This window comes from Hyalella azteca, unplaced genomic scaffold, assembly GCF_000764305.2.
Source record: "Hyalella azteca isolate HAZT.00-mixed unplaced genomic scaffold, Hazt_2.0.2 contig6305, whole genome shotgun sequence".
In the NCBI taxonomy this organism is placed as follows: Eukaryota; Metazoa; Arthropoda; class Malacostraca; order Amphipoda; family Hyalellidae; genus Hyalella; species Hyalella azteca.
This window is the reverse complement of record NW_025936468.1, coordinates 69,076-139,691: the sequence shown is the minus strand read 5'-3', so window position 1 is coordinate 139,691 and position 70,616 is coordinate 69,076. Positions and strand designations below refer to the sequence as shown.

General features: G+C 37.4%; 7 protein-coding genes across 7 annotated transcripts; 5 read left to right on the top strand and 2 right to left on the bottom strand.

Moving 5' to 3' along the window:
- Positions 1-1,064: 1,064 nt before the first annotated feature.
- LOC108672495 (cubilin-like) lies at positions 1,065-2,905 on the top strand (the record flags this gene model as incomplete). Its single annotated transcript, XM_018160166.2, has 4 exons — positions 1,065-1,163; positions 1,821-1,977; positions 2,249-2,398; positions 2,795-2,905. Coding segments are annotated over 4 exons (410 nt in total), but the record flags the coding sequence as incomplete, so codon positions are not given.
- A 3,358-nt stretch (positions 2,906-6,263) lies between these two features.
- On the top strand, positions 6,264-7,743 carry LOC108672483. The gene is made up of 2 exons (XM_018160154.1): positions 6,264-6,293; positions 7,384-7,743. The coding sequence occupies exons 1-2, from the start codon at positions 6,264-6,266 to the stop codon at positions 7,741-7,743; spliced, it is 390 nt and encodes a 129-aa protein (XP_018015643.1).
- Positions 7,744-14,176: 6,433 nt separating this feature from the next.
- LOC108672532 (myosin-2 essential light chain) lies at positions 14,177-18,078 on the top strand. The gene is made up of 5 exons (XM_018160223.2): positions 14,177-14,288; positions 14,383-14,410; positions 15,964-16,104; positions 16,374-16,538; positions 17,357-18,078. Exons 1-5 carry the CDS (start codon positions 14,286-14,288, stop codon positions 17,461-17,463), a joined length of 444 nt encoding a protein of 147 aa, XP_018015712.1. The 5' UTR covers positions 14,177-14,285; the 3' UTR covers positions 17,464-18,078.
- A 5,956-nt stretch (positions 18,079-24,034) lies between these two features.
- LOC108672499 (protein KRTCAP2 homolog) lies at positions 24,035-28,903 on the top strand. Its single transcript, XM_018160187.2, has 4 exons — positions 24,035-25,014; positions 27,548-27,702; positions 27,996-28,123; positions 28,455-28,903. The coding sequence occupies exons 1-4, from the start codon at positions 25,011-25,013 to the stop codon at positions 28,555-28,557; spliced, it is 390 nt and encodes a 129-aa protein (XP_018015676.1). The 5' UTR covers positions 24,035-25,010; the 3' UTR covers positions 28,558-28,903.
- LOC108672475 (GPI transamidase component PIG-S) lies at positions 28,866-35,455 on the bottom strand. Its single transcript, XM_047880798.1, has 9 exons — positions 34,922-35,455; positions 34,560-34,781; positions 33,802-33,920; positions 32,998-33,094; positions 32,298-32,480; positions 31,576-31,687; positions 30,605-30,764; positions 30,199-30,321; positions 28,866-29,897 (listed from the first exon to the last, which is right to left on the bottom strand). Exons 1-9 carry the CDS (start codon positions 35,298-35,300, stop codon positions 29,697-29,699), a joined length of 1,596 nt encoding a protein of 531 aa, XP_047736754.1. The 5' UTR covers positions 35,301-35,455; the 3' UTR covers positions 28,866-29,696.
- A 505-nt stretch (positions 35,456-35,960) lies between these two features.
- LOC108672525 (signal recognition particle subunit SRP68-like) lies at positions 35,961-42,006 on the bottom strand. The gene is made up of 12 exons (XM_018160210.2): positions 41,881-42,006; positions 41,358-41,535; positions 40,781-40,937; positions 40,536-40,672; positions 40,087-40,264; positions 39,700-39,789; positions 39,236-39,373; positions 38,857-39,009; positions 37,880-38,040; positions 37,480-37,594; positions 36,934-37,065; positions 35,961-36,680 (listed from the first exon to the last, which is right to left on the bottom strand). The coding sequence occupies exons 1-12, from the start codon at positions 41,921-41,923 to the stop codon at positions 36,408-36,410; spliced, it is 1,755 nt and encodes a 584-aa protein (XP_018015699.1). The 5' UTR covers positions 41,924-42,006; the 3' UTR covers positions 35,961-36,407.
- An 8,277-nt stretch (positions 42,007-50,283) lies between these two features.
- On the top strand, positions 50,284-55,800 carry LOC108672514 (adipocyte plasma membrane-associated protein-like). Its single transcript, XM_018160199.2, has 8 exons — positions 50,284-50,409; positions 51,073-51,293; positions 51,546-51,662; positions 51,813-51,981; positions 52,370-52,504; positions 52,874-52,965; positions 53,493-53,674; positions 54,755-55,800. Exons 1-8 carry the CDS (start codon positions 50,297-50,299, stop codon positions 55,313-55,315), a joined length of 1,590 nt encoding a protein of 529 aa, XP_018015688.1. The 5' UTR covers positions 50,284-50,296; the 3' UTR covers positions 55,316-55,800.
- Positions 55,801-70,616: the final 14,816 nt, after the last annotated feature.

Sequence of the window (70,616 nt, the reverse complement as noted above, 5' to 3'; positions counted from 1 at the left end):
CAGTAAGACACCGCGAGCCAGCGGTGGGGCGCTCAGGAACAATCACCCTATAGGAGCGCGAAATCCCATAGGATTTCTGACGAGTATAGACAATGGTAGCATAAGTGTAGCACTTCTGTCCCCAAAATTATTGTGATCGAATATTATTCAGAGGTCCTGATCAGGCGCCCCTACGACCAATGCTACATATTGGCTCGTAATATTTCGTGTTAGTTTCAATTTATTCAAGTTGACGGGCAAATATCTAGCCCTAAAGAAAACGCTCACAGCACATTTAGCTCTCATTTTAAGTTAACACTGAAAGCATATTTTAATGTGGCGCATGTTAAATGTTTGCAACCGTTGCCAACTTGCCAGATAATATTGTATTACATTATGAGCCTTTTAGAGGCTTTAAATAAAAATTACTAACTATAAATATTTGATGAAACTACAAGTAGTTGCGTACCACTTAATTGAAAGGCCCTCGTGCACCACCAGGGTGCGCGTACCACTGTTTGGGTGGTTACAGGTATACTTTTTAAACTGTTTTATCTGTGAAATAATTTCATTAAGTATATTTTGCATGATCGTCATTCTGGTCAACAGCGGTGAATATATTATGCACACAAAAAATAAAATAATAAAAGTATGTTAAAAAAATTAGTGACTATTAGATGTGATCACTTTCTTTCCCTCGATTTGCTGGTTGTTCTCTTTACCTTTCTTGAGCTGGGAAATTATGTTTACGATTCGGTAAAATTAATCATCAGGATATCCGTTATTTCTATCACAGTGACACTCACATTTTCCAGTTTCAAATTATTATTCTTTTCTGTGGCTCGAGGCCATATACTGTATGTGCCTGCTGGCTCCCATACCTTGACAGGCAATTGCTGGGATATCTTTAACTCCCTTCATATGTTTGGATCTTACATAATATAGATGATAAAGAGACCATGAAAATAAATTCTTGACTTTCAATAAACTTTGATCTAATACAGACATGATACACGCTTTACCTTGCTAACAATTTTGATCTATCGTTTACATTATCGTCGCTAAACACTCACATTTCATCACAGATGCTCTGATAAAGCAGCTCTCTCCGTACACTTCCGTCATCTCAAACTCTGGTGCAGAGGTCGTCTCTCCTGGCTACCCCGACAAGGCGCCAGCGAACGGTATGTAATTCTTAGCAATTGTTTTGATTGGAAAAGTTTAATTGACAATTTTTCATGGTGCTTCAACTTAATGAGTAGTGAGTATCATGGCAATATAAGTAAAATGAGTGACGGTGCGGCTGCTTTCCTTCTGAATCAGTTTTTAACGTGATTCAAATGTTCTAAATCATGCTAAATGGCGCTTGTTTCAGCGTTGATTCGACTAGAGAATACCTAGTGAGTTGGTGGTATGACTATGAAGATATAATTAATGAGACGTCGTTGCATATTTTCAGCGAGCATTTTGTCAGCAAACTGACAAAAGAACAAGAATGTGTTCGAAAAACAAGAATGTCTGTTTTATCGAGCAGCTGTGTAACCTAAAATTAATTATTTCTATACTGTCTGTGTTCTATCGAGCAACTGTATGCCCAAAAAATTATTATTTCTATACTTTTGTGTTCTATCGAGCAACTGTATGCCCTAAAAATTGATTATTTCTATACTTTCTGTGTTCTATCGAGCAACTGTATGCCCTAAAAATTATTATTTCTATACTGTCTGTGTTCTTTCGAGCAACTGTATGCCCTAAAAATTATCATTTCTATGCTGTCAATGTCCTATATGGTAACTGTATGAACAAAGTATGATAACTCCTACATAATTTAATTTTTCCAGAAACGCAGTACACGCAGGTTGTCCGTGCTGAGAAGTGCCAGCGAGCGGTGCTGACGTTCCAAGACTTCCATATAGAGCCGCGCAGTGCCATCAATAATCGCTGCGCCTTCAGCTACCTCGAGATCCGCTCAGACGTTTCAGTGCCGGAGGGGAAAATGTATGGCTTGTTTTTTCGTGGTTCTTGATTCACGTATGAATGAAGTAAATTCATTCACTCATTCATTTACTTATTGCCTGTTGCGGTGTGATATCAAAATATCTTGTATTTTCATCAATTAATCACGATTAAAGTTTAAAAAATTCCCTGTATTAACTGCTGAAAAAATTCACAAAGTAGTTCAATGTAGAGGATTAGCAATCAAGTGTTTGGTCTGCATTATGGAAGCTTTATTAAAATGCAATAATTTTTTTCGAATATAATTTTTTAGATTTTGCGGTAAAGAAATTGAGAAAGGAACAGCGTTCAAAAGTGACAAGTCAGAGCTCATCCTGCATTACATGAACCATGAATACATTAAGAAAAACGGATACAGAGGCTACAAGGCTACTTTCACCACCGAGAACATACCTGACTGCAGGTAGGAGTTGAAAATAACGGATGTGTTCTTTATGATGTTAATTGAGAGATATGGATTATTCACGAGTTCCAGAGAATTTGTAATCATGTTTGAAAATATAACAGGCAAGAAGTTTTTCTGCGGCATTCGAGCTAAATTAGAAATAAGCAACTTCACTGCGTGGCACTCGTAGAGTAAACTTCTATTTTGCAAGCAATTCTAGCCCAATGAGTTTTCGTGTTGGTTTTCCTTCGTAAACTGGCTTCCTACGCCAGGTATAAGCACATAATTTTCATGTCTACAGACTACAGTTATTTGTGTATTGTCCACATTATACCTGTTTTGTATGCCTGTAGCAAACGTATGTTTCAGTCTGCCGGAATAAATTGACTCAGTTATAATTTCTTGATTTTACAGTTGATTGGGTTTGATCCACCGGCTGGAATGTCATGGGAACTGGAGACCACAAGGAACATTAAGTAAATAGAGTTGTGTTTTTGAAGCGTGTGAAAAATTACTTGCAAGTTCTATTCTTGTTTCATTTTAAAGACCAAACTACAACTAGCGTTACTTGTAATTTCCGTGTACAAGATTATCCCAAGGAAATCTCGTTTGGAAGCAGACCTTTACTTTGCTAGGACGTGATTTTGATCTTTAAGAATTTCTTACTCTCAATTCTTGCTTTCAATATTATGTTATTCAACAATTTTTCCCATCATTGCGAATAACCTGGGAGCGGCTAACGGATGAATTCAGTGCGTGTTGTAGCTCCTTTATAAGAATATCAGCTATTTTTCGTACGCGAATAAATGGACGGAAACATGCATTAGAACGAATGACATAAAAATCGGCGTTAACAACACAAAGGTGTGAGGAGGGAAAGCAGAGAATTAATAACACATATTTATTAATGATATGTCTAGCAGAAAGTTCTCACGTTCGTTATATATCGTTATGTTGCTATTAACAACAAATATTAACAAGCCATGGTTATGATATTTCGTTAAACATAGATTAGTTTTCTTTTATTAAGAATCGAACTTATTTCATTGAATCAAATTTATTTATTGACTCGAAGTTATTGATTATCGCGAATCATTATTAGAAAACGAGAGCTTGTCCCTTGTGACTTGCATCTTGAGTTGGACTCTGAGTCACTTTCTCAGGCTATGCTCAGGCTCTTCATCAGGCTATGCATGGAGCTTAATTACACTTTGATTGAATTTCCTCGACTCTCGCAAGCACGTATGCTATAACATCGATTTTTCATTCAACATTTCGTCAATCGCACATCCATACACGCAATTCTATTTACCATATAATAGTCATATTGTGAATAATCGTCTTATGACATTTCTTAAATAGCATAGTCAATTTTACATTGATCATACATGCCATAGTTTGACTATTTAAGTTATACAACATTTATTTTATACTCTATATATTGTAATATTTGAGCAACGTGAATTTATCACGATGACAATTCATCTCAATAACAGTCTTACTGACCTCTTACTGACAACTCATTTTTGTGCATACGTAATGGCGTGCAGTAGTCAAGTTATTATGTTAATACATCTTGTTATATGCTAAAAGAATTAACATTATACAGTCTTTCATCGTGAAACATCGTTACACTTTATTACATTCAATACTATGATTGAAGACGTGCGATTTTTGGTAACGTAATAGTAATAACGTAACGTTTTCAACGTGGTAACCCCGTTATTAGAGTTTAGAGACTGCATTGCTCAGTTTACCCTCTTTCAAGAAAAATAATCACAGTACGCATTAATATGTTTGTATCAATGGAATTCTTATTTAAGTAATAATTCTTTTACATTAAATACAGTAACGTGAGTACGTTCTCTGAGAACGGTATCATTACCTTCGTGCAATTTAAGCAAATGATAAAAATCGTTCGTCAATGAAAAAGTCGTTCGTCAAGATAACTTGATCTGCGGTCACCGAGTTTCTGTCATCTCAGGCCTGCTGCTAGTGCTGTATCGTAGCATGCTCAGCCACGTGGCCTTCGCCTTTGATCTCTGTGTGAACGTTTTCACTCACATGCGCTTTACGTTCACGCACGTCGTTGCTCAAAGTACCATTGGTACAGCAACAGCATTTGTAGTTTGCTTTGCTCGTTATGTTACCGTTATTCACGTGGAATTTATTAACGTGTTATGATGTTTCACGAGTTAATGCTGAATTAGATGAATTTATTATAGAAAACGGCGTTCGGATGATTTCGTATATACGAAAATAAACATTCGCTTTTAACAAATCAACATTTGAACAGAGCAAATGAACATTTGCAACGTTCATTAAAGCTTCAGTGATTAGTAATGACTAGCATAATTAAATGAACCATAGTTCAGCTGCTACTTCATTTTTAAGTTGCATATACTTTAGGCGATTACGTCACACGATTCAAAGACTTGCCTAGACGTTAATGATATAATCAGCCCGTTGATTCCAACGCTTTTAGCCATGCTAAGTTAAAAAAAACATGCAAACTTCAATGAAGTTTGCATAGGATTATTTATAATCTTTTGTAAGTGCGCCTCATTATTCATTAGCATTAACGGCGTCACTGCCGTATTACTTTTAGACGTCACTTTTAGAATTCGTCAATTCTTTAATCAAGGCTGTAACAGCATGAAGTTCATTAGTGAGAATCGGCTTTATAGTTTGGAAAACTCGTCATGCTAATTTATTAATTTAGCATCTGACTCTAACCTCACAGTATTTATTTACCGACTTAGGAACGATTAGGACTTATTCAAAATTTCCTCTTGATTTGTTAAGAATTTAAGGCCTAGAATTTAAATTTAAATCGAAAAATGCTTAATTTGATGTGGTAATTTGAATACCGGAGTAGTAAATTCATCAATACTGAATGTAAATCGAATAGAATTCTGTTTAGATTTTACGCAAGATTTACTAAATTTGGTTTTAATTGACGTGGTCCATCAAAATAGAGGGTTCAAACAGTGAATGAACACTGAATCGTCACCTTCGATGAAGTTTGTATAGTTTTTTTTCGAAAAATTTATAGATTTACGATAACTAAGTTATTCTAACGTTATTAATGGCTCTAAGCCGGAAATTTTGTCCGATCGCACAGTAACGCTGTTACAGGTATCAAATAACTTACCGGAACCCAATAAAATTACCCCTCCATCACTACTGTTGGAGCCTACAATCTTGTGCACCTTCTAATCTAGGTAGTAGAGTAGTTACTGAAGCGGTTTCGTCAGAAGACGCCACGCCTATAAAGATTAAACGTAATTATAGTATATTAGTATAGCAGTACCGGCGTTGATTAGTTTATTCGACCTGTTGCTATTCTGAACCGCACAGAATACTCACATCTTGTTGAGGTCTCAAAAATGCAGCTAACTGCCCCATATTTGCTGTGCTCAACCGCCCGGCCTCGTTGCCGATTTTGACAAGAACTGTAGCAGGTAGCAGAAACCCCAGCTCGCTGCTCCAATCTTGGTGCTCATAAGTAAACACGGTGCCATTCAGACATCTAAGACGTCCTGCTAATCTCCAACTGGACGAAGAGGTTCAATAATCTAACACTATGTTCACGTCATTGAGCAACAAAGTTCCAATTAGTGATCCAATCTGTACATCGGCAATAGAAAAATAAGCACTTAGGAGGCTATAATAAATATAATGCAGGTCAATATAATACACTTATAGACAAAAATACACAAGCTAGTATTTGATTAACCAAGGGCAGAACAGGTAATTCGACGACTGGACTCCCGACACTTCCGCAGTCGCGCGAATAGCGGCCCGCCATGCAAGAAACTCTCCATTCACAATCTACTATATAGCTGGTGTTGCCATATATTAAGTGAATTATGTAATCAAAATGATAATGAACTACGTCCACAGTTATACGGTGAACTAGCATCTGTAGCCCTAATGTGCATCGTGCTCCATATTTCGATGGCGCAATCCCTTTATGACTGTAATTCATAACCTGTAAATGTTCACAGTTTCCATAAATTGAAGATGCAAAATTAGCTACCATGACATAGTTCAAATACATGAATCTCAGTTTTACACAGTTTGACTTATAGGTTGGTATCAGCGTTCACAGAAATACATAGAGCTAGATCAAGCAAATGTATGACCATAAACCTAATGACTTTGATAGTATTTTCGAACTGTTGCTTTTCCACGAACCTTTTGAGGCAACTTCGTGTGACTACTGCTAGCAGGAAGTGAATTCAACCCCCGTCGTTATGGTTCTTAAAAATAAAATAAAAAAATCAGCGGGCTATTTTTGTGTTTTGGCGGTAACGACGGTTGCCAGCGTAAGACCATTTTCCACTTATCATTAATATTTTCTTGTGTCGTCATTTATTGCTCGAAATGCATTATAATATTATGAAATGATGAACTCATAACCAAAGAAGCCGTCATCAACAGTCAATATCTGGATCTGCAGAGGTTAGACCTCCTGCGTTTTATCCTTTTTCCATTCGAGACGAGACAACAGAATCTGTCCCGGTTAGCAATAGAAGCAGGGACAATTCCCAGTACTCCGTGGGAATTCCGGGACAATACCGAGAAGCGACGTCCCGGTTTAAAAAGAAGTTTTGAACTTTCCCGGAAATTTCATCTTTTATAACAAGACATAGCGAGACACAGCGAGTATTTTAATCCCTAATATGTAATTAGAATAATGAATTAATTAAGACATTACCTGATCAACGTTTTGTCTGTACAATGTTTCAGGCAAATTACTAGGTAAAATGACATCGTTATTGTCCATCTAGCTAATTTGAAGGGCCGAAGTGAAATTGAATACACAACAAATTGTTTGAAATGAGCAGCTGGAGGATTTATGATTTCTAAGTCCTTGCAGCAACGTTAATTTTTGCGTTGCTTCATATTCGATTTAAACTAAAGCAGGTAGGTATTAATCGTCACTAATTTACCGGGCTAGTGACCTAGTGTACTAAGCTAGTGACCTCGCGTACCAGGCTTGTGACCTCGCGTACCAGGCTAGTTACCATGTGTACCAGACTAGTGACCTCGCGTACCAGGCTAGTTACCTCGCGTACCAGGCTAGTGACCTCGCGTACCAGGCTAGTTACCATGTGTACCAGACTAGTGACCTCGCGTACCAGGTTAGTTACCTCGCGTACCAGGCTAGTGACCTCGCGTACCAGGCTAGTTACCATGTGTACCAGACTAGTGACCTCGCGTACCAGGCTAGTGACCTCGCGTACCAGGCTAGTGACCTCGCGCACCAGGCTAGTGACCTCGCGTACCAGGCTAGTGACCTCGCGTACCAGGCTAGTGACCGGTTTCTGGGGTTAATAGCGAGTATCGGCCAGTAGCTGCCCGTTGTGATCCTACTTCCAGCCAGCAAGTTTTTACAAGACAGATGCCATGGAAACTATTACGCGTTTTTTAACAATCTATGATGTAAAATTAAATAGCCGAAAGGTTAAGCGAACAAGTTCAATTAGCATTAGGTGGTCGGCTCTCTACTTGCTTGGGGCTAATTACATAAAAGAAGGTGTCTACGCATGCTCGGTGTGTTGCCATCATTGAACTTGTAAATATCGGCACAAAATTTGCGACGACTACTGGCCTCGACTTTATATCCTGATCATGGGTCTAGCCTGTTCTCTGCTTATCAAAATTTTTCCTGTTACCACTTCTGATTCGTGGCATTTTGCCGGGCCTAAGAGAACCCTTCCACACTCTTTTAAGCGGCTGACTAATCGACACTATGTCAACGACTCGTGATGATATCATTAAGCGTGCTGAACGCGTATGACTCTCGAAAGGTGCAATTAAAGGCTCAGCAACAGCATCATTCGATATATATTCAGTCAAGTACATCGCCAAGTCTACCCAATAAATTAACTTCCCAATTAGTTTGGCAGCCAATGTCGCCGAATCTGCCCATGACCAAGCGTTTGGAATGCTTCGTTTTGTTTTCACATAGTAAAGAACATCTCGTTTTGCCTTGAATATTTAAGACATGTCTCGTTGTGTCACGTCTCGTTTTGTATCTGTCTGTCTCGTATAGTTTCATAATTACCGGAACACAAGTTTTAAAGTCCGGGACGTAAGTCTTGTCCCGGTTCATACGTTTATTCCGGAACAAACCTCTGTCCCGTCATTTTTTCCCGGCAATTTTTCGTCTCGTCACTGTTGTCCCGCGGTTCATTTCGGGAAAATTATACCGAGACGCAAGAGTCTAGCAGAGGTACACCATGATTCAGCGTTATATTAAAATAAACTTTAATAGGAAACTGTATAAGTTTCGTAAAATATGAAACAGAGTCTGATAATGAAATAGAGGGAGAATAATATAATGATGTCGCCTAGAAATAATCTCAACTTGCACAAACGCACGAAAAATTGCCATATATAGTATATTGTAGGAAGAAAGTTAGAGGAAATATAACATCGATGTTGCTAATTTAAACGTGCTAAAATGTAAAGGGAATAATTAAATCCAATTAATGGTCGTCATCTGCTACAGGTTGGATCCCATTGCAAAGACGATCTACATAATCACGATGAATCGCTTTGGAAAAGAACCGTTTCATAAATGATAAGAATAGAACAATGCTATACCAATTAAAATCAGGCACTTAGTTGAGAGCTGGCATATGTCAATGAGTGATGTTTTACTTAAGATTTATATGAATTTCTGGAGAGTTTTCTTTGAAACCAAACCCATCGAACTTTAAGTCTGCCGGTCTTGCAGCAGGTCTTTCGGCTGGCTTCAATGAGCCCAATATCATATCAATTTATAAAACACATTTGGTAACAGATTTCACCAAATTAGGCGGTAATGCGTTGAATCAAATTAATAATTTGATTCAACGCATTACCGTTGAATCAAATTATTAATTTGATTTGAATTGTTAATTTGAATGCGTTGAATCAAATTAACTAGAGCTAGTTTCAGAATTTATTTACAACATGTTTGATCTATATTAATAAATAATAATCAAATTAATATAGATCAAATATGTCGGAAATAAATTCTGAAGCTAGGTCTAGTGCTTTGACTTCCTTGATTCTTTTTAAATTAAGCAAAACTAGCACGATGATAGTTGAGTGCTGATGGTGATTAATTCGCATTTAATGTAATACTTTTATTCATCGATCTTTGGAAAGCTGTTCAAATCTATACAGAATTTATAAACCATTATGATTATGGGCATATATAGAGTATGGATATGTACAATGTACCATATACATTAACATTATATACAATGAGCACGGATATATAGGGATAAATAGAAATTACAATTTAACATATTTCCAATTTTATTGAAGTTATTTTTTAATACTTTATTATATACTTATAATTTTATTATATTTAGTATTTATTCATTTTATTTATTTCTTATTTTCATCGCAATATTTTTTTTATTTATTATCATTTTAATTCATTATTATTTTATTTTATTACTTATTCTATTTTTAATAACTTCTTGTTTTTAACCGACGCGCACGATACAGTACAATCTGTATTCTGTACGAACTTATATGAACATGGATATAGAAATTAGAACATGTAGTATTTCCACTTTCTTGACAATAATTATTGCCAGAATTTACTTATGTATGCTATTATATGCTATTAGGTAGTGCTATTATCTCATTTAATTAATACTAATAGGGTTTAAACTTCAAATGTACTTTGTTCTGTTGGTTTTTACTTTCAGTGCATCATTGTAAAAATTTAGATTTAGATAAGCTTGTAAATTAAAAATATAGAAACCTAGCTGGAAGCAAAAAAGTATAGATCCTGCATTTTAAACCTAGAGCTGGCAGCACTGCATCTAATATGTAAGTGACAGGCATTAAGATCATCAGATTGCTGCAATTTCAAGTAGCTAAAATTATTACTACAAAGAAATATATATATTTTCAAACAACTTTTTGCACTCCTTGATATTATTCGTAAAATTACGTAGGAATGCTTGTGGAGGTAAATATTTTTTGTGTACGTACAAGCATAGGCAATTCAGACAGATTTGACAGCATCGTCAAGCGAGAATTAATGTTAAACTTATTTTTATTGTTTGAATTGAATGAATTATTATTGTTTTATTGAATGGACGGATTTTATTCAAATTTGAAATATAAGTAGATAATATCAGTAATTTGTGGACGGAATTTTTTCATATTTTTACATCAATAACTTTTTACTAATACGGAAAACCTAACTACATTTTCAACTCGACCACCCATAAATCCGTCAATAATGGACGGATTTCATTCAAATTTGAAATATGGGTAGATAATATCAGTAATTTGTGGTCAGAATTATTCCAGATTTTTATATCAATAACTTTTTTCTAATACCACAAAATACTGAAACTTGACCTGACTAGGACCTAACCTGCGAGGTGAACATGAAGTGGGAGCGCTGCCGTAGCCCAAAAATTAGACTCTTAAATCAGCCCAAAAGCCAATGCCAACCCTCTACATGCAATGTAGAGGGTTGTCAGTCTAATACCTATGCAGCTGTTCTTATACTTGCCTCATCTCGCCACACCAGCTTGAAACAAGCAATGCCTCATCCCACAAACTGATACTACAAACGGATTACGCCCAATAGCTCCTACACCAATGATTTAAGCCCATACCATCACTTCTTACCAATGCCGTAAGCCACAGGGTCCGCAGACCGCACCAGACTGCCGTAAATGGGTACGGCCCCGCACCGGACTGTCGCATCACCTTACCCACTTCGCAGGCGTAAGCCCAGCCCTAACGCTCACCAGCATCTCCTTCCTCCACACTTGCCCCATTCTCTCCACCTTTCCGCGATACCGCGAAGGGGTTAGGTTATGTTAGGTTTGGTTAAACTTCTTCCGCAAGCTGGTACCGAAAGGAGGGGGAGCAGGGGGTAAGCGTGGAGGTTTAGCCTCCAGAAGAACGGAGAGGCTGGAGAGGTAGCAGTGTGGCGCAGGGCGTTCTTTATCGAAAGTGGGGAAGGGGCTAGGCTGCATGGAATAGAAATATTTTGGGGTTTAGCGTGTGGGTTACGACCATTGTTTTGGCGGCTTGCAGGTCATTGGCTCGCTGGTTTACATCCGTGAAGGGGTTTAGTCCCTGTGGCTTTCAGCAAGTAATCATGTTGGCTAATTTGCTCTGCAGCATGCTTGCGCACGGGGTAAAGTATGAAAATTATGCTGGTATTGGGCAATGCTGGGTTATTTCAGTCGTCCCAATTAGGTTTTCCGTATTAATAAAAAAGTAATTAATGTAAAAATTTGAAACAATTCAGTTATTAATAAAAAAGTTATTGATATAAAAATCTGAAAAAATTCGATCCACAAATTATTGATATTATCTACTTATATATCAAATTTGAATAAAATCCGTCCATTATTGACAGATTTATGGGTGGTCGAGTTGGAAATTAAGTTAGGTTTTCCGTATTAAGAAAAAAGTTATCGATGTAAAAATTTGAAAAAATTCCGTCCACAAATTACTATTATTATCTACTTACATTTCAAACTTGAATGAAATCCGTTTATTATTGACGGATTTATAGGTGGTCGAGTTGAACGTCAAGTTAGGTTTTCATTCGAGTCCGCAGGCCAGTCCGCAGCCGAGTCCGGTGAAGTGTCGATTCGGTAAGAATCGGCGACAGGCCACATCAGGCCTACTCTTCACTCTTCAGCGCTATATATATTATGATTTATTCGTATCACTTTTCTGCATTGAGTTGCGAATATTAGGCAAATTAATATAGAACATGAGAGCGTTCTTGTTTTGAACAATTCGAAAATTCGAATGGGTAGTGAATGCAATATTTTGCTAATAACCCTGTTTATTATGAAATGTCAACCACTCATATTATACTCCCTCCACAAGACCGATTCGACACTTTTACGAACTCGCCTGCGCACTCGACCGCAAACCTAACTTAGCGCTCAACTCGCCCAGGCATAACTCCTTCAATACTGAACGGGTTTCATTCAAATTTGAAATATAAGTAGGTATTAACAATGCGCTGTGATACGAATTATTACAGATTTTTACATTAATTACTTCTTTATTAATATGGAAAACCTCAATGTTGGGGCTGCCCGCCCTGTCATAATTTTTTTTAATATTGAACAAATTTGCTTGAAATTTGAAACTTGAGTACGGTAGGTATTACCAATGCGCTGCGATTGGAATTATTGCAGATTTTTACTCTGATTTGTTTTAATTAATATGGGAGAACGAAATGTTAGAGCAACTTCCCCCAGTATTGAAAGAATTATGAATGGGTGAATTGCTCCATTTCCGTATTAATCAAAAATGTATTAATGTAAAAATCTGCAATCCCTTCTATCGCAGCGCATTGGTAATACCTACTCAAGTTTCAAATTTCAAGCAAATTTGTTGAATAATTAAAAAATTTATGTCTGTGTGAGCTGCTTAAACATTGCGTTTCCCCGTATTAATCAAAAACAAATCAATGTAAAAATCTGCAATAATTCCTATCGCAGCGCATTGATAATATCCACTCAAGTTTCAAATTTTACGCAAATTTGTTCAATATTAAAAATATTATGACTGAGCGAGCAGTCCCAACAGTGATTTTTTCCATATTAATAGAAAACGAATTTATGTAAAAATATGTAATAATTTCTATCGCAGTGCATTGCTAATACCTTCAGATATTCAAATTTCAATCGGATTCATTTGTTATTAGAAAAACTATGACTGGGCTAATTTTTCAAACATTGGCTTTTTCTGTATTAATAAAAAATTAATTTTTATAAAAATCTGTAAAAATTCGTATCGCAGCGCATTAGTAATACCTACGCCTACTTATATTTCAAATTTGAATGAAACCCGTTCTGTATTGAAGGAGTTATGACTGCGCAGGCGAGTTCGTAAAAGTGTCGTACGATTAACTATCCATTTTCTACATACGTCTTTTTTTAACCCCGTAAGTGCTTAATGATGTGTATTTCATGGGTAACGATGAACTTGGTTTTGAACCTCGAATAAAAACTAGTCAACGTCCGATGACGTTAATTTAAAAACATTAAGCTCGTGTCGTTGTTTGTATGCGCATTCAAATTGCATTAATAAATGATCTAAGTTTTCTTGAAACAGCTAATCGATTGGAATGCAAACTATTGCACATGGTCTAGGTATCATATCGTTTTCTTAACATATGGCAATTACCCAATTGGCAAGCCGATTTCATTTCATTTGAAAACATCTGTCGGAACTTGAGAAGATTATAAAGTTTTTTTAGTTGTTTAATGACTAAAATCGAATTATATAATTTGTCAATGATAACGGAGCAATCAAACATGGGAAAACAAGAAAAGTTCACTTCGCAATAAGCGAAGTTGTGAGATTAATTTGAAAACAAGAGTATGACCTTTGACAGCTGGACCTCATCCCAAAACCTATCCAAAACGAGAGAATGCAGTAAATTCGTGAATTTTAAGTAACTTGGGCATAAATTACGTTAGAAATTGTCGAATAGGCAAAAACTCGGGTAGAACAGTAAATGAGAATAACATATTTTGAATAGATATTTTCATATTGACAAGTTGAAATTTTTGTATTGAATGTTCAGAATAAGTTCTCTTAGATAATAAGTGAGGGTGTTTTGCAACAATTCAATCGAATCACGAAACTGGAAAGTTAAATGCTGAATCAAGCCTATAAATTGTACATGTTGTGTCATTCCATATAATTTTTTAAAATAGCTGCTTCTTGACATTTTTAGGGTATTTTTGGATAAAATTTAAGGGATTTACTTTAGGGAGGTCAATTGTGGAAGAAAGTGAGTGACTGCAGTAGTTATTGCGTGTCAGTCGACTGAGCCAGATAACGATTCAACAGCTGCGAATTTGCCACTCGGGATTAGGTTTTATTCGGCATGGTGAGATGCATTATTTACATTCTGTCTGAATAACATGAATTATGTTCATCATGTTTTCGAAGTATCTTCACTCAAACTTTATTTTCTCTTGCAGGCGGCGTTCACCGAGGATCAAATTCAAGGTGGGTGAAATGGTCGGAAAAATGTTTGATGCAAGTTTTTTGGGCGTGGCCGCAAGGTTGGTGTTGAATTATTTTCGTTGCTGTAGAACAGAAAATTCCTTCGAATGAATACTGTCGACATATATTTTTTCAATGTAGAAATTTAGACTATTTTTTGGATATTGGGACCGTGACTTACAAAGTTATGTGCCTGTTCCTGTAATCCTGTCTGAACTTCATATCGTGCAGCGTAGCCTAATACTAATAGGCCTAACCCTTTAATTTACACTGAGTTTAATTGCTCCTGAAGTCATGTATCATGTCATCTGCCAAATCAGTGGTAAAAATATATTGTATAAGGCAAAACTAAAGTTACATTACTGCATTTTTCTAGCAAGACCAAAAGCATTCCCTAATTGTTACTAATTGGTTTGAAACATTTGTTGTAATTGTACTAATTGTTATTAGAATGGGAAAAAATAACTTGGCCAAATCCTTGTACCTATTTTGGTTTGTTTGAAAATATTGCTGGTAACAACATGTCATTTCACAATTTTTTTAATTCCCGTGCTTCAGTCCCACGCTGTCACACTCCTGCCAATATATCCTGTAAAATGACTGCCTGCCATTTTGGAAAATCAGGCAGAAGCGACCCAAACTGAGACAAAAATGCCTATGTTTGCAGTCAATTTCATTCTTTTTTATGGCCTATTTTTATTTAGTATATAAGAAAATTAGAAAATGTTTTTACCATTAATTTTTTCAAATACACCATTGAGTTATTGTTTCTACTTGTGATTTATGGAAATTATGCCTTATAGTCTAGATTGGGCTGCATGTTGTGATGTTGATTATAGTTGATAATCACATAGTTCCAGTCATGTCACACTTCATTGTATATATATCTGCATTGTTTCTTTGATATACTTTGAAAATACATCACCTGATAAAATGCTTCAAGTGAAGAAAAATATTTTTGTTACTACTTCTAGCAGAGATAAACTAAAAAAAAGCTCTGGCATAATCCATGTGCTTGGCTAGGCAAATGAACTTGCTGCTTAAAAATGGCTTTTCACAGTCTGGAAATAGAATTAATGGCTCCAAAAATCCAGTCATGGCTTGACTGGAGTATAGTATAGTACTACTATAGTACTAGACTACTAGTACTACTATAGTACTATACTATTCTACTGTTTTTATTGACAAGCAGAAAGTTAGGCAATAGTTTATGGTCAATTAATGTATTAAGGTAGGGAGATGTTACATAAAGAATTGGCCATTTATTCTATGTTGAACCAGCTTATTTACTTCTGCAGTTAGGTTCAGTATGAATGGCATACCCATGCTGCAGTCATTGAACTTCTAAGAAGTTATGTTGATTACATCTCCTCAAATTTATTAATGCCTTGCATTTTTGTATTAGGCTTCACATTATTCAATCTTCAATTATTTTTTATGAAACTAATTTCATGGAAAATAATACAAGATTTTTTTTCAACATCTATGCAAGCTGTAGTTATTCCTGTATTTAATTATGTTGCCACTTGAGCAATGTTTTTATTTTCTTGTTGCAGAATTCCAGGAGACCTTCAGCATTTTTGACCAGAAGGGTGATCATAAAATTCAAGTCACTCAGATTGGAGAGGCTTTGAGGGCTCTTGGCCAAAACCCAACTGAGGCTGATGTGAAAAGACTCAGCCAGCAGCACCGGCCTGGTTTGTTAATTTCTCTTGTTATGGCATTTTTGGTAAAGCTGTAGATCTCATAACCATTTTGGCACAAAATCATGTTTCTGATTCTATGATTGGGGTAAAGAATGAAAGAGTTGGCTATATACCTGAGAATTGTTATTTAAGATTTTTAAAGGAAATATCCAATTTAATTCAATCAGTTGCATAGATACAGTTTGCTAAACATTGAAGTGTATGGTGTTATATTAAATTGAATAATTTAATTTGATGACATGAATCTTGTTGAATTTCAGAGGAGCGCATCAGTTTTGAAGTGTTTCTGCCGATCCTGCAGACGATTTCTCGCCAGAGCTCAGGAGACACGGCTGATGACTTCATTGAGGGACTGCGACACTTTGACAAGGATGGCAATGGCTACATCTCATCTGCTGAGCTGCGTCATCTCCTGACCCATCTTGGTAATTAGATAATTTTAGTTATTTTTTTTCGCTGAAAGGTCATTTTAGGTATACTTTAAATTTAAATAATTTCAATAGTGACTCGTAAGTGGTCCATGTTGTGTGTCCAAACAAAAGGTGTAGAATGCCAGTAAACTGCAGTGGCCTGAGCAGAGCCAGGCCAATACTGAACAGCAGAGAAGGGGGGTGTGCAAACAAGGCTTTTCTGAAGGTAGTGGGAGGTGACGGGGCCAATTAGAACCATTTTGATCTCAGTGGGTTAGAATATGCTAGCAGACATCTCTCAGCGGAAAGCAGGAAAGATGCTGGAGGTAACCGAATCTGAACATTAGGTTTGCTTTCAGCTTTCATGGATTTATCTGCGAGAGGATCAGAAACAATGAACTCAAAGGGTGATGTTCAGGAACTGCTCGTGCAAGGTCTATGTAGGTAGACAAGGGAAGACAACGTGTTTTAGAAGTTAGAATAGAATAGAAGTGTCAGCACTGAAGAAATAGGCCAATGGCCTGTTGATGATTCTTATACTTTTTGTGACTTGATTCACAAGGGATCTGGATTTGGAACCCGATCTTTCCATAACTGACGATTGATTGAGATAGCTGCTGGACTGGTGTTGATGACATTTGAAAATTCGATTGACAACGTTTTGAAGCGTCTGATATGCATCCTCTAGGCCAAGTTTTGAACAAGAGCCATTTAAACTTACCAAGTGTACATGGAAGTCCGGGAAACCCTTACTAACTCTTGTTTCTAATTGATATATCGTATAACATTTGTTTTCATTTTATTACCCATTGACGTTGAAATGTTATTTTCAGGTGAGAAGCTGAATGATGAAGAAGTTGAGCAGCTGCTGGTTGGCCAAGAGGACAGCCAAGGCAACGTCAACTACGAGGAATTTGTCCGCAACGTCTTGAGTGGATGAAAGCTTACTCATGATTGTCAAAATACGTCATTCATCTTCCATTGTGCCGAATTACAAATATCAAAATGGAAATTTCTACTTCTTAAGGTTCTTGCTGCTCTATAATTTTTAAATGAGAATTTTATTATCAAACATGAGAGCTATCCGTTTTGGGAGTTGTAAGAAAATATTTGTTGTTTAGATTCGAGAATGTAGACCATTATAGTTTATCAGATTTATAAGAACGCGACAGATTATTATCGTCCGCTGCATGTAGGCCAATCTCTTCTAATTTGAGATAATTCAAGAAGGTGCGAATCTAAATTGGATGTGTGATATATGCCTTGTGATGGCTACTTCTGAGTTTGATATTTATTTTTTTCAGTTCTACGTGATATTTTGCTTTTGTTAACAATTTGAGGGGGTTATTAATTAGCCTATGATGAAATACAATTATTTATTTGGTAGAAAATCCTACATGATTATTCTTATAGTTACTATTAGAAACTTATTGCTGTTGACTAACACGTTTCTTGAGCTTAGCTTAGTTCTCACAGTGCCTTAACCTTACGTAATGCTTTTATATAAACATTCCAGTTTTCTCTACTTCTGATATAAATGAAATTTTACTGGAAATCTTCCTCAATACCCTTACAGACCTCAAGATCCCTCATGTAACACATACCCAGAGTTCCTTTTTGAAACCAATCAGGGCGTCACTAGGTTTTAAAGGAGGGCTAAGCCTTTAGGTTCTTGATACAGATGAGGCTAAGCTTCCTTAGATTTATAAAACTTTATTATGGCCACATTAATCATTATATTGAATTTGTCGGCATTTTTTGTATTTAAAAATTGTTGTAGCAAAGATTTAGTTGAGGCTTGAGGATATTTTGAATAAAATAGAAGTGCGGGCACTGGAGCAATAGGCCCATGGGTTGTTGCCGATTTTTGTACTTTTTGTACGATTTTGTATTCCACAAGGGCTCTGGCCTTTTGAACCCGATCTCTCCATAACTGACGATTATTTGATATAGCTGCTGGACTTCATGCCTGGTCCGTAAGTTGCTAGGCATTTCAAGACTGAACATTGATCCTGCAGTCTGTTCTTTAACACGTTCATATTCGGAGCGTCTTTTCCATAATTGACGATTGATTGAGATAGCTGCTGGACTGGTGTTGATGACATTTGAAAATTCGATTGACAACGTTTTGAAGCGTCTGATATGCATCCTCTAGGCCAAGTTTTGAACAAGAGCCATTTAAACTTACCAAGTGTACATGGAAGTCCGGGAAAAACTTACTAACTCTTGTTTCTAATTGATATACCGTATAACATTTGTGTTAATTTTATTACCCATTGACGTTGAAATGTTATTTTCAGGTGAGAAGCTGAATGATGAAGAAGTTGAGCAGCTGCTGGTTGGCCAAGAGGACAGCCAAGGCAACGTCAACTACGAGGAATTTGTCCGCAACGTCTTGAGTGGATGAAAGCTTACTCATGATTGTCAAAATACGTCATTCATCTTCCATTGTGCCGAATTACAAATATCAAAATGGAAATTTCTACTTCTTAAGGTTCTTGCTGCTCTATAATTTTTAAATGAGAATTTTATTATCAAACATGAGAGCTATCCGTTTTGGGAGTTGTAAGAAAATATTTGTTGTTTAGATTCGAGAATGTAGACCATTATAGTTTATCAGATTTATAAGAACGCGACAGATTATTATCGTCCGCTGCATGTAGGCCAATCTCTTCTAATTTGAGATAATTCAAGAAGGTGCGAATCTAAATTGGATGTGTGATATATGCCTTGTGATGGCTACTTCTGAGTTTGATATTTATTTTTTTTTTTCAGTTCTACGTGATATTTTGCTTTTGTTAACAATTTGAGGGGGTTATTAATTAGCCTATGATGAAATACAATTATTTATTTGGTAGAAAATCCTACATGATTATTCTTATAGTTACTATTACAAACTTATTGCTGTTAACTAACACGTTTCTTGAGCTTAGCTTAGTTCTCACAGTGCCTTAACCTTACGTAATGCTTTTATATAAACATTCCAGTTTTCTCTACTTCTGATATAAATGAAATTTTACTGGAAATCTTCCTCAATACCCTTACAGACCTCAAGATCCCTCATGTAACACATACCCAGAGTTCCTTTTTGAAACCAATCAGGGCGTCACTAGGTTTTAAAGGAGGGCCTAAGCCTTTAGGTTCTTAATACAGATGAGGCTAAGCTTCCTTAGATTTATAAAACTTTATTATGGCCACATTAATCATTATATTGAATTTGTCGGCATTTTTTGTATTTAAAAATTGTTGTAGCAAAGATTTAGTTGAGGCTTGAGGATATTTTGAATAAAATAGAAGTGTGGGCACTGGAGCAATAGGCCCATGGGTTGTTGCCGATTTTTGTACTTTTTGTACGATTTTGTATTCCACAAGGGCTCTGGCCTTTTGAACCCGATCTCTCCATAACTGACGATTATTTGATATAGCTGCTGGACTTCATGCCTGGTCCGTAAGTTGCTAGGCATTTCAAGACTGAACATTGATCCTGCAGTCTGTTCTTTAACACGTTCATATTCGGAGCGTCGCTGATGCCGTCAGGGGGGCTGTCCCACATGTCGGTGACGCGAAGCGAGAAGAAATGTTGTCACTTGGATGTGTTACAACGCATTTTTTTTTAGTTTATAGCCGTGGCCCCTGGTGTTGGTTCTTGTTTCAAATTTCCTCACTTCTGGGACCTTGTATAAACCGTGAGTATACCTGTATACTTTAAAGAGGTCACCACGCAGACGTCGATAACAGAGGCCTGGAAGTTCCATAATCTTCTATCTTTTTTATAAGGCTTGCCTTTTAATCCCTGAATTATCCTTGTTGCGCGTCTTTGAACACTCTCGACTAAATTTTTATCCTTTTCTAGATATGTGACCACACGGCGTTTCTAAATTCTAGGTTTAAGGGGAGGCTAACCTACCACGGGAAAATTCGAGCAGCTATATTAGTTTTACAAAAATTACTTATTGCGATTTTGATTGTAATATTAATTTTACTGAAATGAATAACGCTCAGAGATAAATTTCCCTAAAAAGTATTGCTTGTACTGCAAGCTATCTAATTGGAGCTTACCTGTCAATTACCCCAATTTGTATGCCCTGTAATTTTCAGAATGTGTGTATAAAGAGTAACTGAAATATTGATATTTGTCTAGGTTTTGCTCATGGATTGTTGTCGTTAGTTATACAATGAAAAATTAAACTTATTTCAGAAAGCTGAATTGGTTCAATAAAACTACTGCTTAAAATATCGTGCTTTTTATCGTAGTTTAAAAAAGTTATATTTAATATGCTGATATAGCACGATTTTTATCATTGATTTTAATAAGGCCACGTAGTTCTGAATATAGGCCCAGGCTTGTGGGTGCATATGTCGCGACAAGTAGTTCAACCATGGCCACGAGCTTCAAATCCAACTATAAAAAAAGGCCACGTAACTTACGCTACGCTGTTTGGTAGGTAAGCACGTCGCCCGCTTCAGAAAATTGAACTTTAATTCGGTGTATTGGCTGGTCAACCAACCTAATGCAACGCAGCAACAGCATAGTTTCAATCGAGAGTTCGCAATGATCGGTTATGCAAATACGTAACTACACTGTACCCACTACCCAGAGATAATATCTGCCGGCTTTCAATTGGTGATTTCAAACAGTGTTTGCTTGCTCGATATAATTGATCGAAAACTCTAGTCCGGTCTACCTTGTTAGCATAGCATATATCCCTTTCTGTGTCTGGGCCGAGGTTGTTTGACATCCTACCAAGGGATCTAAGAGAAGGGGAGTTCACTCTGGAAGAGAGAGAGAGACAACTGAGAAGGTTCTGGGCAGAATCCCTACCAAGAGACTGGTCACTATTCCTGATCGACTGCCCCTGCACCTCTACCGATGGCGAGAAGCATGCAACAGCATTGTGCATCAGCTGGCCCAAATGAGGGCAAATGAGTGATGCTGTTGTTGTTTATTGCGTCCATCACGCTTGCTGGGGGGGAGGCTCAGGAGGTGGGCAGGGGGCTGGCACAGGAAGAGGTGGAAGGTGGGCAAAGGCAGGGAGGGTGGCCAGGAAGGCTGCTGCCTCCACGGGGCTTTCCCACAGTGAGGAGATGCTGAGGGGCGTGGGGAAGGTGGGGCAGGCAAAGTGGTGCTGGACCGATTGAAGGGGATCCCTGCACTCCAGGCAGGCAGAGCTAGGGGAGCGTTCGATCCTAGCAGAGTAGGACACCAGGGAGCTGCAGTATCCCAAGCAGAGCTGGGATAGCGCTGAACTGTAGGGGCATGGAAGTGAGGCCTCGACCAATGCAGTTGGCGGTGGAGGAGCAGTGAGGACGGCGTTTATGGCATCAGTTGCTGCAATGCGGTAGGCGATCTCCCTGCAGAGAGCCTGTTTGGCTTCTCTGTATGCACCAGCGGGTAAGATGCCATTTGCCAAGAGTGGTGTGACAAGGTGATAATCAGAGGTGGTGATCCATCATGGCCTGCAACTGCTATGTCCAAAACAAATACTGAGGACACACCCACTTTGCAGGAGCAGACACCTCCCACCAAACCTGGCCAGAAATGGGATCTATCTAACATATCCAAAGCTTTTAACCCTTTTAAGCAAGCCCACCATTCCTCCTACTATCCTCCTTGAACATCCAACACTCAGCTGATGCTTCAAACCACCCAATAACCTCATCACCTGCCTACACCAAGCAAGCTTGGTCTAACCTCTGGCACACCAACAAAATGCACAGCTGTTTTTCTGCAAACACTAACTAAATTACTGTTAGCCATGATATGCCTAAGTTCCACACTACAATTCAGTGAGAAGGTGGAGAACTTTCTTGATATAGACCAAGCCTTATTTGCCGACTCCATTGTTGTAAAGGCACTTGCTCATCTTGACTTCTCCTTGATCTCCAAATAAACTCCAAGAATACCCAATGCATACCAAACAAGCTACTGTATGTTACTTTCTCTCAGCCCTGTACATTACTCTCACTCACACAAAACAGCCCTTATGCCCACTGCCAACCAGACTACCAAAATCCATCAGACTCTCTACGTGTCCAACCTAAACTCCATGCAAACAGAAGAGAGCCAAAAAGAGGTGCAAATACCTTTATTATTGGCACATCTCATCCTAGTCAAGCAAGCAAATTCAGTAAGACTTATGCTTTTGACTCCTGATTTGGTGTTTTCTTCCATTCAAGATGAGACAAGACAACAGGGTTTTTTCTGGCTAGCAATAAAAACTGGGACAAGTTTCTGCACTCAGGTGGAATTCTGGGACAATACCAAAACAAAGACATCCTGGTAGAAATATGAGTTTTCTAATTTCCTGGAATTTTTAATCTTTAAAGCATGAAACAGCAAGACACCGCAAGACACAACAAGACATACTGGTTATTGCCTAATATGTAATTAAAATAGTAAATTGTTTCAGACAAAATCTGATCAACATTTTTTCTGTTCACAACATTTCACATATGTTACTATGTCAATTGACAATGCTATTGCCCATCTTGCTATTGCCCAATTGCTTTTGCATTGCAAGCAATTTTGAAAAGCCAGAATGAAATTAAAAACATAACTTATTGTTAAAAAGTGTGCAGCACAAGGAATTGTTAGATTTCTAAGTCATTTCATTCTCAAGCAGAATGGAAAAAAATTATGCAAATGAACAACTCATGAGTCCCTCAGCTTTGAAGAGATCTGTAGGAAATTTAAAATGTCTCTAATTATTAGCCAGACTCTGTGTTAGGAATTGATGCCAATTTTTGCATTGCTTTTATTTTAGATTTAAACTACAGTCAGTAATAATAATCACTGGTAATATACCAGGCTAGTGGCTTTGTGTACAGGAGTACTGCCTACTCTAGGGGTTAATAGTGAGTAGCGGCCAGTAGCTGCTGTCATGAGCCTACTCGTTTTTAGCCAACACGTTTTTATAAGACATCTGGATGGTAAACAATTATGCTTCTTTTTTAACAATCTATGGTGTAAAATCAAATGACTTGAGTAATCAAACAAGTAAGTTAAAAAAGCATAAGGTTGAACATTCTCCACTTGATTGATACAAATCATTCTCATCTGCTTTAGCCTAGAGGGTGGTAATGGCATGAGACTTTCTTCAACCTTTCCCTGGAGTGTAAACATAAAAACTTACAAGATATTTGTCTGCTATTCGCATGCAAGTCTAAACTTTTAAAATTCAATGAAGCCTCATCTTCATTGCAGATGTTCTCCAGTTATTCTAATGCCACATCAGAATCTGTTTAGGCCAGCATTATATGTATGAATCCAGCCTTTCAGCTAAACAGTGTAGTCATGAAGAAAGTGTCTATGCATGCCCAGTGCATTGATGTCATTGATCTTGTAAATATTGCCACATCGATCTTGTATATAATTGATCTTGTAATATTGGTAAGGTTTGTGACAACTAATGGTCTGGTTAATACATCAGTCATCAAGGGTCTTGCCCATTTTTTTTTTTGCTCCTCAAAATATTTCCTTATCACTTCTGATTCATGGCATCATGCAGGGCTTGAGAAAGCCCATCCACATGAGTGAAGTCCACAGGAGAAAGCCATGAGTAGTCAAACAAAATCTTGTGAGAATGCAGTCTATATCCAAATGCCTGTAACAAGTAGAAAAGACAAAATCCAGCACTACTCATATTTTTCTTGAAAATTTAAGAGCCCAACCCACAACAAGAAAGTAAATATCAAAATTTCCAACCTGAAAAAGATTCCAACTTTGTACAATGCCTACCAGACAGCAAGCCATCTAAAGGGAAGGAAAAAAATATGAGAAAAAAACCCCTTTACTAGAGATAGAAGACTCACAGCTTCAGTGCCTATCAACTTCACTTCCCATGATACAAAAAGGATGGCTGGAGAACTACAAGCAAAGCAAAAATGGAATCAAGCAAAGAACAGCAACCAAGTTGGACAAAACCTCTATTCAAACTGAAGGGACTTTTCTGAATTAAAAGGCCAAAACACCCATGCTCAGATACTAGCCTTCAGCAATGAAAGTCTTTTATCTATCGATTCAAATCCAAATCATCATTGCTCAATGACTGCTGGGAGCAACTAGACCCACCCATGGGCACCCCATCAGCCCTCACAATGCCTCACCACAATCAAAACTGTGAACAACTGTGAATCTTCTACTAAAATGCTCCCTGATAGTCCGAATAAGACAACCCTTGGAGCAGCACTGCAAAGAACTGGGCCAGCCCTGCTGAGAGACAAGTTCCCAGCAAAGAACTGGTGTCATACCAGTTCAAAGCTGGCTCCATTGACAAGATCCAATAAATGATACATGACCCTCTTCTCATTGCAGCACCTATGCCCAAGAAGGCTGGTGCTCAAAAATTAGGAGATGCAATAGCTTTGACAACTTGATATTTGCATTACCGCAGTGTACCTCATAGTCACCTGTAGAGAAAACTTTTTTGATTTTACTTATTCATTTAGGTCTTGGCTGTTACATTGATCCACTTCCATCATATTAAAATGGGTAAGTATAGGTATTGACAACCACAGAGCCTCATTAAATGATAAAATACTATTGGATGCATTTTTACATGTTTAAGTTGAAGAAGAGAACTTCAAAACTGCTGGAGGATAGAGACTTAAGTGTTAATGGAAATTTATAAATACTTGTCAAACTTTGTCGAAATGTATTTTTCAAGGCATAAAAACTTGAACTTGAGTAACATCTTGAGTGAGCAAATTTACTGAATTATGTGGCTTCAATTTCATGGTAATGCAAGCAGATTTTGAACTTTGAAATTAGCATGGCATGAAACATGATCATAACAGTATGAGACTGGAGAAAGCTGCAAAATTATGCATATTTTTCCAATTGATTTCTTTTGGAGTAATATGTTGGTCAATTTTCATGAAACATTCTGTTGTTTGTAATACTTGATGCAGCAATTTATTAAAATATATATTTTTTCAATTAGTACCGGTATATAAAGTATAAGTTTCCAATTTGGAATATCAGGCAAAATTTCCCAAAAATTGTATCATTTGTATCAAATACCATTCTACAAATAATTTCTGAAAAGTGTGAATGTAATTTTTACTATTTTCTATGAAAAAATCAGGCAAGAAGTATGAATGATGAAGATCCATTCTGGAAAATTGGGCAAAAGCCACTTGTGATTTGGGCCATGAATGAGGCAAAATTGCCTTTTACGGTCCTTGTCTAATTCCTTTCATACAAAATACAATAAATGGCATATTTTTGTTAGCCAGTTTTAGAAATTGTTGCAAAACAATATTTTTAAAGAGCAATCTTTATAAATTTTAGACCAATATTTAAGATTGGATAAAAATCCAAACTGGAAAAGTTCTGTAAAATTGACCAGAAGCCACCCATGAATGAACCAAAAATGCCTGTGCTTGCAGTCAAATATACCATTTTTATATCAGTTTCCTTTTTTTATGATGAATAAAAAAGGCTCATTTTTTAAAATTACCTATTAATTCCTTGTTTTTTTCAGCAATTTTTCAAAGTCATGGTACCAAAAATATTTATAGGCAATTTTAGAGAATCATGTGCTAAAATGTGCATTTTTTTGTGAAATAAATAGGCAAGATCCAAAAAAATGTAAAATTGTCTGCAAACCCACTGGCACCATTTGAGCTGCCAGTAGTGCTTGACCAATATTATTGGAACCTCAAGATTCCCACTACCGTAGATGAATTATTTTCTGTCTAATTTCTAATCAAACTGTACAATCTAGCAGGGAGATTTGTAATGGGTAAAAATGTTAAAAAATGTTGTCACTCTGGAGCCACAGAATTTCATTCATAAGTAGGAAAATTCCAATCTAACAAGCACATTTGCTTTTGTCTTATTTGTGGGTGACTTCCATTTGATTTTCCAGAATGGACTAGCTGTTGATCAAGAAATCTCTGCTGTTGTTAGGTATAAAAATATATCCTAATTATTAAGGTAATACCTTGACAGATTCTGCTTAATAATTTTCTTTATTTGCCATTTTTTGGAGGCTTCAAAAGTGAAAATTGTAAGTAGATTATCAATTTCTTCTTGTATCGGAATTGCAATAAACTATATTTATCCAGAGTAATTTATTTAATTAGTTCACTTTGAGTAACTTGATTAACAAATTTTTCTAAGTTTTTATGTTGAGTGTGTACCACGGCATTGAAACCTTTTGACATAATTAAATATGCAAAAAAACTGCCTAAACTTAGATTTAATATTGAAAATTTGACAAAAATACTCTTTTTGATATATTCAATGACTTTCTTCTTTACGTTGATTCTGTAATGCATCTTGAACACATAACATTTGCACCATCTTCCTGGGACCTGAACTGAACCTTTAATCTGCAGTTGACAGATGCACCATTTTGTACTTGCGCAGTATAATCACACTTCCACTTCAGAATACAATCCTATCATTGACCTGTTTACCCAAAATTTTAACATAAAGATGAGATACTACATTAGTATTTACTATTGTTGGATTGCTTCAAATGATTGTTGAACTAGCTACTTGTGTTGCTTAATAATAACTACATAGAGGTTGCCAGTGCAAGTTTACACCACCACTATGCTTTACATTTTATTTCAACTTTCAATTTGTTTCTGCCTGCTTTTTTTGTAAATAAGTGGTTCACTTGTGAAACTATGCTTCAACCTTTAGGCCTTACCAAGGCTGTATTGTTTCACGATTGGAACATTAAAAATAAATTTTAGATTTAATTTTATTGCCACCTGATTATAATGCACAGTTTTTATTCCATTATATTTATATATCACTACTATGAGTGTTCCATGTGTTCCACTCACACCTCTGTGCCTGAATAAATATAAAGCAGTATTGTAAAATTTTAATTCAAATTTTTTGATAGCAAACAGTGTTTCTATATTGACTACAGATGTACCTAATAATTCATTCTTAATCTCCTGCAACATTTGAATGCCCTACATGACAGCAATATGCTAATAAATATTTTAGTAAAAATTATAATTATTCATGGAGTTATTGTGTTGTCTCATTGTTATCTCAGGCCTGGAGGGTCGTAGCAGCAGTGGCCTGGCAGCAGTGTGCTGCACTATGCTTTTTGCTGGTCTTCAGGTGTACAAGACTCAGCTAGGATCTTCAAGGCTGCTCACACTCGTAGCTGGATATGTGTCGTCTTGGATTTTTGTCTTCCTTTTGATTGTATCCTTTATATTGGCATCCATTTTCAACAGTGTTACATCATAAAATATCATCTCAAAATTTTCCACTGACAATGACTAACTCATATGCTTTTACTATAGGTACATAGTTTGATGCTCATTATCCATAAACTGATTGGAACACATTGTAAAACCCATCTAGGAGAGAGAACATCAAGTATGCTTCTGTGCAATTCACAAGGTACAATATTTATTTTTTAACGAATTTATGCATATATGTATGATCAAAGACATTGCATTTTAGTTTAAAATTTCCTTAAAGTATTCTCTCAGAGCATCAACAGCCTGGAGCAAGTGTTGTTTGGTGCTGGGTTCCAGGCTAAGCTGCCAGAAGTTGTGCTGTGCTTCATTATTGCCTGCGGCGCGGCCGCCACAGTGCATCGAGTCTCCGGCACTGTGTGGTGAGATAATTGCTCAATTCACTATCTTAAATATGAAGGTAGATATTTTTTATATAATACCAGTTCTCATGCAAGCTCCTTGCATTAATGACTGATAAGAATCTGTTGGTATCGATTGTAACTATACGTTTTTTTTTCAACTCTGGGTACCTTTGAAAAGAGCCAAATTCCCTTTTAATCTTGCTTTTTGAGTCTAAGCTTCGATATAACTGGTATAGGTATAAACTTAGTCGTGATACCAGTTTTCTACACCATAGATTGAATGTCTTGCCGCGGTGTAATGCATATTGTTAAGTTGGAGTACTGAGTGATTTCAATGTTCATGTTACAGCTTCCTGTGCTCAATTGTGGCGCTGTACTTCATTAATCGCATCAGTGAGGAGTACCAGAGCCAGAACAACCACGCCGGTCTCTATGCCAAGAAGAAGAAGTAAAGCGAGTTTGAGCACACGTACTGGAATGGAATTCAGATATATCTTACTGTGTCTCGTTATGTAGCTTTGACGGTGTGCCGCACTCTTTGCCTTGGCAATTTGGTCATACTTGCATCTTGTCAACAAAATTTGCACTAAAATTCTGGACGGTCGTTGATTTGACATCAATGTTTTTTAGATGAACTGAGATGTTCCTTGGAAAAAATTAAGGTTTTTCTCTCACAGAGAAATGCTGCCACATTGAAATTCGCTTTGAGATATATAATATAAGTCACTTGCTCACATTTGTACGAAAAGAAAAGGTTCACTTGTCATTCCACTTTATTAAAGTTTCATTATAAAAGACTTTTAATGTATGGTACCCAATCAAATGATCTACATAATTACACAACTGACAAACAAGTTTTTCACATTAGATGCTTCACGAGTTGAGCAAGCTCTATTTCTAGTTCAAACGACGAACTTGCAGCTAAGAATAATAATGATTGCGACTTTCACGTGCACATGGTGCTTGTGAAGCTAAATTGAGATCAGTGACAGCACTCAATTGAATATGCTTCTGAAACAGTGGTTTTCAATTTTTGGTGCGCTAGGACATTCTAAATGGTGCGCAAGTCTTTATTTTTTGGCGTTTATTCTCATCTCGAAAAGAAATTGTTTCCAAACAATTGATTTTTTAGAACCACTGTTCCAGGAGGATAGTTCAATTTCAATAGTTCGATGCTTCTCGAACTTCTCACAAGCCAGGTGGCAATTGCATAGTGAACTACGTAATTTAGACGATAATTTATTGTATCATTAGCTACTAGTAATTCCCCAATGTGTCCATTACCAATTCCCCCAGTTGAAGCCTGAAGTTTGAAATTGTAATAATTTGCTTGAAAGGTTCTTATATTATTCCAGAATCACATTGCTAAGTATGCGCTTGACATACCTATACCATACAGACAGCTGAAAAGACTAGATTATTCGTAGGGAGGAACGCCTCATTCATAAAAATTGTATACTTACCAGAAAAAGTCCTAAATTACCAGATGCACAGATTTTACTAAAACCTGTTCCACGGTAGATAACTGTGTGCGAATATGCCAAATTAATGAGAATATTTCTGCAATGCCAATGGGGTTAAAAATGAACTTTCAGTCCTGCTTCAAGTCTGATTTTCTAGGCCAGAGGTAAAACTTGGCTAGCGAGATGAGCATCTTGAAGGAGAGTAGCACTGGGATGCTTACAGGCAAGAACAGAGGTACGTAGATGGCGTATCTGTAAAATTGTAACAAAGTCAATTCTTTATTGCTAAGGAAATATCTACAATATCTCACCAACATTATTCGATCATATGTGAATTAGGTTTTAGTAGGAGATGCACTGTGCGATTTGTAACAGATCCGCTCACGCATTAAATTGTAGATCCACTAATTGGTGGTGGATCCTATTAAGCATTAAATTTTACCTTAATGCAATTCATATTAATTTGAACTTCGCTGGAAATAATATACGTTTAAAAATTACTTTTTAAAGATAACACTTCCTAAGAATCCAGTGTCTAAAATCTTACAGATGTACAATGAATTTCTCATTTGATTTTGGTATATTAAAAAAATTAATTTTTTAATTTTTTAATATATAGTAAGACGCCACCTTGAGGGTGGTGCCCGTGGTCTGGTAGTATTGCGTTACTCTGGCACGTGCAAGGGCGTCTAGCTGCCACTGCGTCAGCTCTGGTGTCTGCATCGTCTCCACGCTCACTTCAGCACTGCTTTTCTAAAAAAATAAGGGAATGCACATTAACCTAAATAGCTGTCGATTCCTAGAATGAGGAAAACTTGCACTGTTTTATGAATTTCGTTTAGCCCAGTTAATAAAAATAAGAACACAATTGGCAATCATAAATACTTGAAACCCAATTCATATTATGAGTATAATCGTGACTGTGTAAGCTTTAGAATTAGAGGAAAAATAGATGACGAGTCAAAGCTAATTTCAACGCCTAATGTTATTTTATATTTAAAATAGCACGTTTAAACCCAAACAAGAAGAAGCGTACGAGTTGGGGCAGCGGCAGGAGCTCATGTAGCTGGGATAATACTGTGGTCATGACGAAGTGCGTGTCGAGAGGAAAGCTGATGGGCGGTCCGGGCTGCGTTGAGACGTTATGAGCAGGCGCGTTGTGGATGATTACACCACCCCACCGTGGCACCACAAAACTGCAACAAATTCATAAAAGATCAGTCAAGCTGAAAATATTTCTTAGGCGCAATAAATTCTTTTTTCAACGCCATTGGTAATACAGAATGTACTGTAAAAATGTTAGAAAGAGATCGATAGAATAAAATAGAGTTAGTAGTGAGGCTCAAGATTAATTAAATAATGTTAATTATGAGATCGAACGAGTAATTCGAGCTAAATAACCTAGACTTGAGTTGAAATATCAGTATCTTGACTGAACTTCGGTCTTAAGTTTACAAGTTTAAATTTTGCGTTTGGTACAACCATAAGGTACAAACCATTTAAATTTTACCTGCATTTATAATAAGCCAACGTCAATGCAATTCATTTGGGAGGTCGTTCATTATAACTTGACACACGTTTCCATGCATTTTCCTCGGGACCTCACTATCAAATTCCGAGAAAATGATTTTTCTTAATTCAGTATAAATTGAAAGAGGCTTAAAATGGTTCACGCGACTGTAAATTTGGAATTAAATGATGACAGGAAGAATAGTTACTCTATACCGAGTAAAGATCAGATAATGTTTAGAATTTTTTGTATGTGAAATTAAATTGAAAAAAAAAATAAAAATTAAATTAGAAATATTTAGAGGTTCTTTCTTGGCGTGTCCCACTTTACTCTGCCACTTGCTTGCAGATTATAAAGCCAATAAGGTTCGCGCATGATTGATTACACGACGTGTGATGTGATATGTAGCGGTTACTTCAGCTTACAACTCATAAGTCTGAATATTAAGAGGATATGCTTCATCATAACAGGATTAAAACAGTGGAATAAAAAAGCACCTGTTTGATTCTAGAGGGGAGCCTTCAGGAGTGAGGATTTGCAGTGGGCTGTGCTCACGTGGTGGGACGTAAATGATGAAGTGAAGAGCGGGGTCTGTTGAAACGTATGAACCTGCAAGCAAATTTCAGCAATTACCCAACTGTGCACGGAGCAATAACAGAAGCTACAAAACAAGCCAACCTCGTAAAATATGGGGTGGGCAGGATTTAGGATGCAATAGAGATACTGGTTGATGAGCGAACGATGAGAGATAAATAAAAATTACGTGGAATTCAATGTAAGAAGTTAATATGTGAAACAAATCGTTTCTAAAACAACATTTAGAGAAAATCGTGAGGTCGAATTAAATCCATGAAAAGATATTCTCCCAAATGGAAAGATGTTTTTGAAGAGTAAATGCATAACAATATAACTCAGTACTCACTGCAGTGAGTGACAGAGAGCGCATTTTCTCGTCGACAAAAACTTGAGGTCACGGACGGGCGGACAGACAGACAGACGGACATGGGTAGCACAATAGTGCACTTTTTCCATAAATGAGAAAATGCGCTAAAAAGGAAGGTTTCAGGAGCAGATAAGAGTACTTCTACATCTTGTTAAATTTGAGAAACTTTTATAATAATAAAAATACATTTTGAGCAATAGTTTCAATCAACATACGTACAAAAACAAGAAGTAAAAAATAATTTAATTTAAATTTTCTAAGTGTAGAAGTTCTGACCGAGCTTAGCTTCGATCCCGTTGATGGACAAAGGCAGCTGGTGGTGAGGGAGAGCGTGAACCTGAAGCTGCTGCTGCCACTGTGGCTTGATGCCTGACAGCGGCGTCATGTACAGCTGCTGGCTGCGCACACTCACATCCAGCTGAATTTTCTTCAGCTGCTCCAACAGCGGCGTCAGGTATGCTGCGAAATAAGGTTTGACTAATTAATTAATTTGTCGCTGACGACTGCCACCGTTGGTCAGTGATAAGTCAATAGCGACTATTGTATATATACATGCTAATTAACTTCGATCTGGAAACACAGCTAACAAAACAGATGGAGAAGCTACCGCAGAATTGAAAGATACAAACTAATATACTACTTCGAACAGCGGAAAATGAATAGAAGCTACCTCGGAATTGAAAGAAATAAACTAATGTACTTCAAACAGGAAGAAATAAACAGAAAATACCTTGGATGAAACAAATAAACTAATGTATTATTTCGAACAGGAAAAAATAAGCAGAAACTACTTTGGATGAAAGAAATAAACTAATGTACTATTTCAAACAGGAAGAAATAAGCATAAACTACCTCGAAATTGAAAGAAATAAACTAATATACTACTTAATATACGAAGAAATAAGCAGAAAATACCTTGGATGAAAGAAATAAACTAATGTACTATTTCGAAGAGGAAGAAATAAGCAGAAACTACCTTGGATTGCAGCCGAGGGCTGCCACTGGGCGCGATAGGCGTGGGGCTCGGGCAGCATGAGTGTCAGGGTGAGGCTGTAGCGAGGCTCGCTTACTACCTGCACGAAAATCATGTATGGTTACCCTACCTGTAATTGATTAACTTTTAAATGCCGGAATTATTAAATCGCTTAAATGCCGGAATCGCACTTTACCAAATATTGTACGTGCTAAAAATTATGAGATTTTACTTGATTACTTGTTAGTTAAGATGCCCTGTTACTTTTTCCATCATTAATTTTAAACGACGTAACAACGGTTGCTTTTGTGTCAGTCTGTTTTAAACGCGCCCGTTTGCTCTTTATTAAAATTGAACACAGGCCAACACCGTCTAGCTGTTTATTTATCTTATTCTCTATGATTTTATGTGGTGCCAATACGAGCGACTTTGAAACTAAGAAAGTCAGAGATTTGAATGTTACATACCAGCGTTGTGAAGTTAGTTTCATGCAAGTTCTCTCTATTTTTGGGGGGAAGAGAGCATAACAAATGTATTGTAGAAGAACACGTGTTCTTCATGATGAAAAATTGACAGAATTTGAAAAGAATTAATTTAATATCAAAATGATGTTGGGTGCTGGTGAATATTTAATGAGCAAGTGGCTCAAGGAACCCTTGTGAGGAGGAGGCTGGGGAATATTAATGAGCAAGTGACTCATGAAGACCTTGTGAGGAGGAGTCTGGGTAATATTTAATGAGCAATTGACTCGTGGAGACCTTGTGAGGAGGCTGGGGAATATTTAATGAGCAAGTGACTCATGGAGACCTTGTGAGGAGGAGGACCAGGGAAGCGCTGAGCGGAGTCTTCAACAGCCAAGGACTGCTGGTGCTCGCTGTTTGCCTCCAATGACATCGCACGCACCACCGAAGCCACGAGTGACACGTCTGCTCAGAAGGCATTTATTTATCAATAGAACTTAAAATAATTACATATTCTAGGATACACTGCTGTAATTGCTAACACAAAATTAGTGTCTATGAAACTGTAAATCTGCAAGGCAAAAATCTCAAGCACTAAGAATATAGAGTAGTGTACAAACTCTACAGCCCACGAGTTGAAACAGAAAGTGTTCAACAAAAGTATGAAGGAGGAACTGTCGGGGTTTAGACGGTTACACTTCGTATCTATAACCGTGATGGCTGAGCGGTAGTAAGTTGAATCAAAGAACTAGTTGTACTTTGGTTTCAAGATGATATAATTAAAGACAATCTCTTAGTATTAGACAATATCAGCACTAGGCTAAGAAATTTAAGGTAATTAAAGCTTGCAATGCGATCAAAGACTTGAAAGTTGAGGCTATGCATGTTGTAAATGCTCATTCTAAACCATTTTCTACGGTGGTCTCCTGGCCCGATCTGAGAATCAGGAAAATATTTTCACTCATCAACTTATCACTTGACATTACACGTGCCTTGGTATCAGCCTAATCAGAAAACTATGTTATTTTCCGATCCATACTCTCTGTTTGGATTTCAACACACAAGTTGAAGATCTTCACCCAAGCAACATTGAACACATCTCACCAGCATTCGGCGCAACGACGAGCATGTTTTTGGTGGTGACGTGAAGCTGCTTGTGCTGCAGCAGAGCGTCGCTGCTGAGCAGGAGAAGAGTGAGCGTCCCACTGTGCATTACGGTGTTCTGCTGCACCGCCGCCACCAAACCCTGCAGTGTGGACGCCTGGCGCACAGCGTCTCCCTGTGGCTTCTGAAGCCCTCGCGAACGCACCCGGTATTGCGCCTGGCCTGCGTCAGAACGGCAAAACTCAAGGCTAATTCACAGAAATTTATATAAGAATCAAATGAAAACAACGCAGAATAGGTAATAGTATGAGGGTCAGGCAATAAAAATAATGGAAGAAATGCTTACAGGATTTCCAACTCACTAGGCTTCTTGAGTTCCTTCTGCAGCGCGGCAGCAAAAACCTTCCCGTCGGCAGGCCGCTCAGCCATCACGGTTATGGGTACGAAGTGTAACCGCCTAAGTCCTGACAGTTCCTCCACGGCGCTGTAAGGCAGCGGTGCACGGTACACGGTGGTAGTCCGCCACCACACTGGCAACCCGACTACAATCAGCACGACTGCAAAGCCCACGGCAGCCCAAGCCCCCTCAATATTAAGGGGTGGTGCAGGCAGGGGCGGTATGGAATCTGCCTCACCGGCAGCCGGCGGGACGAACTCCGTCTCATCATCGCTCGCTTCTTCAATTTGGCGGCGACGGCGTTGTTCTCTGATGTGGCTGGCTAGGTCAGGAGCGGGCGACATGGCTTTTAAGAGCCTAAAATGTCTTAACTTGTGCCCTTAAACACAAATTTATCAAAGCCAACTTTGCCCCTAGCACTGGAGAAAATACATTAGTATCTGCAGTAAAACATACAAAAAAATAAGATCTCAGTCAATTTAGATGCCAGTGTCATTCATTAAACAAAGCAAAACAGCTTGGTTAAGAGCTTTTCGCGGTTACTGGTTACTTCATTAATATCCGTGATGATTAGAAGGCATTTGAAGAAAAAGGCAACTTTCTTAAAGAAGACGAACAAGAGATTTCGAAGGACACGTAAGGAACCGAGGGGTCGTGAGGCCCTTCACAGAAGCTGCGTCCTCGCGGTTGGATAAATGGTAGGTTATCTCGCGGCAAGTTTGGAATTTTGGTGTGGAATATATTGGTAACTATATGTGCTGTATATTGGATAATAAAATAACTCCCGTTGCACTTCATATAAAATACAATTTATGAATAAAAAGTACAAAAACAAGAAATAAAATTGGAGCAAAATACTACATACCGTACACCAGAACACCCACAAAACAAGAAGGAAACCATGAATTCAAAATGTAATCGATCTATAAACATAGAAAAGAAAGTGCTCAATGTGTGCTCACAGGTATTTAACATCTCAAAATGTTGTTCTCACACATTTCTAGAACACCGATAATTTCCAAAGATCAAATAAGAACAAAAAATTTCATTCACTTTTTCAAAACGCAAAGGGAAAGAAAGCCAACAAGTGGAACAAACCACAACAAATAACGTAAGCTGGCACATTGAGTGAAAAGAACTTTTTGATATAGTGAATCAAACTATCGAAGGTTAAATTATTATTGGGACTGAAAAGAATTACGTTTACGCAATGGGAACTGCTGCCCCAACATGATACATAATTAGTTGAACCATTATTACGACAGTCCGTATGACTGCCAAACTAAATACTGAATTATTGGTCCTGCCGGTGCACACACTCTTTATTTAGTGCAAGAGATATAAGTGATACCTATTTGAAACCATCCAAAAATCGCTTTAAATTAGTAAAAAAAAAAACAAGTTTTTAAAGAACACTAAATCAAGCAATGTTAAACAATTAAGTTAATATCCTACTTCTTAGACCCCCATCCCCAGAGCCCTTTGACAATGCTGGACAGGCCCCCAGGCTGCTGTGCTGCCTTCTGCTGTGCCGGCGACGGTTGCTCAGGAGTTGGCACGCATTTTTCAAGCGACGGGAAAGCCACGTGGCTGAGGGCGAGGTCGAAGAAGAGCGGCTTGCATGGCACGGCTGAGAGGGACGGCGGCATGGGCAGCACACGAGGGTTTGTGTGGTTCAGCAGACACTGGTCCTCCAAATACTCGTCCATGCGTTCAGACAGCGGCTGCACAGTGTCAGGTGTTGTTTGGTAAATTGGAAGAAGTCCTATTATGAAAATATAAGACATTTCATTTTTCTATTTATTACAAAATTAGTTTGCAATTGAGGCATAGAAACAACAAGGGAGGTTCGTTGTAAAGCTACCAAAGATCTTTAGCTTAGAAAAAAATCAGAGATAAAAGTCGTTTTAAATGCTATAACATAAAAAATAAAATGAAATATAACAATGATGAAAAGTTCAGCAATATTTTTTTAACCTTCTTGATGGCCTGGGAGGGGCTGGGGTGCGGCGTAGTGGAGGTAGAGGGCAGCAGCGCCCGGGCCTTCACAGTCACGCTCAGCCCAGCCAGCTGCTCAGCTAGCGCCTCCAGCGACGCCTCATCGCTGCTCTGTAAATTACAATCATACTTAATAAGCAATACATAAGCATTGATGATTTTTCAATAATTTCTATTTCGTGATGACCTTCAATCACGAGAAATACCAAATTCAACGCAAGCACCTTTTGGTTCAGTAATAAGTAACATCTGTACTTTTTTATATAAAACTAGAAACTTTTACTATTAAAACTCTTCAAAGTTCTTCACTTACGTGAATAAAATATTGCAATTTTATGCAAATGCGCAGGTAAATATAAAATAAAGAATTTCATGAGACTGCACCTTATAATTTATGTTAACTTATGAAGCTACATTTGAATACTGCTAGGGTTTCTGTACCGTTAGGGATAACGCGGGCTTCAGCTTCAGATAAATCGAGCCAAATGCCACTTACTAAAAGCCCACCTAAGAAGACAAGCGCACCTGCAGGTTGGGCTGACTCTTGGCCTGAGCGATGCGCTCCTCCGCACGCTTATACAGCGTCATCGCCTCCACCCACTTCTCTTGCTTCGCGTAGCTCTCGGCGACGTGGAAGCACCTACAGATTTTAGAAATTAGCTTTATTTTACTTGATTCACAAAACTATTTCCCTTTCTTAAATGAAATCGCTTACTGGCAGCAACTTGAATGTGTGTAATTTATTTAATATTTTATTTATTACAATCCGCTAGCAGATGGAAACGTTTCCTGTCACCAGCAATCATTGTATTGATATCACATCATTATGCATCACTTTGTTAGAGGTAAAAATTGTCAAGCATTAAAATGCAGTAATGTCAAAAGAAGTCTGAGGTTTATTTAATTACTGGTCCTTAATCTTCACCTGAGTGCCTTGAAGTAGGCAATTTTCGAGTCGTTTTCTTGCTTGAGCTCAAGATCGTCCTCTAGACCGGCAAGCTGGCACATCTCGTTGAGGTTCTGCATGGAGAGATCGCAGAGACGCACCACATCCTGGTCTCGGGGCACCTTCGAACCTTTAGCAGCCTAAAAATAAAAATTAGATCATTATTTTATGATTTTTAGTTCCAGTATTATTCCGAAATTATATCACATAGAAACAAAGTTCCAAAGTGAATTCTGGACAAGCTGTTTTTAGCGCATTTTCTCATTTATGGAAAAAAGGCGCTATTGTGCTTGTCATGTCCGTCCGTACGTGACTTCACGCACGAGAAAATGCGCTCTCTGTCACTCACTGCTGTGAGTACTGATTTAATTTTTTCCATTTGCAGGAAGATTCTTAAAAACCATAAACGCCTATTTTATTCTAAGCACACATTGCAGTACGACCATGTAATTTTAAACATGAATAAATATGCTACAAACGATTTTCATATATGGCGCGCACGCCAAATTATATCCCAATTAAAATTCAACATAATCCATGTTCAGACACTCATTTCTCTCATGGCAAAATATTAAGTCAATGTTGGGTGAGGATGCAATGTCATTCCCAACAGACAATCAAAATTTGTTTGTCTCAATTCCGATTCAATTCACATTGAGGATAACCTAGTCATTGCTGCTTGCTTAGACATACGGTAAATTTCAATTTGAATGTAATTATTTTTCAAGAGAACTGTCATATCTAAGAGTTTTATTTATATGTGTCATGCTGCTAACGAAATACAGTTACTCAATTGACATCATTTCCTTGTAAAGTATTAGTATATTTTCTATAACTTGCAACAAAACTGAATGATACAAGTTATAACTTCATGATAAAGGCCGTCTATCTGCTATATATATATAAATAAAACGGCCCCTATGATAAAACTTTTAGGTATTTATCTAAAAACTGACGGAAGTTTTGCCGGCGATTATGGCGGAGTACTGCGTCAGTAGCGCCACGTTGCGGGCGAGAGTGAGACGCAGTCGCAGGTAGCACAGATACGAGTACAGAAAATGGCCGCTCGACACTGGACCGCTGTTGGCAGCTTGACGAGTCTTGAATGTCTGTAATATTATTGCAGATTTGCAAACAGACATTGAAAAAATATAATGCTTTTAAATAGGTTTCATACAAATATTTTCTTTGCTGAAAATGTGGCAGCATTAAAATATTCGAGGACAACATGCAGGTAGCATCATATAAAACCATTGATCTCTATAAGGTTCGAAGTCTTATTATTATTATATAAAGCACATAGTAAAGTAAAATGAGATGCTCCGAATAACTAACTGGGTCATTGTTTAGGTCATCTCTGACGAGCGCGATGGCGTCCTTACACTCCATCAGCAGCTTGTCCAGCTGGTTGAAGCGGTCGCCATAACGGGCGCGGCCTGCACTCTCGCTCTCTTTCAGCAAGAACAAGCGGACCTGCACGGCGGAATTCATTACAGTCCCAGTATATACAACATTACCATGCGTGGAAATGAATACTCTGCCTTGTGTTATGCCATGTAGCATCTCATTTATAAAAGAAAATCAAACAATGGCTAGGAAGTTTTTATCTTGTGATAGAAGTATCATTGTACTGTTTAGTTTAGTTATATTGACATTTTCTAATCTCCGCCTGATAGCAGAATTGAAAATAGAAAAGATTAAAAACAAAATGATACATCTACACGTGAAATTATCTTAGGTAGGTACTACGACATTGGAACGATATACTGAGTTCAAAATGAGTAGGAAGATGAACGGACCTTTTCCTGCTTCACAGAAAGCGTACGGCCGCGCCAAGTGACCTCACTTAGAGTAGCTGCCTGCTTCTCACGAGCCTGCGACACCAGCACCTGAACAAGTAAAACATGTCATAAAATATTGGATTGCATATCAAAAACCAAATCCTGATGCCATGATTTTGTTCAATTACTTGTCTGCTATGAAGCGAAGAATTAAATGCCGGCTATAAATCCAGACATCCAGCTTCTCGCAAATTGCTACCTACAGGAAAACGATCTCTGACAATTAATAACAAAATTTATGACTCTTGACAGCAAAAGAAAACATTAAGCGAACAAACCCAAACATGGAGCTATTTGTCATGGTAACTTATTAGACAGTTTGCCTGATGCTGAAGTAATACAAACATCAAGCTTCTCGCCAAGAGCAGTGTCGTCAGTCATGGCGAGAAGGGATGAGGTAGCAGCCTTGTCTCCAAGGTGGTGGCGACAATAACGTAGCTGCACTTCCACTTCTGACACCAGCGCTTTAATGATGCCCGCCTCTTCTTCCGTCACTGCTTCACTCAACTTTGAGTAAATGGCACTGAAATTTGAATCAGTTAACCACAAAAAATAGGGATTGCATGAAAAACAAAGTGATGATGAACAGATGAAATTAAATGAAATTTTTATTTGAAATGTTGTCATTTGATAAACAATTTCCATTCAAAAATTGAACTTCAAAGCTACAGTACAACTAGTATCTAGACCACACATTTGAATGTGAAAAACCTAAGAAATGGAGAAGAGGAGCACCAGATATCCCTGAACTCTAGTTCAATGTTGGACAAAAGATAAAAGTTATGGTTGCTTACATGGCTTTGTTGAAGAAAACCACAGGAGCATCCCATTGCTGAGTCCACTCAGCCAGCTCGAACAGCACGGTGCCCTGCAGCCACGCACTGTATCCTTGCACCTCCAGCTGGGTGCGAGCATCACACTTCCCACATGCCTTAATAATGGAATATTAATAGAATTATGAATATGAATTATGAATATTAATGGAATTTTCTATAATTTAACAATCAAAATTTCTCACTTTAGCAAAAACGTACTGTACCTCGACAATTTTTTCAAAATTGACACTGTAGGTGGCAGCTTTCCTAAGCTTGTTTCTGAGAGCAAATTTCTTCCTTGGATCCTGCATGCTTTCCTCCTTCAATTGCATGGCGTATGCCCAGTAGCGCTCAGCCATCAGCAAAGGCAGCTCTAACATTCTGCAATAGAGAATTAAGTTAAGACATTTAAATTATGTCTGCAATAAATGCTTTGTTAGAAATAAAAATGAAAATTGAGTGTTGAATGACAACCAAGGCCATAAATGAAAATAGCATTACCGGTACCTTAACAAGCAATAAAGAAATTTTCAAACTAAAGTATTATTCTACCAATTTATTCCAGGAAAAATTTGCTTAAATCTCACTAAAACAAAAATTTTGAGGACTCAGCACAATTTATCTTCAAATAATTTCAGTAAGCAAAGAAATTCAAAAAGATGTGACTCAGAAAATCACAAAAATTGCAAAGTCACTGGAAAATTACTAATTTGCACTAACAATTTTGGAAAGTTTCACAATTTTTTGAGCAGAAAACCTTATAAAAATACGTACCATTTGATTGATTAACTTACAACTTACTTCTCCTCTTTGATTGCGGCAGGTTGAAGTTCACGTTTTCTGTACTTCTTTTCCCCTTGTCTGATGTCAAACCTCTTACGCAGCCTCCTGATGCGGCGGCTGCAGTATTGCCTGTACATCTGATAGTCCTTGTGGCGCAACCCATGGCACATACGAGCTTCATGGGCAACCCTCAGCACTGAAATATACATTTTTAGGAATAGTAAAGAATAAATAAATAAAAGTATTAGGAAAAAATTAAAATACAAATATAAAAATAACAAGCTCATATAAAATTATCATCACAACTATATTTATGTACAAGTAAAATCATATAATTAATATATGGTCATAATTGGCAGTTATACTACCAATTTAATTAGAAAGAAAAAGCTTATTGGCAATTAAGCAGAAAGTTTCAGTTTTGTGCCATTGTGATGCAAATATACTACAAAATATCAAATAATTGAATAAACAAAGAAAGAAACAGGAGCAAGAACAGCATATACAAACAAGAGAGACAATAGATAGACAACTTACAAACCTCTAAGGCTCAGCAAGTTTGCATCTGCAGCGTGTTGAACCATGATGATGGTGCTACTTGAATGAAATGTCAGTTATACAGAATTTTGTGCTGAAAATTGAAGATAAGGAATTATTTTTTTAATATTTTTTAGGTGCTAACTATAAATAATCAATCATGCCAAAGCCACTATTCTTTCATTAATTTTATTTTATTTGTACTTTTACTAAGTTAATTTGTATTTTTATTCAGTCAAACATTACAAAATTCAAAGATGCAAATTTATGAGTACTGATGATGAGTCACACTCAAACTTTGTCCACACAAAATAGCATGTCTTTTAATAAATTGAATTGTGGTCTCTAGCAATTTTACCATTTAATAATTTCCTAGGATTGTCTATTTTGTTATTTATCCATGACAATAGCCTGTGTGAAATGTTAGTGATCTATAAATTATTGTGTTCAACAACCTTGCTCTTTAATGTCTGCTCCCAGGTGAAATCACATTTACTACATACCTATGCACCAGTAAACTCAGTAACTGCCTGTTACTGCCATCCTATCAGTCATACCTTATAAGGGTAATAGAATTGGCATCTTTGGCATTGAAGAAAGAGGTCTGTTTAGGCCAGTAGCTAATTCATGTAGGTAGTTATTGGGACTTGTTCGCAGATGTAAAAAGTGGCTTTTTGACAAGATCCTTCAACTAATATTGGTTTACATCATCACAGGACTTTTTACTAGTTCCATAGAGGGCTAGGCATTTCAAGACTGAACAAATACTTTTGCATAGAATTGTCTAGTTTATTCTTGACCACATTCATACTCGGAGCTTCAATAATACAGGGAAACTTCCACATGTCATTGACTCTCAATACAAAAAAAATGTTTTCCCATGGATGAATTGCACTGCAGTTTTTTCAGCTTTTAACAGTGACCTGTGGTATTTGCACTTGTTAAAATTCTAGTAATCCTTCTAAGACCTTGTATAAAGCATGAGTACCGTATACTTGTACCTATACTTCAATAAAGTCACCATGCAGATGTCAATTGCAAAGGCTTGAAAGCTTCATGATCTTTAATCTTCCTCCATAACTATAAGACTTGCCTTTAAAGCCTGGAATTGCAAGTCTTTGAACTATTTTAAACCTATAAATAATGTGCAACACTTGAAAGGCTAGATGTTGGAAGGCTTGTCAAGCACTGACACTTGAGAAATTTTCATTTTAAACCCCTTTTAACATATAATAATATACTAATAATCATAATGGTGCCTAAAATAGATCTGGCCAATTTCCACAAAATCTGTAGCTGGTTAATCAGCCTCTGCAAAGTCCTGACTGTTAAGTCTGTCCATGGGTGGGTGTTAAGCCATGGTTGAATCATTCTACTCTATTATGAACACCCAGCAGAAGGGTGGTACCATGTCAAATGAGACATTGGAGGCAAGAAGTATAATTGACTGGTGCTATTCTGTGCCACATAGGTATCCTACAACCATGTAGACAGTCGCCACTTTACTGCTTGGAATTCCTCCATGCCCCCCCCCTTAATTCATATGGACACTAAAAACAAATCTCACTTCTTGAAAGTGAGCAAGGTTTTACACCAGCTCAAAAACAAGCAGGTCAACAATACATTTCTGTTGAAAGCTGATGATTTCAAGTAAAGCATTTAAGATAAGTGTGTAAATTGCTTGTGGCAAACGAAATTGTTTATTTACAATGTAAGAATTTTTAATCCATGAACAAGGATGACTGTGATTCTACTACGGAATTAACTATATGTTACGAATTTCTGGAAGCTAGAATTAATGAGAAAAATTAGTTGTTGCCAAAAAAATAACCATTAGAGGTCATTCTGTTGAAGCTTTTAATCCTGTGCTAGAATATGACTGTTCTACTAGTACTTCTACAATGTTTTCTCATTTTGAAATTTTAGTCCTGACATCAGTACTTGCAAGTTGGAAGTTGCAAGCATTATCCAAGTTCTGCTGCTTGACCTCAAGAAGGTGAGGTTTTTTAACTGCATCTAAGGGATTATTTGCACTCCCTGGGTTTTATTGCAATTATTATTTATGTTATTACTCTTATATGCTTGAATATGGTGCTTTGTTGGCCATAACTTGACTTAAACCAAATTAGCTTAACACAATGTTTATAACTTTGGTTACGTTAATTATGTTAATTACGGGTATGTCTTAGTGGCAAATGACCTTTCCAAATTAGTGCATTCCTTTTATGCTGTTGCCTGCTAGTAACACAGACACAGAGCAAACATAATCAAGTTTGTAGATTGATTCTAGATTCTTGTCAAGTAGCATCTTTTTAACATGATCAATATTGCATCCTTATAAAGTAAGGTTAGTAAAAAAACTCCACAATTTTCGCAAATGTGATTTAACAGCTGCAATAAGCAACTCATGTGCAGTGGTGCAGGAAGTACATTTTCACGGTTTGCAAGCGGGCTAACTCACAGCTCCAAAATTCAGTTGCGGCTCACCAAGTAGACATATATTACATGCCTGGATTTCCTGCTACTGTTAATGCATTTCTATGGGTGTCTCTTGTCTCTTGAGTTATAACCCTGGGGAGCGGGGGGGTGTCCAGCCTACTGCCTAGGGTCCCTTTAACTCCCTTATTACCCCGTCTTGCGGAAATGGCCGCCATTTTTCTGGGGATGAGCTACGCAAATTCCATATCTAAGTCATGTTTTTGAGCCAACACAGCTACACAGATAACCCATGTGTGCAACTTTTATGCAAGTAAAATTTTTTAAATGTCAAATATTTTTTTGCTATAGACCAGTTAGCCTTAGGTAGCTATTACCCATTAGGCCTTAGCATAGTCTTCCAAAATCTCACTTTTTTCAAGGATTTTTTAGAGGTAGGTAGTACTAGGACTCTAGGAGTCTAGGTAGTAAATGCATGATTTCCCTACCTACTTGCTTTATGTTTAGCCTATGCTATATAAGTAGTATATAATACTAGATAGGAAAAATGTTGAACTCTATGCCACTATTTTCAGACCAGTTTTGCAATATTCCAATAAGTTTAATCATAGTGGCAAAGCAGAGAGTTTTTTAGACTCTCCCTCAAGTTCATTTTTGAGTCCTATATGCAGACCATTAAAGTATCCGTGATACCATCATTATCATACTTAAAAAATTGGTTTGAATCTTAAGTAAATAAGGAAATTAAAAATGAACTGATTCTAAGAAAGCTCTGGTTTGCCACTATGAGTTTAATTGCTACAACAGTTCTACAAAATGTTGGAACTTAGAGCCTAGTTAGGCTAGAGCCTAGAGGACTGTCCTGATTTACCCCGCCCTCCCCTTATTATTCTTTTTGACAGTAGTATCACTAGTATGTATACCTATATATGATATCAGATATATGACTAAAATTTATGAGACCCTCAGAGGCTCAGACCAATCAAGGTTGAAATTTAGGTGATTAGGTATATTTTATATTCCAAATTTACTATCTATTTCATCATAAAGATGGTAGGGTGAGATATATTATTATATATAGCCTATAGGCCTACTGCAGTACTGCTGACTGGCCATGGCCTCAAGTTCATTTTTGAGTCCTATAGGTAGACCAGTAAAGTATCATGGATACGAGCATTATCAGACTTAAGAAATTGGTTTAAATCTTGAGTTATTGAGGAAATTAAAAATGAACTGATTCCTAAAAAGCTCTGGTTTGCCACTCAGCAGTCAGTGACTGCTGAGTGCAGAGGTCTGCAGGCCTCAGGGCCTGCAGCTACTGCTGGATAAACACAAGTCAGCTGGCCTGTCTGGCCAGGCTGGCCTACATCGAAAATTACGGGCCAACTTTCAATCTAGCATTCCTACTTCCTAGCCCTTCCAAAAAACTCAGTAAAAAATCGAATATTGAATCATAAACCGTTGAATCATCACAATCAAGTTCAACTGTTGAATTTGATAGTTATTAGGCCCTATCTTAAAGTGGCAGATCACAGAAATCCGATCGACTCGTAAATCGCAATGCTGCAATTCACGGCAACTTTTCAAGTCTACACTTCTACAGACTACAACACATGCTTCACTGCACTGTTCACTCAGTTCACAGACGTCTCCTTCTTTTTGGAAATTCGGGATGTCCACTGACTCCACTACACGCTGGGTTCACTGACGTCTGACTTCAGTAATTTGAGTCTCAGCGGACACAAAGGCCAACTCACGACAGCTCTACACTACACGCGTAAAAGCAAAATGCATGTCTGTCTGTTAGTGAACACCGTGATGAGTGGATGGAGACGATGCGTGAGAGTGAGCGAGCCAATCATCAAGGCTATCATGATTCATGAAACAACCCGTGCAAATGTTTTTATTTGTTGAATATGAAGATTCATTTGACTGATTATAAAATTAACCACGCTTGAAATTTTTAAACAAAATCGAAAGCCATTAAGATATTCCTAACTTATGACTTCAACGTCCACTGCCGGGCCGCCGCCCCGCCGGCAAGTGGCAGTCAACACTCAACAGCTGCGCAGAATTTACCGTATGTGCGTGACAGTGCGTCATGAAAGTTCAGAACAAACATAAGTATAGAAAACTATGAACACTGCTGCTGCAGTCCTGCTGAGAATTCCAAAACTTTTGTGTCAAGCGTCCCTGCTCTTTCTCTTTAATAAAAGTCTTTATACAGCTCTCAGTCTCATTCTTAGCCCTAATTGAATCCATTTCATGTGGCATGCATGACTTAGCCTATGCCGTTAGCTATGCGTGCCCTCATTGAGTCATTGCCATGAATCCCATGATAATGCCACAATGGATAATGCCTGATAATGCCAGTACTGTTGTGATTTAATTCACTTGCATAGTTTCACTCAAATGACTCAAATCCTCAATTAGCCTATTTGGGGTTCTGGTCTAACCATTGAGGCAAGAGGTTCTTCGTGCTGAGCTCCTGTGACAGTAGCCGGCTTTGGCCGGCTGCTATGTCATCTTTCTGAACTATCTTTCTCAAACTTTGAAAATGCCGTGCTGTCCCGCTCCGAGGCGTTAAGCCGGCGAATGGTACGATCCATAGTGACAAACCAGAGATTTTTTAGAATCAGTTCATTTTTAATTTCCTCATTGACTCAAGACTTAAACCAATTCCTTATGTAAGATAATGCTGGTATCCATGATACTTTACTCAGTTTACTGGTCTACTTATAGGACTCTAAAATGAACTTGAGGGAGAGTCTAAAAAACTCTCTGCTTTGCCACTATGGTACGATCAGCTAAAGTGAAGTTTAACTCCCGAAGAACACCTATAAATGCTCCCAGCATCTAACTGCAAAATTCGTTACAAAGATTTTAAGATGCCTCCATGTGTGGTTAGTGTCCCCGACTTTCTGCCCTGGAGTGGGGCTATCTGCCCTGGAGTGGGGCTATCTGCCCTGGAGTGGGGCTATCTGCCCTGGAGTGGGGCTTTCTGCCCTGGAGTGGTGCTCTCTGCCCCGGTGTGGTCTCCACTCTGGTGGCCCGTTCTGTAGCCCTTCAGCCATTGAGAAATCTTGAGTATTTTTTCTGAGACACCCTTTTTTGTGCCTGAAAACAAAATTCAGTCAAATTCCTTGAACTGTTCTGACATGGGGCTGCATTGAACCAGTCTTCAGAGGCTCCCATAAATTCCAATTAAAGAAAAGAATTAGCCTATTCAATTTATACAATTGGGCCTGAATAATGAATTGGCCAACCCAGGGCCCAGGCTGCCTGTAATTATAGGAGGTGACTAACTGATGTAAGTGATATTAATCTCTATTCTCTGATAAGTCCAAAATAAGTTATGCAAATATTCCTTGGCAATTTTTTCACTTATAAAATCATAAAATGTTTATTACAAACCAAATTTATCTACAAAGCTAAATGATGCATGGGCCATTAATTAGCACAGGCTGCCTGCTGCCAGACAGCCAGAGTGCCACTGCCAGTCATACTGCTCAATAATATTGTGCTTGTTGGAATTCTAGTAAATGGCTGGACATTTTACATTTAGATCCACCAGGATGGTGGGAGCGCTCTGACTAGACTCCACTGCTCCAGTACTGCTCACTTGAGGGGGGGGGGTGCAATTTGAATGCCCTTTCAGAGTGCTATTTGTCAAGGATGGGACACTTTTTTCTTAAGGAAATGGCAGTTATTTGGGTGCTGGAGTATGGAAATGCACTTTTCCTGCTCCTATTGCATAGGCTGTCCTGCTTATATTGCAGCATGACAAGCGCATTGCCACAGCAGCTGCTGTCAGATGCCAGTCTGCTCATATTGGAGACAGGCACACGCTCCTGCCAAGTGCCAACCACTGCAACCACCTTGTATTGGAGTGCATGGCTATCAAGCTCCTATTGGAGCAAGTGCGCTCCTGTTTTTTGCCATCGCGCTCCTCAATTACATAGGATTATAACTAAATTTATAGGTCATGCTGGTTCTTGTTCTAAATTCTTGTATATAATCCTGGGATGGTGGGACCTTGTATAAACCATGAGCATATTTGTACTGTATACATTGATAAGGTCCCCATGTGGACGTTGATAATAGAGGCTTGGAAGCTTCATAATCTTTAATCTTTCTTCATATGACTTGCCCTTCAAGCATGGACTTTTCTTTATTGCACATCTTAGAACAATCTTCATTGATTTTTGTCCTTTTCAAGGCACAGTGACCACACCACATTTCCAAACTCTAGGTTTGGCCGTTTGGGCGCACAACAGCTACAAACAACTGCTTCATTGCTTCTGCATCTGGAAACTTATAACATGGCTGTTTTTTTTATAATTGGGGTTAAGACTTGTGGCAACAAAAGCGCCACCAGCCTGATCTCTGTCAGAAAAAGAAGGCAAAGCAGTAGACTTGGAGCTCTGCTAGACTAGGTTGCTGCCCCAGCACACTATGGACCAATGCAGTCTATCTGTGTGACCACACACTTGCTGTGGGTCTCGCCGCCAAAAGCTGCTTGTGTCTGGAGACGATCCTGTTGCAGGGTAGATATTCTGGAAAGGTACTAGTTTCTTATATGTTTACATGCTTATATCGCTCTTCATCACAGTAGATTCACCATGCCAGTCTGCAACAAAAATTGTGATAGATAAGAAAATACTAAAGGGCGTTGAGCAGCAGGGATCTCAGCTCCCAAGGCTGTGTTCAGGTTCCAAGGGACTCCAATGCTAGCTAATGCAGTGGTAAAGGCTGCTCTAGGACCTGCAAATCTAGCACAGGCAAGCATGAAATGCGAGATGGTGTCCTCCTGGTGACATAATAGAGCAGATTGAGTCCTGTGCCATCCCAAAGCGGGCCCGGTGTGCACCTATGCCCGCATGGCCAAGGCGCAAACGGGCGTAGTAAATTCTAGCCTATGAGCTAGTAGAGCAGAGGAAGAGCCAGGATGAAGAGACACAGAGAGCCCTGCTCCTGGGTCCAGACAAATGTTCCCACACAACACAGAAAGATGTTTGGTGGGATGGGAGAGAAGGCTGGGGTGCCCACTCTCTGTGGAAGTAAGAGTCCATGATCATTAAACAAAGATCGTGCCTGCGCTGCAAATGGCTGTTGATTTATAGGAGCACCGCCCTGAATGGCTGTTTTGCCATCATTGAAGCCATACAATTGCTGCCAGATAAATGATTGCTTCTGCTATCTTATAGGTAAAGCTGGGTCTCTTATTAGGTAGATGGGAACTTGCATAATGATGTAATACTATTATTAGTAAATTATATACGTAATAATAATAGAAAAAAAGGTTGGAATGAAACACTGCCTGCATTGAAAATTTGCAATTCTCATCATGAAACAAAAATAATTTTCTATAATTTTTTTTATCCCAATATTTATTTGCAACTAGTATTGAGACATTACTACCATCTGTCATGCAGCCATCAATGACATAGGTACCGGTATAAGGTGCCACTCAACAGGTATTGCAATCACCTTACTACTCCATGCTGGCTACAAAAAAAAGTTATAATGATACCAGTCAAAAGGAACTATGATTTGTAAGGTTTGATAATCACACGATGACTAAAAAGCTGTTTTGATCACTCAGAGGAATGTGGTTCACTTGGTTTAGTGTGTTTTTTTTTCATGAAATACTAGATCATTTATAATAAAGGTCAGCAAAAAATTTCAGTGGGAAGGTTATTGGCATGAACATTCATGGTAAACCATGCTTATTACCTAGTGGGATTCTAAGTTCTTTGCTCAATTAGTTCCACCCAGTTGATCAGTATTGCTTTGCTGTTTCAATTTTACTAGTGCGGTATATATAAACACTTACTGCAAAATTTTTTGTCACCAACATTAAAATGAAATAACAGGACATGGGTAATTGTCCTGTCAACCCTGTTACCTAACTAAGGTTGCCTACTTTCTGCTTATCTCAGTATACTATATAACATTGATATTATTTTTTCAGATTTTACAAGATGATGAATTGTATCAAGTTCTTATCATGGTTTTTAGTGCATTCTGTGTTATTTTTAACTATACTTACTTTTATTCCTGGACTGCCACCACATGGGGACTTTTTAGTTGAAGAGTAAGTATGTATTCTGGTTTATTGGATGAATTGAGTTGATTTTGCTGCTAGATTTTTTGTACTGTATCACTTTCATTGACATTGTTGAAATAATTGGTAAGAAAGTAAAAGAAAGTGTAAATCCTTACTCGCACAACAAATGTTTATATACAACATTTTGTGTTAATGTGTCAATTTTATTGACTAAGTTCAAATGATTAATAAGCAAATAATAGGTAGAATCACCATTCGTCAAGAATCTTTGGATATAATATATAATATTCAAATAAGATAATATTTTGCTTCTTAGACTACAAGTATTGCTTAATAATTCAAGCATGAGGTATGAATGAAAATGGCAAATGGTAATAAGTTAAAAAAGTGCCGAGCGAGACTAAATTTAAATGCCTCCCATTTAAATTTAGTCATGCCTCCTTCTAATGCCTCCCTCTACTTCAATTTGCATCATGTTGTATATGATAAACCTTTGTCTTCAAGTGCATGCAAGGCTCTGAAATGTTAGAAGTATGTTATTCTATTCTTGTTTTGCTAAAAGTCAGGAATTCTAATGAGTAAAAGTAAAAAAGTAAAAATAATGATCAACTTGATTATAATAAAGTTAGAAGTTTAAAGTTTCACATGTGCATGTATAAGCTTTTTAATTAATTCAACCTGCATTTTCAGGATTGCCCCTACTACTCCACGTGAAGGTCCATTTGCCCTCAACAACATCCTTGACCGAGCTCAACGACATTATGAGAATGTTTTTGTAGGGCCTGAATCTGTGGCTTACAGAAACAAACCTAATGAAATTTTTGTTAGCATGCATGGAGGATCCATAATAAAAATTACTGGATCATCATACTCAGAGGTTGAAGAAGTTGTTAAAATTGGGCCTGGTTGTGGTAAGTTTTGTTGCAGTGATTTTACAGTAACTGAATTCAACCCTTGCATCTCAGAAACTTGTGAATCTATTTAAGGCACTTCATTTTAAGAATTTATTTTACAGCATGAGTTATTTATGCAGAAGCTCTTTAAAGCAATTTAGAAATACACTACTATCTTTTGTCCACAGACTCATGACATGAGGGACAGTTTGCCTGAATGAGCATAATCCCTTTTGTGATCAATTACCTATGTCTTTAATGTTATTTCAGAGGGTTATTGGGAGGAAAAGGTTTGTGGTCGCCCTCTGGGACTTCGATTTGGCCATGATGGCAAGCTGCTTGTTGCTGATTCCTATCTTGGAATTTTCAAAGTTGACGTTGATGCAGGCGAGTTGTTATCTTTGATGAACACACTCTCTTCTCATATGATATTTTTGCCTGTTCATCTCAATTAATCATTGCAGTTTTCTTTGATTCATATGTTATTAATTCAATATTTTTACTTCGTATCAAAATAGATTTTTTTTGGTTTTTCAGGAACTAAAGAACACTTGTTAGATTCAAAAGAACCAATCAATGGTACAAGACCCATGATTGTGGATGATATTGATGAAGATATCGAAGGTAACCTCTACTGGTCTGATGCTTCCACTATCGCCAGCCTGGATGCTGGCGCCCTTGAGATCTTGGCTGGTCCAACAGGACGGTTGGTTTTTCTAATGTTTTTTTTTATATCTAAGTATATGTAAGTAAATCATGGCTTATGATATCTCACTCCTCAACTAATTGAAAATATTAGTGATTTAAAATTTTAGTTTTTGCAGTGAGTGTCTTCAACAAGTTTATCTAAAATATACTGAGTTCTGTAGATCTTAAATGTAAGCTTAGATTTGCTTGTGCTTTCCAAATAGGATGAAAACATTATTCTATTCAATTCTTTTTATAATGGATTTAGAATTGAAAAAAAATAATAGGTATAAGCAGTAAGCTTCTAGACATACTTAATTGTGTGACATGGTCAGTGGCTGCACAGACTTCAATGCCTTGAAACCTCAAAAATGCACCTCCAATTGAACTGTTGACTTTTTCAACAGGTTGATAAAAACTGATGTTAAAACTGGCAAAAATATTGTTCTGTTGGACAAACTCTTCTTTGCCAATGGCGTTCAACTTTCACCAAAGGAAGATTTTGTATTGGTCTGTGAGACAATTAGAAGCAGGGTTATACGGTGAGTTTATCTTTCTTTAGTTTTGTTCTTAATTTCTGGTTCTAAGGAACACAACAAAATTACACATCAAGCATTATCAAATGTGAATGCAGAGTTGCACTTCAACTGCTGAAATCCCAAAAAAGCCGATACATGGAAATTTTCTTATTAATCTTAATTTTTATTGAGGAGAAATGAATCAATTCCAGAAATTCCTTTTGCATTTCATAGTAAATATTTAGGTAATAACATCATATCTGTTTACTTAAGCTTGTTTAGTATGTAAGCTTTGAAATCTTTTCAAGTTTAATAATAGTTGGTTGTTTGTAGCTATGAGTACCTTTAATCAGTGTGAAGGAACTCATATATTTGAAATTTATTGTTGCTCAGGTACTGGTTGAAAGGAGAAAAGGCTGGTACCCATGACGTTTTCATTGACGGTCTGCCAGGCCATCCTGATAACATCCGAGCAAAACCTGGAGGTTTGTTTGAATTTATTTGCTTTTTAGTGCATTTTTTCATTTATGGAATAAATGCACTATTGTGCTCGCCATGTCCGTCTGTCTGTCCGTCTGTCCGTCCATCCGTGACCTCAAGTTTTCGTCGACGAGAAAATGCGCTCTCTGTCACTCACTGCAGTGAGTACTGAGTTATCTTTTTTTATTGCTGGTCCTTCGCAAAAAAGTTTAAACATTGATAAATCAGTAGATCTTGAGCAATACAGATCTGTTTAAAAAACGGGAACTTTTTCAATGTGTAGACTTGAATGGATTTCATAAAGAACCTAATTTTGATGCTTCCTATAAGTACCATACATTCTCTTTTTTTTATCCCATTTTTTTAATCTTCCAACTTATTAAATATGCATCTTGGTTTGAATGACGTGAAATACAACCATTTACTTGTTATACTTCTTACATTTACGCGTCAATGAACAATGCTACGTTCTTTTATGTTCATTATAATATCTATAACCTTTTTTATGATGCATTATCTTTAACTTCATAAGGCGGATACTACCTGTCCTTGGTTGCCATGAAGAGCTCCAATTCTATCGACATGATTGGAACGCTGCTCAGGCTGCCTTGGCTGCGGAGACTTTTGGCCCGCATTGGATACGGCACAACAAACATCCTCGAGATGGCAGCTCACTATTTCCAGAGCCAGTTTCTGGCACGAGTCTCGTATGCTGTTAGTAATGATACCAGAACGGCATTTTTTAAACGTATTTTCTTTTTTCATGGCCTTAATTATTTACAAGTAAAGTATTATTTAGTACGTGTAAAAATATTCCTCATAAGTTAAGGGTGTTACTTGGGATTTTGTAGTTCAGTAGTTGATATAATGAGGACAAAAAAATGGGAATGATAATGTACAACATTTCATCCTTATGCGTTTCTGTTGGGCTATAATATGAAGAATAATATCGTGCTGCTGTAACGCCGCATCATTGAACATTGAACTTGCTTCCGTGTGCACTCGTGCTAATCACTATTTTAACCAATGCAACTCATTTAATATAATGACAAAAAAACCACAGTATGCTCTGATGGTAGTAGATATTAACGTAGTGTTTTGAGCGAGGGTTGGAGCGCTTGGCGTGAATGGACTGCTTGCAGGGGCCAGGGAGACTGAGAGTTTATGTGAAGAAAGTGATTGGTTTATTAGTGCGCCATTTAAGAGTGTTTGTTTTTTATTAAAACTCAAACGTTTTTTCTCATTAACCGAGGGTCGTTGTGTAGTTATATGATGAGGGCATTAAAATCGGCTTCTTAGGGAATTTGTGTCTGAACGAATCTTAATTTGTTCACTTATTCAAATTATGTAACTTTTCGGAACGTTTCAAGATGCCTGACGTGTAAGAGTATATTGCTTCTTAAAAGACAAAATGTTAATTTTTTTCCTGTGTTTTTAATATTAAATTATTTAGTACTACTGTTTACTCGAAGATTTGAGATTCGTCGTCATAACTTTTTTTTGTTGTTGTTTGAACTTAATTGTTCTATTTCACTGCTGTTTGTAAGGTTACTATGATCTGATATGAATGTATATATATCATTTAGATTAGTTGCGCGGATTCGTTACAAAAGGTGGAAATCAAGTTTATGGTGTGGTAAAATTGCACGTTTCTAATTTACTTAAATTTCCGGTAATGCAATTAATTTGACCAATATAATAAACACCTATTAGTCTACAGATATACATCGCTCTAGAAAATAAATTTGCACTTTCCGTGCTTTGTAATGTATCACTTTTAATCCTACATTACAGGTCCTCGACCTGGCAACAACGGCTGCTACTTTTGGAAAAGAAGGCTCGATGGTAGTGATCTTGGATGCTGAAGGGTACGCCAAGTATTCGTTGCAATCACCAGCGGGAGTTGTAGGCTCCGTTTCTGAAGCCACGGAGACAAATGACATGCTTGTGTTGGGGTCCCCATACAACAAGTTTCTCGCCATGATACCCTTGGAAAAGATTAAACCCAGCCGATCTGGTGCCAAACCAACGAGGCCCATTGAAATGAATCTCGGAGGCTCACTTGCTAATGCTGCTGGTTCAGATGACAAAGGCGGGAGCCCAGTTGCCAAAGATGGAGGCCCAGCTGCCAAAGATGGAGGCCCAGCTGCCAAAGATGGAGGCCCAGCTGCCAAAGATGGAGGCCCAGCTGCCAAAGTTGGAGGCCCAGCTGCCAAAGTTGGTGGCCCAGCTGCCAAAGATGGAGGTCCAGCTGCCAAAGATGGAGGTCCAGCTGCCAAAGATCGAGGCTCAGCTGCCAAAGATGGAGGCCCAGCTGCCAAAGATGTTGGCTCAGCTGGCAAAGAAGAATTGTAGAGACATTGGTAGCGTCACCGAGATTGGGAGAGCAAGCCGTGGGTTTGACTCTGGAGAACTCGAGCTCAGTTCACTTCCCGGAGTTGCTGGTGAGCTGACGCAGGCAATGTCTAAAACGAATCTCATGTACGTGTTACCTGGAGGGATTTTAAACCTCCAGGAAGTATTTTGATCTTGAAACGATCTTGGAGGTCGTTGGAGAGATCTTGAGATGCGAATACTTACAGTTCAGGGCTAATCTGTTGGCATTTTTTGTGATATTCAGTTAGGAGGCTTGCAAAATCTTCTTGTTTGGGATTAAATGGTGCAGTAACTCTGCGCTAGTAATGGAAATGGTGGGTTGGCAGATTTGTGCTATGATGGTAATTTTGGGTGGTAAGGATGTATGATAATTATTTTCTTGTTATCAGCATGTTGCCCAATATCTTTCATAATGGCTTACGGTGTATAGACTTATGACTATAAAAACTTTGTTTTCGAAAGTCCTTGAATCTTAATTCTCCTGACCGGTGGGTTGTAATTCTTCCAAACTTAAATTCTCCATGATTTCGATCAGTTTTAAGTGTTTACTAATTTTTTTTTCTTTACATTCAACATCGTCTGACAATATTATTTTCGAATGATGAATTCAAAGAGCACACGAGAGGCTAACGTTAACATAAATTTTACTAGCCCATAAGATGTGATCTCATAATTCCTAGCTTAAAGTCATTATTACAATTTTTGTAGGCTCGCTTATACTAATACATGGATTGAGCCGCGACTTCGACTGCTTCTAGAAGTTAATAAGTTGATTAATGAACAGTTATTTTGTAAGTATAAATTGTGGATTTTACAGCGCAAGGATCATCGAATGACAGCTCGGCTACAACATCCAATCATGATTAAAGGATGTGTGGGAATTGTTACGGTTGAAGTTGAAACCGATTGCTAGTAATAGCTTGTATACCAGTTAAAAAAATCTGCGGTAACCGGAAATATATATGTTATCAAAATACACAATCAAATTAAAATATTATATTAGTCTCATTAGAGGAAACGTCTATTATTTTGATAATTGCTAGTTTGAGGTTTCATTCTTAGAGCGTTCTACAAAGGACAATTTGAGAAACGTTGGAATGATAGCTGATTCAGCATGTTGGCAGACGCTACATAATATATAGAATAATATTCTAAAGGTGCCAGCGTTGAAGTAGACCAAATATGGCTTGTCGCTGATTTTAGACATCGCAGAATTAATACAACTACTTGGGGTTTCGAAAACACGCTACTCCAATCTTGATATCCTTGACCAACCGGCCACCTGACAAATTTCTACCAGAGCTTTAACAGGAAACTGGTAGAACCAGCAGTTCACTGCTCCACTTACGGTACTCTGAACTGAAACCACTGGGCCACCCTAATCGTCATGATGGTTAGACAACTTATTTCAACCTGCACGGCCAACTAGACTGAAAATTTTTCTCCAATTCTCATGGCCAGCACCGGACACGAATGGTTATTAGAGAAAAATTTAACATAGTAACCTAGGCGAATCTTTAAATTCAAATAGTGTTAACCCGTGTTCAAAGAGGTAGCTATTATAATTATATTTGTTATCTAAACATATCATTGGAACGTAATGACTGAGCCACGCCGCCTATGTGTTGGACTGGTAACAGACCTAGTCCTAGGCAAACTAATTCATCAATTTCACTTCAATTTAGAGAAAACTACTAAGTCTTACCTCGCAAATATCATATTATAATTTTTAGAAATAACCCAAGCGGTTATTTCTCGACTGTCTACGGACTACGACTGTCTCGATTTGACCCAAATTTCACACTAAACTCAAACCAAATATGCATTCGGTAAAAAAGTAACAAACTAAAAAAGTTCTGTAAAAATTTACTTAAGATGCTAAATAAAATTTGTTAACAGCTCACTAGACCTAATGACCTTGCGAGGTCAAAGCCTCTTAAATTGTAGGCTGATTACATAAAAAGTTTGTCTTTAAAACCGCTATATTGTAATAATTTTGTCTAAATTATTGTACATGATAAATTAGGTCGTCAATTAAAAGGTCAACTCTGATCCACGAAGAGCCGTGATACCAGCGGCGGTGATGCCTGCTATGCCAGCGTGTAAATACGTAGTCATGAAAATAAATAATAATATGACTACGAGTGCAGTTTTTCGCGCTATAAATTAAATTTGATTTGAATCACTTGCTCTTAAGGGGGAGTTTCCATTTAAAAATGTACCAGTGCGGCAAATTGAAGTCTAAATATTGACGATTACGCATGAGGAAATTATCGATAACGAATTTTGCCCAGACCCAGATGACCATATTTTTTTAAATAAATAATTTTACTGCTCATTTAAAATATCCAAGCCACGATATTGGATATTCTGCTTTAATAATCATTGTCGGAGAAAGAAAGCTGAAAAACGATCCTGTGGAGGATCACTGAAGCTAAAAATTGGAATCGCGACAGACAAATGGCAAAAAATATTGCTACCCTCAAATTATTTCGCAATTTTAAATGTAGCGTTTGCGAATTACATTCTATATAATAAATTTTTGATAAAGGTATACGATAACTGGCCAAAAAGCCGACTCGACAATAAAAATTAATAGAGGACGGAAAATTCTAAAAATGGAAAGTTTCATACAAATTATATTATCGTAGGGAGGAATGGGAAATGCGTTGAAGCATGCGTTTCGTTGAAAGCATTCCCATATTTTTCACATATGTCGTTTAAATCTAAATAGCATGAAATTGAAGAGCACTGCCAATTTTGCTTAATTCATAGTATGATGACCGAAGAATAAAACTGTGAGTGTGATTATAAATTATAAAATCCAAAAACGGAAGTAGTTAACTTGAAAATAATTATAATAGAGCCAATAGCAAGTCTGCTTTCATAAGAGAAGCTCAAAACTTGGAAAATGGAAGGGCTTTACACAATATTATTCAGTATTATTATTCACACAGCATTATTCAGTAAAGAAAAATTCAAAAGCCTGCATTGTCATCGTCTGTTGTTGCCTTCTACTAAATAAATTTCATGTTATGCTGGATCATAGATTGAGAAAAAATAGTCATTCCTTTGTCTGCTTCTATAGCAAATAACAATGAATTAGAAAATGACAGGAAGCTCATCGTATTTCTGCTAAAAATATTTCAGAGACCTGTTCCATCATAAGTTCAAAACTGATAATAGAATTGGTTTCCGAAACGTTTTTAGTTTTCTTATCTGATTTTTGCTTTAATTTCTCAATTGATCAATAAATATCGAAGTTTCTGCAAGGCATGGAGCAATTTGCACAAAATTTACCTGAAAATTTATAGAAAATACAAATGAGAGCATGAAATTTTGATTAAATATCTGTTAACAGCATGCAGATCTTCTTCCAGGTAAAAGAATTCAGAATAAATAAAAAATCTTCCCGAGCTTCCTTGTTGCAGCAAAAATCACTATTCTGGCTCTTTCGATGACATCCTCATCCAGATCTCACAATCATTTACTGATGATCTAGAGGAGACATATTGACTTTAGACCAACTATTAAAAAATGAACTTAACCATTATAAAAGGGAATTAGAAAATAATCTATCAATTTTGTTTGTTTTCTTCCAACTTTATTACGGTGCACATGACTCGAGCGGTGCAATTAATGTCTTTGATCAGTAATATTTGTTGCATTAACTAAGATCGTTCATGGAGTTTCGCCAGGCATATAAATTTTGTCTTTGACTTTTACTGAAACTTCGTAATCATCATAATTAATAAAGAAGAATAATTATTTAAGAATTAATTAAGAAGGATCACGAATTCATAACTTATCTTCTGTGCAATACTTTGCAGCCCTCGCAACCGCAGTGCAATATCTCGCATGCCGCCACAGTGTCTCGCACACTACCGCAGTGTCTCGCACACTTCTGCAGTATCTCGTGTACACTACTGCAGTGTCTCGAACACTACTGGAGTATCTCGTGTTCACTACTGCAGTGTCTCACACACTACTGCAGTATCTCGTACACTGCTGCAATGTCTCGTACACTACTGCAGTATCTCGCACACTACTGCAGTATCTCGTACACTACTGCAGTGTCTCGTACACTACTGCAGTGTCTCGCACATCACCGCAGTGTCTCGCACACTGCCGCCTATTGGTCAGTGCCTCACAGACAGTTGCAGCAGCCTAGCTAAAGCACAGTGAGTCTCGCTAGTCACGTAGCCAAAAGCGCTGAGAGGAGGGGAGTTCACCCTTGCAACATTCCAGATACCCCTGGACAAGTGGTTGAGAAAGATCCCGGATTGTCCAGTAATGGCAAACTACCCTCAGCAAGTGACAAGCAACAGCATCTTGCATCAGCTGGCCCAAAGGAGGGCAAATATACGGAACACATCCAACGTTACATCCGGGACCCGAGGGCGGGGTGACCTGCATAGCGACGACTGTGAGACGGAGGACGACGAAGGCGGCGCATCAGCGTGATCGGAGCCTAGGAAGTCTCAAACTCATCATAAGGTCATAAGGTATGCACTAAGAAGCTCGGAGATAATTTTACAGTTATTAGCACACGCGAATTACCTTCTTGGCGCCGCGTGACGTTGGTCTCAGAGCAAGTATATTTGCCGAAGCCTGACGCTCGGTCGCTCCAAGTATCGAACAAGCAAAATCAATAACAATAAATATCTCTTGATTGGAGCAGAAGTAAAGACGAGAGAATCCATTTTACGGAGAATTCCGAAGTCAATAAATATCACACGAGAAATGAAGATCATCTACATTCTTCGTGGAATTAAAAATATAATTATTAATTCTAAGAACTTTACATATCAGATAATGGAATTTTCATGAAGTAACGCAAGCCCCACCTACGAGATTTTACATTCCGAATTTCAGAGTGAAAAATTCGTGAATTAAAAAAACTGCGAAACATATTTTTCGATGCATACCTACAGATAGTTGAAATCAAATAGAGAAATTATGACGTTATCGCATAAATAAAATAATAAAGAGAAGTAGGTTCATTATAAGATAGTTCAGGACTTGTAATCGGAACCTACTAATACGAGTCAATTATTCACTTTGCATTCATATTCATGATAATATGGTGGCAAACTAGACAACTGGTTAACCTATTGAAAATTCATTTTATTAGAAATTGTTTTTAAGTCCCAAATCCTTATTTGAAATATCACACCAATTAAATTAGTCACAGTGGCCGAAAATGCAGCTCGTACCTTATGAATCTGACTACTTGACAAACCAAACTTCTTATTATTTTGATGAAGATAAAATAATTTCATCAGCAAATATGCTGCGATATTTTTATAACAAATTTGGAATTCTTTAGTTATCCAGGAAACCTGACTGGCAAATCTTATATGCTGCTGATCATTTTCCGCAAGTAACACTAACTGTCGCGGCGGTCACTCTCCTGGTCTCTGAAATAATTTGACTACATCGAGTTATTCTCTAATTAATAGGGCAAGCCGCGTTAAACAGCCTCAGGAAACAGTAGCAGGCAAAAGTTACGAACGGGGTTGAAAATATTATTTGTAATGTTGATTCATTTTCATCTGATCTATGATGTTTGAAAACATGACTAGATATCATCCATAAAAATATAAAGATGATAAGATAAAAATATATAAGATAGATATAGAATATCGAACATCGAATAATATAAAAATAGATAATTGATAAGATAAAAATAAAAATACAAAATATGAGCATAGATGCCATTTTAGAAGTTTCAAGTGTAAATAAAAACTTCGGAACTCTGCCATGCATTAATTACAACATGAATTATTTTTTTCAATTATGAAATTATGTTGCGTTCAGGTTTAGGCTATATTCTGTGTTGATACAATAAGTGACCAAATTTCAATTTAAAGAAATAAATAGCTCCAGCTAGTCTGAGCGTTGCTTAATGAATGCAAAGTATTTCAAATTAACTCGAAGGTTTTTTCTAATAATTAAAGCAAATCAAACGAACCAATCAACGAAATTCATTATGATATCAAGCGCAACTTAACAATTTTTCTAAATAATCTCATTATAATTTTTCTTTGCATCTGGATCCTTACCGCGATCTGTATGCAAGAAATAGTTCCCTCTCATTTCAAAGAATGTCAAAGAATTGAGCAGTTATGTCTGCAGTTATAAGACTCGAAAACTTGGCAAATGATAATTTATTCAGCACGATAACTATCTTTTGCTCGGCCGCACAGTCGTCATCATTAAGACGAGCGTGTGAAATTAATCTCTTTAAAAATAATAACTTTTTAAACGGTGTATTCCACTGCAAGCTCGGGAGCGGGGAATTTCTTTCTTCATTTCGTGGAGGAAATTTAGGACCCCGTCCGGCAGTTAGAGCCAACATGACTTGTTTCTGAGCGCTCTTCCATTTAAATGGCTTGTTCTTTGACCCTCGCAATCATAGATTAAATAATAGAGAATCTGGATAATAGTTACAATCGAATATTTACGCGTCGCTTTCATCCCATAAATACTGGACTAAACTTTGCAATTGTTCTGGAAAATATGAAACAAATTAATTCTTCTCTGAAAAATATAAGAGTAATAATAATTAGCGGAATACCAGACAGTTGCATCTATTAAACAATTCGCAAGGCTCAAGTAGGATAATTAATAATGGATTCAATTTAATTTTCATGTTGTTAACATAGACCGCTGGAACGAATCGGTGAATATCAGTGAAAGAAAAGTGAATATGAGAATTATAAGTGCAGAATTTTTTTTTATTTAGGTAGAATTGGACACATATAAATATTTTGAGATTATAGTCTGTAACAAGTCACGAAAAGTAAGAATCGGCGACAGGCCACATCAGGCCTACACTGCAGCGCCGACATCGCTATGTTATGTTATGTTATAATTAAACTTTAGCGATCAAGGAGAAGACTGGCCGATAACTTTGCAAAATTTACAACAAATAAAAAAATATGAAAGTAGGAGGAATAAATACAAGAAGATTTATCATGTAAAAGAGAAGGACAAAATAAACTTTCATATATACCTATACTGTACTTCTCACTGATTTTGAACGCAAAGCTAAAGTGTTTTTAAGAGGCACTCGGGACACGTAACCTTGTCTTGCAAAGCTAAAGCTCTTAATTGAAAGTAAATCTCTAGCATGTTAGGTAGTCTTACGCTGGATACAACGGACTCTCCTGCTGTCATCTGCCATTTAATTTAACATATAAATGTAGTAACAAGGTATAACATAGTAACAATAATTTGCACGGCTGTGCCACATGAATGGTAAATAAATTTAAAATTAATTATCGCAAACAGAAACTTCTTCCATAAAAGCATAAATATCATATAAGTCAAGATGGACGAAAATCCTGCCTCTAATATTAAATTTAAGCAATAATCCTTGATATAGAATGTAGGTTGCAAAGAACATATAGGTTTTTAGGAAGATAATTTGGGACTGAGTCATTAAAGGAACGCTAGGCTATAATGCGCATTAATGGTTCATGAAAGGAGAATAATTAGGCTGTAATTTCCTGAACATTAACTCATTCATGAAGGCGCATAAACAAACTAGTGGGAGTAATTGATATGCTTAACGTCGCCCAGGGCAGTTTTGTGTGGATCTCTCAGAGTTTATTTATACCGCGTTACTGCAGCTAAAGTGGATAATTGTCCACTGCAAATTACGGTACATTACAGCCCTCTGAGTCCACTGCGTTAACTAGGAGCATTTACTGCGGTTCTCGTGTGTGAGGCGAAGGACGACGTTAAATGATATATTAGCTCCACTTAATGCACCATTACAAAATATCAACAAATCTTTGCAGTTTCAAATTTCTATGAGCTGAACTGGGCTGTGCAAAGTCAAGCCACGACTTGCTGAACGAATGTTGATGTGTGATGTGGCGTAAGTCAGCAAATTTCCTGGAATTCGGCAGAGCTGGTCACTTCAGTAGCACAAAATTAACCTATGTCCATGGACCTGGTGAAAAAATTCTTTCAAAAGTAGCTGCGCTTTCAGTGATTCAGATACAATTAGCATGGACTGAAGTATTTTTTGGTGAGCAATAATAAACTACTTTTATTATATTTACCATTTTTAGGGTTCCCAACATCAGAAATTTGGAGTTGGTGTCAGAATTATTAATGAAGCTAATTTTAGCCTAATTTGCGAGTAAAAATAATGTGAGTGAAGAGTTTTACAGCAAAATGAATCAGTCTCTGCATACCGTTTGTAAAGTATACATGAGCAAAATAACTCCAGTGGGATCATTAAAATGAATCAAAAAGAAATTTATTAGATAAAGAGATGATAAAACTCATCATGATAAGTGCGGATCTTCCGTTTATAGAATACTAATATTAATTTTCCTTTAAATATTCGCAAGAGAGCTACGTAAGTCGTACTCAATGTGAGTAATTCGGTATACTTGAAACTACCGATTTCACTCAGAAGGTTCATCAAGAGACCATAATTCTTTTCGGATTTTGCCTGAGATGGAACGATTTAACTTGGCGCAAGTTGTATGCTAGGCGTGATTGCCTCGAAATTGCATGAAAGGAATCGTTTGGAAACTACGAGACCGGCGCTCTCAACAATTGCTGGGGAGAAATCGAATACATTTTTTATTTCTTTCAAGTAATGACTACGACTACAAGCAACTATCTGGAGAAAATTACAAACTGATTTGTATGGAACAATTCAAAGCACCACTTCAAATCTAAGTAAAGACATTGCACTTAAAATAAGATTTACAACAATTCGCCGTTGGCACTAAATTCTGAATAACTGTCCTGAGAATATCGTTGACATTTGACCTTGCAGAGTTAAAGAATTGTTATCGGCGCAGCCACCCATTGCAGGATAGTTACCTCTGTAATGGGTAGGTCAGGTCATGGTTGAATTAATTCAACCATGGGTCAGGTATCCGCTTGTCAACGTCAAAAAGCTGTCAATAGCAAAGCTTCTAGGATAACCGATGCGGAACACAGATTCTCATTCATTCTCGCTTGCCATCGACGACCTGGCATTTAGTGCAGCAGTGAACCATGAAAGCACAATGGAAATGGTCGTCATAAATTCATTTCACACGCAAATCTTTATGCCGCGTATTGAGGAAAATAATTCTGCCTTCCCTGATGTTTGAGGTTGATTGGAACGATCGCATCTCAACCGTCAGCGACCACGAGATTAAATGCAAAACCGCTGAACGATCGATTGGAACGTGTTTCTGCTGAACTGTTCGGGTTTTGACATCGGAACGTACGGTTAAATAAAAAAATATACATTCACAAGTACAATACTTCAAAATTCTAACATCGAAGTTACAATCTTAAAATGAACGAGTTAATTAGAGTTATAATTGTTAAATTGAAAAGTTGCAAGTAATGTAAACAATTTAACTGCAGTAGAATAAAGTTAGTGGCATTCCTTAGAGAGATAGCGCTTCGTGTCTACTGTAGTAGTACTTGGTTGTTCTGCAAGCGCTTCAGCTATCAAGCTATTTCGCACTGAGGTCAAAAATAAACACCGCCAACATAGCGGAAGCTCTCAATTATCGAAAAATTTTCAAATCATTCATTACCCACAATTAAGGAGGGGAAGATTTCAAGTTTCCAGCCCGCTGAAGCTGGCACGAAAGATTCAGCGTTAGCATCTCAATGAGGCGAAGTGACAATGAAGGACAGCTGAAAGCAACAGAAACTAAGACACTCGAACAAGAGGTCGCTAAAACGGGACGTCGGCCGCCCGCACGAGAGAAACAGAGAAGGGGAATATAATGAAAACTTGACTTGAACCGAGACCCGCAGTTAGATACTGCGAGCTCAGCGGTGGGGTTCTTTAGAACCATGACCTTAGGAACGCAAAATCCCAGAGAACTTCTGACGAGCACAGACACACGTCGAAGTCACTTTTGAGGGAATGTGTGAGTGTGTCGACTGTATCGATATTATTTTCGTGTACTTGAGACTTTACGATCATGGCCACTGAATAAGCACACAAGTTATTTGAATACATTTCTAAATCCAGCCCTGAAAAGGCATTTGTTTCCCTGTACGAGGCATACCACATCAAACGTTCAGTTTTGGCAAAAATACAGCCGATATGATAAGATACTCAAGGATTTTTCTATTTCAATTTAGCAGAATGAATTTCAAGGTCGTAGTCTAGTATTATTGAGATTTTTTCGACAATTATAAATTAGTTCGGTTAAAAAAAACAGGTAAAAATGTTCCATACGAGACGTGAAACGATTAAAAGATTACAAGTATACACGAGGGGTCGATTAACTTGCTGAAAACGTCTGCCATGTTTAAATAAATATGCACCAATTACATTTTACTCGAGAGATTTATTTAAACATTAAAAAGAAATCACAACAGCTAATAAATTAAGATAAAGGGTCAAATTTGCCATACTCTTTGAAATTTCCATTCTTACAAACAAATTAGCTTACATGCAGTAAAACTGCAGTTTTACGCGCGACGCTTCAAAGAGTGTGGAAATTTACGACCAGTAACGAGGTCAGTAATGGCCGCTGCTGTCTCGAGCAAACGCACTGCATATGAGTCGAGTTTTAAATTCCCTCATAAATTATTCGTAGGTTCTTAAGAAATAGGTTCAATTCAAATTGCTACCGAAAAATGAAAAATTATATGAATTCAGTTGGCTAAATTTGCTAGATTTACTAATGAGTTTCTTTAGCAATGTAAAGTGAAAACTGCACGTACATGACGATTGCAACGAAAAAAAGGTTGCATGCTAAGTCGAGGGCAATAATGCGCAGAAGAGATTTCAATGCGATTTGATTTTCGAAACGGTAACAAGTAATGATTTGAAACGAACGACCGGCCTTGCCCCGTAAAGGTTTACGGGGCCGCTTTTACCCGTAAACCTTTACGGGTAAAACCTTTACCAGTTGCCGCTTTTACCCGTACATGGTAAATTTTTTAGCATTCTAGAAAGATTCATTTTTCTTTTCGGCGACTCTCCACTCGACGACCTTTTACATAAATGGGGGAGAATAACATCAAAAACGAAATGGCTTCGTTATTCAAACGTCACGCAGACGTTGTTCATTACAACAACTGTAAAATGGAGAGATTGGAAGTAGGGGAAAAACCGATAGCGAGAATGCAATGTTCGAAACCAACACAAAGATGAAGAAAATGTTGTAATTAACGAGAGAGTGCATACTATGAATAATATAATCCATACAATGTTCGCACATACACTTTTACATAAATTTACATACGCACCAACATGGTGGGATGTTGCTAAATCAACGCGAAGTAATTCTTTCACACCCGTCGAGTATGTTATCAAGACTGTCAATAATCTCACAGGTCATTGCTTCAGACACTATGGCCTATATATAAGTAAAAGATGCGGAAAACGGTTAACGCAAGTTTATACACTTATGGAATTTGACAATGAACGCGTTAAAGACGCTATAACGCCATCACTGAAAGCCAAAACCTCGATTCCACGACAGAACATCCTTTGAGCACACTCGTCTGTAATCAATTAATTTCATTACAATTTATATAGAAGATTGCTGAAATTATGAAAGACAAATATCTCATATCGCTTGAATATTTTTCAAACACGAAAGTCTGCAAAAAATTATTTAACGTCCACACGGCTTCCGACTGGCAATGTTTGCAGTTGTTGCAGAAACAAACATCGCTGCCTCAATTAGCGGTGCAAGGCAGTAAATGTGCAACACACACCGGAGCTACGACTCTAATAAATGCTGAAATAAAATAACGTTCACAATTCTTGAACCTCAATCCATCGGAATGGATTTTTCCTTCAAATGAACATATTTTTTGGTCGTGTTGATAGTGTAATGTATATGTAAATAAGCTCCTGGCGTCAAGTGAAGCCATAATAGCAGATGGACGCCGATCGTGAAGAATCTCCAAGATTTGATTTTGATTTGAGCGAAAATTTCTTCGGGATGCACTGTTTTATTAGAGCATTCAAGTCCATGGACTGTTCTTTAGACTGGAGAGGCGACTTGAGCGATTATGGGTCGGAGCGGGTTGTTCACTTTATGATTTTTAACGTTTCCATAGAGGTAACCTGGCCAAAAACTCCCTGCGGTTGGGTTAGTTTTCTTGAGCCGGCGACTGATTTTGCTGTATTTATTATTAGTTCTTAATTGAAGCTGTATGGTCTCTTCAGACGAGACGGAATTTAGAATCATCCGATACGATTTCATTTATTTACGAAATATTTTTATCTAAAATAACAAAGATGTTGCTTATATCAGCTTTTCTTATTACGATTTGGTCGTTATCTTTAAGTTGCTTAGCTGCCAGGCATAGAGCTGGAGTTTGAACTGATGAGGTCGAAGGGCCTCGCTTTTGGTGGCTTCAGCTCGTAATTTTGCGATCGGTGAAATTACGGCTGGAAAAAAACTTCGCGAGCGGTGCCCATCTGGTATATAGTATGTAGATAGTAACTTGGTTAAAATCAATATAAAGAAAGTTTCTAAACGATCATTCAACTTTCGAAATAGTTTTTATAGACCGGCGATTAACTGGAAATGGTTTCTATTTAATTAAACTTACTCTTTTAAATGGTTTTTATTGTTGCGTCAGCAATCGAGTCATAGATATAAACAAAATTGACCTCATATTATTATAAATCTACCCAGATGCAATGCAAAACTAAATATGAAATAAAACTAAACAAAAACACATTATTGCAGTTAAACAGCAATTTTATTTCAACAATGAACGTAATTTCAGAAATGAATCTATGTTTCACTCTGAAATTATATGCTTGAGGGAACTTTGAAAAAGCAGTTGACAAGGCTTAATACCAAACCTAAACCAAGGCCTTGACCCTAAATAGTAAAGTATAAAAAACTTTACCTAGTTTGTTTTTAATTTTTTTCTTATCGTTCGTCCTCGAAACTTAGGAGCCTCTTGTGAACCTTGCTAAAGATACGAACCGATTTGTACGAGTATAGTTGCAAACTTCAAAAATAAGTTGCACACTTCAATTCAATAATAATGCACACTTCAACAACTAAGTTCGGATTTGCATTTCAGGAAGCTTCAATGCGACTTTAATTTTAAGGGGGGCGTCTCCCCTCCAGAAAAACTTCCATATTTACTAACGGATCTTTCTGAAACTTCACACATATATGTAAAACCGAAATACAAGCAGATTTTGTTCGCATAAATTTTCGGAAAAATTAATAGAAAACGTGAAATTCATAGAAAAGGGACAAAAAGGGGTACTTTAAAAATCTCCTCCTACAGTTTTCAAGCTACAGCATTAAAAGATACATTACATTACATCATTCGATTCGTAAAGACCATACCAATCGAGTAACGAAGCCCGATTTTTTATTTTTACCTTAGTTTTTTTACACGCATTTTACCGTTTTATTCTCATTTTCTTCAGATTTCCCCTCCTCCCCCCATTTTGAATCCAAACTCAGCACAAATCTAAAAACAGGCTTCGTTACTCGATAGGTATGGTCTTTACGAATCGAATGGTATATGTCTCATCGCTGTAGCTTCAAAACTCAAGGAGGAGATAGGTTTGCCGTGACAATAAGTGTGAATGCTCAGGAGAGCGCGACTGAGTCCCGCGCGCATCGCAATAGGCACTCAATGTAGCAAGGATACAAAACTAAACGTTACCAGAGCTTGATCCGAGTCAAGGATGGTGGGAGCGATTGCATGCACACCACCTCATACGGCGCCAAGCGGGTAACTAACTTAAACTAAGGTGCACCTCAAGCAGACACTCTATTTAAAGTGCTCGCAGCGGATTTACTCCTATTCTATATATTTGTTAAAGAACTCCCCCAGGACCCCCACCCCCTCCCTTTCATGATCTGTCGTGAACGCATAAATCAACGTACAGAGATGATAATGGTACCGTTGGATAGGGCAGAATGTCAGCTTTAAGATGAGACTAAAAACCGGAAAAGCCAAATCAGAAAACTTTAGGGTAGACGCCTCCTTAAATGATTTCCGTCGAACGGGAAATAACTGTCCAAATAGTGTGCCTTTTATTCGAACCGAATATAGGATGATTACAAAAAAATAAATTCTAAAGACTCAACGCGCTCTAGTTAGAACGAAAAATGCACGAGAATTTAAAATCTCGATTTTCTCAAGTTTTACATGTTAACAATGATAAAAATAAATTTCAGAAATGAATCTATGTTTCACTCTGAAATTATACGCTTGAGGGAACTGTGAAAAAGCAGTCGACAAGACTGAATGCCTAACTTAAACCAAGGCATTAACCCTAAATAGTAAAGTATTCAAAACTTTACATTGTTTGTTTTTAATTTTTTTCTTACCGGTCGCCCTTGAGACCCATTAGAGCCTCTTGTGAACCTTGGTAAAGATACGCACCGATTTGTATGATCGAGAATGGTAAAATATGCCAACGCTTCAATAACCAAGTTTGAATTTGTATTTCATGAGGCTTCAATGCGACTTTAATTTTAAATGATTTCGAACAAAAAAATAACTGTCTAAAAAGTGTGCGTTTTTTTCGAACCGAAGTAATTAAAAAATGATTAAAAAATTAAACTCTGAAGACTCAACGCGCTCTAGTTAGAACGAAAAATGCACGAGAATTTAAAATCTCGATTTTCTCAAGTTTTACATGTTAACAATGATAAAAATAAATGAAGTTGTTATTTTTTAAACATTTCATAAATAACACAAGCATTTTATCTGTTAGCTACATTATTCGTCAACTGCAAATATTACCGCAACACGTTATGCATGGTGCAGCAGAACTCTCACTCAAGTGTATCCAATTTCATGACGCCGATGACAAGTTGATATTTCTCACATCAATTTCCACATAGCATGCTAGAGATCACTTGCTTGGTTATAAGATCTTGTTGCATTGCCTCGCATTTCCTAATTCAAAGAAACTAGTATCAAGAAACCTTATCACCCTAACGAGAAGCTAGCATTTTTTACGAGCGAAACACAATTGTCGTAGTCCAGAGAAGGACCTCGCTATTGTGTGACAACGCTTGTTGGTACGGTGCACGCGATTGTTAGAGACGAAACTGACTCGAGTGATGGTAAATAACGCAAATTCTATAGTTGTAAAATGAAATTAAACACTGAAGATGTTTGCTTGAAATGCGAAGACGACAATGGCTGGTCGCTGCCATTGTTTATTACTGAATAATATGCGTTTAAAAATTACTTCCAAAAACAACACTTCTGGAGAATCCGGTGTCTTGGATGTTACACTTTCTAATTTTATTTTCCAATATTAAAAAAATTATTTTTCACA

What these genes read in the sequence shown, in the direction of transcription:
- LOC108672483 (XM_018160154.1), top strand. Translation starts at nt 6,264, where the DNA reads ATGATAATGAACTACGTCCACAGTTATACG. An exon ending in ACTACGTCCACAGTTATACG is followed by an intron (nt 6,294 to 7,383) that starts GTGAACTAGCAT and finishes CTCGCGTACCAG; the next exon opens with GCTTGTGACCTCGCGTACCA.
- LOC108672532 (XM_018160223.2), top strand. An exon ending in CACCGAGGATCAAATTCAAG is followed by an intron (nt 14,411 to 15,963) that starts GTGGGTGAAATG and finishes TTCTTGTTGCAG; the next exon opens with AATTCCAGGAGACCTTCAGC. An exon ending in CAGCCAGCAGCACCGGCCTG is followed by an intron (nt 16,105 to 16,373) that starts GTTTGTTAATTT and finishes GTTGAATTTCAG; the next exon opens with AGGAGCGCATCAGTTTTGAA.
- LOC108672499 (XM_018160187.2), top strand. An exon ending in TTTTTGTCTTCCTTTTGATT is followed by an intron (nt 27,703 to 27,995) that starts GTATCCTTTATA and finishes GTATTCTCTCAG; the next exon opens with AGCATCAACAGCCTGGAGCA. An exon ending in CGAGTCTCCGGCACTGTGTG is followed by an intron (nt 28,124 to 28,454) that starts GTGAGATAATTG and finishes TTCATGTTACAG; the next exon opens with CTTCCTGTGCTCAATTGTGG.
- LOC108672475 (XM_047880798.1), bottom strand. Translation starts at nt 35,300, where the DNA reads ATGTCGCCCGCTCCTGACCTAGCCAGCCACATCAGAGAACAACGCCGT. An exon ending in GCCCTCGGCTGCAATCCAAG is followed by an intron (nt 32,481 to 32,997) that starts GTAGTTTCTGCT and finishes CTTATTTCGCAG; the next exon opens with CATACCTGACGCCGCTGTTG. An exon ending in CGGGATCGAAGCTAAGCTCG is followed by an intron (nt 31,688 to 32,297) that starts GTCAGAACTTCT and finishes ATTTGCTTGCAG; the next exon opens with GTTCATACGTTTCAACAGAC.
- LOC108672525 (XM_018160210.2), bottom strand. Translation starts at nt 41,923, where the DNA reads ATGGTTCAACACGCTGCAGATGCAAACTTGCTGAGCCTTAGAG. An exon ending in AAACTTGCTGAGCCTTAGAG is followed by an intron (nt 41,536 to 41,880) that starts GTTTGTAAGTTG and finishes TGTATATTTCAG; the next exon opens with TGCTGAGGGTTGCCCATGAA. An exon ending in TAATCGCCGGCAAAACTTCC is followed by an intron (nt 38,041 to 38,856) that starts GTCAGTTTTTAG and finishes TTTTATTTTTAG; the next exon opens with GCTGCTAAAGGTTCGAAGGT.
- LOC108672514 (XM_018160199.2), top strand. Translation starts at nt 50,297, where the DNA reads ATGATGAATTGTATCAAGTTCTTATCATGGTTTTTAGTGCATTCTGTG. An exon ending in TTGGCTGGTCCAACAGGACG is followed by an intron (nt 51,982 to 52,369) that starts GTTGGTTTTTCT and finishes CTTTTTCAACAG; the next exon opens with GTTGATAAAAACTGATGTTA. An exon ending in TGGCACGAGTCTCGTATGCT is followed by an intron (nt 53,675 to 54,754) that starts GTTAGTAATGAT and finishes CCTACATTACAG; the next exon opens with GTCCTCGACCTGGCAACAAC.